At 41.6% G+C, this 71,745-nt stretch overlaps 4 protein-coding genes across 30 annotated transcripts in view; all 4 read right to left on the bottom strand.

Annotated features, from left to right (window-relative positions):
* LOC109549598 (uncharacterized) overlaps window positions 1–4,837 on the bottom strand; it is a 15,605-nt gene extending 10,768 nt beyond the window's left edge. Inside the window, exons 1-3 of one of the 4 annotated variants that reach the window (XM_073795937.1) lie at window positions 4,221–4,837; window positions 3,547–3,710; window positions 789–862 (exon numbers count right to left, since the gene is read on the bottom strand). Coding sequence is in view for 1 of the 4 variants with exons in the window: in XM_019932937.3 (XP_019788496.2) it covers window positions 761–782 (22 nt within the window). In the remaining 3 variants the exon portion in view is untranslated. The other 3 variants (XM_073795936.1, XM_019932939.3, XM_019932937.3) reach the window with 3 other exon arrangements.
* Window positions 4,838–19,175: 14,338 nt separating this feature from the next.
* LOC101334389 (uncharacterized) lies at window positions 19,176–30,937 on the bottom strand. Of its 6 annotated transcripts, XM_073795939.1 has the most exons (6): window positions 30,556–30,936; window positions 30,112–30,204; window positions 29,975–30,026; window positions 27,626–27,671; window positions 25,844–25,970; window positions 19,182–22,533 (listed from the first exon to the last, which is right to left on the bottom strand). In XM_073795939.1, the coding sequence occupies exons 4-6, from the start codon at window positions 27,638–27,640 to the stop codon at window positions 20,345–20,347; spliced, it is 2,331 nt and encodes a 776-aa protein (XP_073652040.1). In that variant the 5' UTR covers window positions 27,641–27,671; window positions 29,975–30,026; window positions 30,112–30,204; window positions 30,556–30,936; the 3' UTR covers window positions 19,182–20,344. The 6 variants fall into 6 exon arrangements, with proteins under 6 accessions (XP_019788504.2, XP_033702272.1, XP_073652041.1 ...); XM_019932944.3 differs by lacking the exon at window positions 30,112–30,204 and having other exon boundaries at window positions 29,975–30,025; window positions 30,500–30,935; XM_033846377.2 differs by lacking the exon at window positions 30,112–30,204 and having other exon boundaries at window positions 29,975–30,025; window positions 30,556–30,935.
* Window positions 30,938–34,925: 3,988 nt separating this feature from the next.
* ZNF234 (zinc finger protein 234) lies at window positions 34,926–57,151 on the bottom strand. Of its 11 annotated transcripts, none has more exons than XM_073795956.1 (8): window positions 57,101–57,151; window positions 53,392–56,187; window positions 52,745–52,815; window positions 51,704–51,788; window positions 50,327–50,522; window positions 49,462–49,556; window positions 45,715–45,841; window positions 34,926–40,968 (listed from the first exon to the last, which is right to left on the bottom strand). In XM_073795956.1, exons 6-8 carry the CDS (start codon window positions 49,474–49,476, stop codon window positions 39,101–39,103), a joined length of 2,010 nt encoding a protein of 669 aa, XP_073652057.1. In that variant the 5' UTR covers window positions 49,477–49,556; window positions 50,327–50,522; window positions 51,704–51,788; window positions 52,745–52,815; window positions 53,392–56,187; window positions 57,101–57,151; the 3' UTR covers window positions 34,926–39,100. The 11 variants fall into 11 exon arrangements, with proteins under 11 accessions (XP_073652057.1, XP_073652058.1, XP_073652056.1 ...); XM_073795957.1 differs by having other exon boundaries at window positions 50,327–50,458; XM_073795955.1 differs by having other exon boundaries at window positions 50,327–51,788.
* A 3,365-nt stretch (window positions 57,152–60,516) lies between these two features.
* The window catches only part of ZNF45 (zinc finger protein 45), a 17,804-nt gene continuing 6,575 nt past the window's right edge, over window positions 60,517–71,745 (bottom strand). For 5 of the 9 annotated variants that reach the window (XM_073795952.1, XM_073795953.1, XM_073795949.1 and 2 more), the window contains 5 exons: window positions 70,244–70,406; window positions 68,616–70,157; window positions 65,876–66,047; window positions 65,236–65,331; window positions 60,517–63,100 (listed from right to left, as the gene is read on the bottom strand). In XM_073795952.1, the coding sequence (XP_073652053.1) occupies window positions 61,272–63,100; window positions 65,236–65,331; window positions 65,876–66,047; window positions 68,616–68,630 (2,112 nt within the window). In that variant the 5' untranslated portion in view covers window positions 68,631–70,157; window positions 70,244–70,406 and the 3' untranslated portion in view covers window positions 60,517–61,271. Of the gene's footprint in view, window positions 63,101–65,235; window positions 65,332–65,875; window positions 66,048–66,933; window positions 68,035–68,615; window positions 70,158–70,243; window positions 70,407–71,745 lie in introns of those variants that run through there. The other 4 variants (XM_019932949.3, XM_019932955.3, XM_073795954.1 and 1 more) reach the window with 4 other exon arrangements.

Here is a 71,745-nt window from a genome sequence, read left to right as displayed (position 1 = left end):
TAGACTCACAGACACAGAAAACAAACATGGTTATCAAAGGGGATAGTGGGTGGGGAAAAGGGAGGGAGGAGGAAGGGGGAATAAATTTGGAGTTTGGGATTAACATATAGACACTACTATATATAAAACAGATAAACAACAAGAATCTACTGTATAGCACAGGGAACTATATCCAGTACTTTATAATAACCTATGATGGAAAAGGATCTGAAAAAGAATATATATAAAAAACTGAATCACTTTACTGTACACTTAAAACTAACACAACATTGTAAATTACCTATACTTCAATAAAAAAAAGAATAATAATGAAAATAAAACCTAAAGAAAAAAAAGATCTCTGATCCTGGGGGTGGCAGGAAATGAAACGCAACGTAACAACAATGTGGGTTTAAAAAAAAAAGAAAAGGGCTTCCCTGGTGGCGCAGTGGTTGGGAGTCCGCCTGCCGATGCAGGGGACACGGGTTCGTGCCCTGGTCCGGGAAGATCCCACATGCCGCGGAGCGGCTGGGCCCGTGAGCCACGGCCACTGAGCCTGAGCGTCCAGAGCCTGTGCTCCACAATGGGAGAGGCCACAACAGTGAGAGGCCCACGCACCGGAAAAAAAAAAAAGAAAAGAATAAAACAAAGAGTTCTGGAGTCAAAGTCCTAGGTTTAAATCCTGGAAAAGATACTACGCATCCATGTAATGTAGGGGTATTACAAAAAACCTCTCTGTGCCTCTCTTCAGTCATCTACACAATGAGGATAGGATATGCACCTGGCCACTCCTCGTAAACCATACCCACCACATAGAGTTGTTCCAAGGATTCAAGGAGTAGATGGAAAGTTCTAAAAATATAGGAGTCCCTTTTTCTTGCAGCTGCAAAAAAGCAGATGATCCTTTGCATCAGGAACTGTATCTGCCAATGTCTTTTCTAACAATAACAACAAAAGAGACCTGAAAGGCATCTAGATTTTGTATATGGCTGCTCTCCTATGAAAGTCACCTGTATTTTCTGAAAGCCCTGATTCTGACATAAAATTTCTCCTTACTTAATAATTTGTTGCCCAGTTAATAATATTTTACTCACATTTGTATTAGTTTTCTAAAAAAGTATCATTTCCGGTCAATTTATTTCACTGAGGCCAGAAAAGGCTTATTGGTAAAAGCCTTTCATCCTATGTGCATAGAGATGAAGAAAAACACATAGAAAAGAAAAAGAGACAAAATAAAAATCAAGAAACATGGAAGATAGCTTGAGAGGCTCCAACATTTGTCTAATAGGAGTGTAAGAAGGGAATGGAAGCAACTACAGAGAGGTTTTATTTCAAGAGATAACTGCTGAGTTCACATACAGAAATTCTGAACAGTATAAATAAAAATACATATACTCCTAAACAAATGACAGTGAAACTCAGGAAGGCAAAGGATAAATAACTAAAAACAACAACAAAAATCCTTAAAGCTCCCAGAAAGAAAATATAATTTACCTAATAAAAATGACAATTAGGTTGACAGAAACAGGGAAGCAGAATGGAGATCTAAAATATATGAATATTTCCAAAATGAAGGAAAAAAACGTGAATCTTGATTTCTATGCTCAACTAAATGGTTATTTATAGGAGAGAGGAAGAAAGACATTTTAGCTGCTTAAAAAAAGAAGAAAATTTATAATGAAATGAATCCTAAAAGAACTGATGGTAAGGAAACATGTAAATATGTTGGTAATATCTTTGTTAAAAGAAAAAATAACCTAGAACGATATGACAAATTTTGAGGGTGGTTTTAATAAAAAGTAAACCTATAACCTAGCCTGCAGTGAAAAAAAAAAAAAAAAAGGTGGTTATTTAGTCTCTATATTTTTCAGAATAAGAATACATGCTGATTAAATCTAGTGATTGTTTAGACAGATATCATTTTTAAAAGTTAAAATATAAGACCACACAATTTTCAAATGAGTTGAGGGTAAATAAAAGGAATAAACTGAAGATAATAAAAGAGAATAAAAGGAAAAAATATAGAGCATAGTGATTTAAAAATAAATATTTTAAAAATATTTTACATAAATCAATGAAGTTAGAACACACAAAAATAAACTCAAAATGGATTAAAAACTTAAATATAAGACAAGACACCATAAAACTCTTTTAAAAGAGAACATAGGCAAAACATTCCCTGACATAAATCATATCAATGTTTTCCTAGGTCACTTTCCCAAGGCAATAGAAATAAAAGAAAAAAATAAACAAATGGGGCCTAATCAAGTTTATAAGCTTTTGCATAGCAAGGGAAACCATAAACAAAATGAAAAGAACCTATGGAATGGGAGAAAATATTTGCAAATGATAGGACTTGATAAGGGCTTAATTTCCAAAATATACAAACAGCTCGTACAACTCAAACAACCCAATCGAAAAAGAGGTGGAAGACCCAAATAGACATTTCTTCAAAGGAGACATACAGATGGCCAATAGGCATGTGAAAAGATGCTCATCATTGCTAATTAGAGAAATGCAAATCAAAACTACAATGAGGTACCACCTCACATTGGTCAGAATGGCCATCATTAAAAAGTCTACAAATAATAAATGCTGGAGAGGGTGTGGAGAAGAGGGAACCCTCTTACATTGTTGGGGGGAATGTAATTTAGTGCAGCCACTATGGAAAACAGTATGGAGGTTCCTCAAAAAACTAGAAGTAGAGTTGCCATATGATCCAGCAATTCCACTTCTGGGCATATACCCAGACAAAACTATAATTCGAATAGATACATGCACCCCAGTGTTAGTAACAGCACTATTTACAATAGCCAAGCTTATGGAAACAACCTAAATGTCCACTAACAAATGAATGGATAAAGAAGATGTAGTATATATATATACAATGGAATATTACTCAGCCATTAAAAAGAATGAAATAATGCCATTTGCAGCAACATGGATGGACCTAGAGATTATCATACTAAGCGAAGTCAGAAAGACAAATACCATACGATATCACTTATATGTGAAATCTAAAACACGACACACATGAACTTATCTACGAAACAGAAACAGACTCACAGACATAGAGAACAACTTGTGGTTGCCAAGGGGAAGGGGGCTGAGGGAGGGAAGTATTGGGAGTTTGGGATTAACAGAGGCAAACTATTATATATAGGATGGATAAACAACAAGGTCCTCCTGTATAGCACAGGAAACTATATTCAATATCCTGTGATACACATAATGGAAACGAATATGAAAAAGAATATAACTGAGTCACTCTGCTATACAGCAGAAATTAACACAACATTGTACATCAACTATACTTCAATAAAATTTTTTTAAATATTTTAAAACATATTTTAAAGTAAATAAAACATTTTATATTTTAAAGAATATTTTAAAAACACATGTACGTGTGGTAGAAAAACACATGTACATATTAACAAGCAATTAAACATTCTCAGATGTAGTCAACAGACAACTGATCTTTTTCCTAGCGGTAATTTACTAAGTGAAGGAAACCTGATTAACTGAAAACAGATGACGGACCAACAAAGACCTTTCAGTAGTGTGTACCTGGGGCTATGCTGTGAGGGGCCAAGAGGTGCGTCCTTCCTCCCGTTTCCGAATTCAGGACTGGCGAAGAAAAGGATGTGGTGGAAGAGCACGACTGTATCCGTCTCCCGGATGCACTGCCGCGGGACGTCCCCAGGCACTAGCGCGGGGTGACTCGGTGCTTCCTAAAAAACGAGATCAGTAAAAGCTCGGGAAAAGCTCGGGAAGGGCTGTCTCCCGATGTCTGACAGAAGGACCGTGCCATCGCTCCTCGCTCTCTCCCTTCACTCGGGCGTCCAGTCAAAAGGGCGCTCGTGAGAAAATGAACTGCGTCAACAGCAAGAGCCAACCCGTTATGTGACACCAGCGTTCGAAGCTGTTGACACGTATGGTCTCACTCGATTCTAATCACAACCCTACCCAGTAGTGACCGTCTCTCCCGCTGTCTTCCAGAGGAGGAAAGTAGGACGCACGAATAATCAACAACTCGCCATATATTGTACCGATAGAAGTAGCAGCTCTGCTTGGTAAGCGGGGGAGGAGAACAGAAGGATGCCGCACTTGCGCCCTCCACCTCTCAGCCTCCGCCGGCGGGCGCGACTTCTCCATCCTAAGACAGCCGGCTAGGTAGCGACTAGTCCCACGCTCAGGCCGAAAAGGCTCGCAGGGGTCTTGGGGGTGCAGGGCCGACTCACCTCCCGGATCGAAAAAATGGTGGCTGCCTCGCTTTCCCGGAGCGGAAGTGCCTCTGACTACACAGCGCTCGGAACTACACTTCCCAGAAGCCCCGGAGACACGCCACAGCCCCTCGTTTCCGGATAGAGTCCAGGGGAATACACTTCCCAGAGCCCAAAGAGGAGGAAGGGCCGTGTCCTCCCCGTTGGAGCTTTAAAACAAAACAAAACAACCCCAAACTCTTGGGAGTTCTCGGCCAACGACTTCCAGGATCCCCTTCGTGTGAAGCAGTTCTCTGACGCCGGTAGAGCTTAGCTTTATCTCACTGACAAACAAAACATGATAAATATTTGAAGAGTCAGAATCTTAAAAGACTGAAAGAAACAGATGAGTGTAATAGAACTGTACCCCCTCTACCAGAGGAAAAAAAGGGGGGGAGAAGGGAAATGATAGGCTTAAAATGCAGTTTTAGGCGATTTTTAGATGAGTGAAAGACCCAAAAAATGCACCAGGGGCAGATTGTATTGTCGATTTCCACTATTGTTAACAGAACAGTCAAATAATTCAGAACTTGGCTGCTGAGGACACCACCACATGGAGTGAAAAGACAAGCTTCAGCATGCACTGTGTGATCAATTTCTCAAATCAGGGCCATTGTAATCAATCCTCAGGGAGTTTCTTTTTTTTTTTTTTTTTTTTTTGCGGTACGCGGGCCTCTCACTGTTGTGGCCTCTCCCGTTGCGGAGCACAGGCTCCGGACGCGCAGGCTCAGCGGCCATGGCTCACGGGCCCAGCCGCTCCGCGGCATGTGGGATCTTCCCGGACTGGGGCACGAACCCGCGTCCCCTGCATCGGCAGGCGGACTCTCAACCACTGCGCCACCAGGGAAGCCCTCAGGGAGTTTCTTAACTTGAAAGACAAGCACGTTGTTGTTAATTAGGTGTTTATCCAATAGTCACTACAAAGACTGTTGTTTGTTCAAATATATTGATGGAAGAAATTTGCACATACTGAGGTATGGGGAAGTCATTCTGGCTTTTACGTAATTTAACTTTACACTTTACGCTAACTAAAACAGCCTGTTTTGTGGCCTACTAAACATACATCTGCTTTAACCATTAAGGAAAAGGGTGCAGGACTTCCCTGGTGGTCCAGTGGTTAAGAATCCACCTGCCAATGCAGGGGACATAGGTTCGAGCCCTGGTCTGGGAAGATCCCACATGCCGCGGAGCAACTAAGCCCGTGTGCCACAACTACTGAGCCTGTGCTCTAGAGCCTGCGAGCCACAACTACTGAGCCCGCACGCCACAACTACTGAAGCCTGAGTGCCTAGAGCCCGTGCTCCGCAACAAGAGAAGCCACCGCAATAAGAAGCCCGCACACCGCAACGTAGAGTAACCCCCGCTCGCCGCAACTAGAGAAAGCCCACGCACAGCAACAAAGACCCAATGCAGCCATAAATAAATAAATAAAAAATAAAAATATATTATTTTAAAAAAATAAAAATAAAAAGTGTGCAGTGTCCAGAAGTCAAGAATGCCTGTTTTGAAGAGAGAAAAATGCCTCCCTCTCTGGGATGTCAATGCTGGCTTTCCTTCAATGATAAGGCTCCCTGGAGCTGAGGCCATGCTGACTCGTAATGTGAGTGCTAATGTCTTTTTTGAAACCTTGAAAGAATATACTCCTGTCATGTTTGATGTTCTTTGTTTTGACAAGATATAAAACTGCTGAAAACTATGCTTCTTTGGAACAGTTCCTCAGAGCTATCTGAGAGGCTGCCTCCCAAGCTACAGTCTTCAGTTTGGCTCAAATAAAACTCTCATCTATTCTTATTATAGGTTGATTATTTCCATTAACAGTATGACAGAATTGATGTTTCAAAGAAATGAGACTGGAGAGAAGAGAGGAATACCTAAAACTATCCATATATCCATGACAATATATTTTTGCATTTCTCATTTCTGAACATATATTCCTTTTTCTGTTATTCTTAGCAGCTATCTCTTATGGAGCACTTAGTGTGTGCCAGGGACTACTCCCAACTCTTTAGACTCCGGGATCTCACTTCATCTTCACAACTTTTTTTAGGTAAATACTATTATTTCCTCTATTTTACAGTTTACAACAGAGCCAGAGGCAGAGAGAGTTAAGTAATTTGCCCATGTTACTAAATTAGTAAGTACTAGAGCCAGGTTTCAAAATTTGGCATTTGACAACCACAGCCTGAGAGGTAACCATTACACTAACCACATCTTTTATAATCAACATGAACAGAATGTTTAACTTCAATCAATTTTTTCTCCTTCCTGATGCCAGAAAGCTGTAGCCTTACATGGAAATTCAATCCTTTTCACATGCGTGTCTATCCAGTGCCCTTAAGGGAAGGTCCAAATACTTTGGCCAGCCTCACAAACAGGAATCTTCCATATGCTTGTTTCCCTCTTCAAATCTGCTTTCCACACTACATGTCCAGCTGTGGTGAATCGCTTGTACTCCTACAAAAAGCTTTTTTGTATCTGCTGTTCCTTCTTGTCATATACTGCTGCTCTCTTCACTTCTAGGTCATAGCTTAAATATTCCCTGCTCCAGTAAGACTTCTTGTGAGTTCTTGTCTTGCAGACTAATACAAACCATGTATGATAACCACGATCACAGACTTGGACTCAGGCTGCCTAGGTTAAAATACTCGTTCTGCCACTTACTCTGTGAACTCTGTCTTCTTCTTCATTTGTAAAATGGAAATAATAATAGGATTGATGTGAGGAAGATACATGTAATAAATACATGTAAAAGCACTGGAAACTCTGCCTGGCTCACGACCACCTACAACAAGTTAGCAAATATTCTCAGATGATAAACACAGGACACATAAATTAGAGACAGTTGGTTTCTAAATAAGTTTTCTTTAGATCATTAAAATATTATCAATAATTAATGTATATCAACTTTTGAATGCTGTGGAAAAAATTAGTAGATACTGCAACCCATTGAAAGTGAGATAAAGGATCACTAAAGTTTATATTTTTCTCCTTTACTGTTTCCTAAGTCCATTTCAGGAATTTTGAATAAAATCTAACTGAGCTGCAGGCCTCTGTTTCAGGATATTGGGCAGCTACACCAGCCACAAATACTGAAGAATTTCTCCCTGCCAGTCTTTGGTGCTAAGTACACTTTAAAGAATATGACATTCTCCCTGAAACAAAGTAGCACACAGCCAAAGGGAGAAACAGATCAGAAACCAAGATTTAGAAGACTGGACTGTTTCAAGTCAAACTTCAAAATAGAGAAACCAAATTCATAATTATTCCTCTCCAACTTTCAATGTTTCTCTGTCCCTAAACTTTCTTACCTACATAACTACCATCCTCCTGGCTGCCAGGAATGAAAACCGTGAAGTTAACAGTTGCTTTCCTTTGCTCTTCATATATAATCAATTTATGTTCATGCATTTTCAATTCTAGTGACTCCATGACTGGGGTTTGTTTTTAGTTTAAATTATTCCACCTTCTCTTCCTCCCAATCTCCCCAAAAGTATTTTGTGTGTGAAGGGGAATGGACACAATTAGATAGGGAAAACTTTGACAAGGGTTGCAGACGACTGATGGGGTGGTGGGCAGGTTTCATTACACTATTTTCTCTGTTTTGTGTATGTTTGGGCCTTTCCTTAATAAAAATTTAGGAAGAAATACCATGAGTAGTACAGCTCCAATGCAAAATGCATTAAAAATGTTAACAGAGTTATATCTAAACCTTGAGATTATGGGTAATTTCGTTTCTCTCCTTTTTACAGTTCTGTATTTCCTAATCTCTCTATAGTGGGCATACATTCCTTTTATAATGAGGATATAAATTACAAAGCCCCAAACCACTTCCAAACCTGATAGAAAAAAAGACTTCTTTAAACCATTCACATGACTATTTCTGATGATTTTTTTTTTTAAAAAAGTACAAAAGTACAGCATAGATATTAAACACCCAGATTTGAGACTTCAACTCCTCGGGTTCAAATGGTAGTTCTGCCTCTTACTAGCTATTAAGCCTTGGGCAAATAAGATAAATTCACAAGAGTAAATTTTTTTAAAAAAAGAATTTTTCCTTGTCCAAAGGGTCTGTTTTTCCTGTCCTTTTTCTTAGAGCAACTCCATAAAAAACCCAGGGCTTTTGGATCCTTTCTTTAACTTTTCCATATGCATGAAAATCTTGTTAGAGGCTAAGGAAGCCTCTTACCAAGTTTACAACCCAGAATCGTTTTTCAAAGTCCTGGGGTTTTTCCCTTTAGAATGTAAACATCTTAGAAAATAACCCAGCGTCCCAGTCACTGTGGGAGTGTAACAAAGGTGCCTTTCAGTGAGTTGTAAATCTGCTAGCAGGAGAGATCAGATATATTTTATTATTCCTTCAGAGAAAGTCAATTAACAAAACATTCCCAAGTAAATTTAAGATGAATTTATCAAAGAATTTGCAGTAAATGGGGGCAGTCACTTCCTCTTATAGGAAAATAAGATACCGTTAACCTTGAGAATGTATGTACCAAGTCGTCAAAAATAGACTAGCACGTAATTGCTTGACTGTATAAATAGCGTTAAAATTCTTCCTCTGTAATCTATTTCCACAGATTATCTACAACACTGTACTCTGGAAATGCTTATTCAGTAATAAGATTGCTTTCTTTTCGACACTGTGTAGAGAGGACTTTGTGTGTTAGGCGGGTGCTTTATTTCCCCCCAAAAATACCTCCGTTTCCTTATCTGTTAAAAAAAAAAGCAAAAAAGCCTAATAGCTTTACCTACCTCATAGGGCTGTTGCGGTCATTTAATGAAGTTAATTTGTATAAAATGATAAGGGACTTACCAATGATTAATGACACTAGTGATGAGGATGAGACCAAGACAGATTAAGTAACTCACATAATGTTATACCGCTAGGAAGTGGCAGAGCTGACTGGTAGGAGAGGGAAGTCAGTTGGAGTGACGGGAGACCTTCAAACCAGGCGACGAGCGACTTGGGCTGCCCCCAACACACGGGAGGCTCAACGGTGGGGAACACAAACTTCCCCCAATCCCATACTCTGTAGCCGGCAGCAGCTTCTCCTACTCTCCCCGAGGACGAGGGCCAGGGCCTCGCTGGCTCCCCGCCCAGGCTTGGAGAGCCCAGGCTTGGAGGGGCCCCGGGGATTGTAGACCCATTTACCTGAGGGGAAGGTGGGCAGCAGCCCACCCCTCCTACAGCGAAAGCGCCGCCTTCCCACTAGAGGGAGCCCGTTGACCACTTCCCAGAATTCCCTAGCCCTGCCGTCCAGAAGCGGAAGTGCTCTGGGCTGCACGGACCTCAGACTACACCTCCCAGAATGCCCGAGAGAAACTGCGGCCACGGTCCCGCCCTCTAAAGAAGAAGTACTTCCTAGTACCCTGAGCTTCTAGGCACTGAGTTGAGTTGTTGTAGAGGGTTCCTGAAACACTCAGGCTAGAGGAATTTTAAGAGCTATTTTTTTGTTGTTGTTGTTATAAAATTGCTTTAATTCAGTTCTCTCCGTATTACAAGCCGGCAGCGGCCTGCCATGCTCCTTACAATACTGAGCCTGTAATTGCTGTTATCAAAATATACATCTGTGTCACCATTAAAAAAACCGCAATTGCTGCCCCTTACGCCTTACAACAAGAAATGCCAGCGCGGAGTGTGGCAAAGTTGTCCAATTTGGCGCTGCTACTGTCTTTCTTGGTGGCTCCTACCCATTCTGTTATTGAAAGCTAAGCATCACTTTAGCCATGGTCAAGGGGCTTGAGAGGAGGTCAGGGTAGGGAGAAGAGGAGTCTGTAGTAAAACCTTAAAGAGCTGCCTATAGGAATAAGGATAAAAGGGTAATGGATCGCCTTTGGGGGAGACTGAAACCAAACTCCAAATTACCTCAATTACTTGAAATTGGATTAGAGTGAAGCTTTTTTGTTAGTATCTTCAAGCATCTAAAGGAAACAAATGAAAACTCTCTAGGGGAGAGAGCATCATCATAGGCTTCAAATTATTTCTATAATTTAAAAACATATTAATATTGGACAAAGTAGTCCTTGAAGAAAAAAGCATTATAAGATATACAAAGAAACAATAAGTTTCAAATTATCATGAATAACAGCTTCACATAATGTAAAAGCAAACTTGAAAAAGCAAAATTGACAGAACCACAAGGAGAAAAGCAAAATTCTCAGTTAGAATGGGAGTTTTCAATACATATTTAGGAAGAAATGTGGAACTTTAAAAGCATATACTAAAACAGAAGAGAAGCTGAATCTGAAAATTAAAACATCCCCCTCGGGAATTTAATAAACAAATGACAAAAAAATACAGTAAGTATATGGAAGGAAATGAGACTCATGAAATAGAAAACAAAATAAGTGGATTTTTTAAAAAAATGGCCAAAAGAACATTCTGTGACTAAAACAATAAAATTGACAAAGTCCAGTAACAGTGATCAAGAAAAAGAAGACAGAAATGGCATTATTACCAATTTCAGAAGTTAAAAAGGGAACATCACTAAAGATTTTAACAGAACATTTTGAGGAATATTATAATGATAAATTTGAAAATGTATGTGAAATGGTTATAAATTCCTAGAACGATCACATTTAAAACTAAAATAAAATTACACAAAAATTACACATAATACCTAGTGATAAAATGTTGAAATTTTTACCTCCAAGAATGAAAATCAGGAGCATTCCCTGGCAGTCCAGTGGTTAGGACTCTGTGCTTCCTCTGCAGCGGGCCCGGGTTTGATCCCTGGTTGGGGAACTAAGATCCTGTAAGCCACAGCCTACTGATAGTAATGCTCTTAGCTACAAATGCCTGAGGCACTCATCTGGGCTCCGAATTACTCACACAGAGCCCCACAGACATTTCCCCCACTGGGGCCAGTGTTGTGGCTGGGCCAGCCTTTATGGTTCTTATTATTATCACAAGACACACTTCAGCAAAAAACCATTAGGGAAATCATTGGGCTTCCCTGGTGGTGCAGTGGTGAAGAATCCACCTGCCAATGCAGGAAACACGGGTTTGAACCCTGGTCCAGGAATATCCCACGTGCCACGGAGCAACTAAACCCGTGCACCACAACTACTGAGCCTGCGAGCCACAACTACTGAAGCCCATGTGCCTAGAGCCTGTGCTCCACAACAAGAGAAGCCACCGCGATGAGAAGCCTGCGCATTGCAACAAAGAGTAGCCCCGCTCGCCGCAGCTAGAGAAAGCCCATGCACAGCAACAAAGACCCAATGCAGCCAAAAATAAAATAAATCAAATAAATAAATTTAAAAAAACATTAGAGAACTTTGAAAAACAAGATCTATTACTCACAGATACTCTCTACTTTCTACCTTGCTGTGTGGCCTTTGGGCATGCAGAAGTCACTGATCTTATACCATGTTCCCGTTAAAAGTTCCACTTCGGTAGCTGGATATGCCTGGATTCTCAGAATTCCTACTTGGTAGAGAGAGCTCGGCCCTGGGGCCCTGCCTTTATTAGGCTTCAGGGGTGGGGTGTGTGGGGTTTCACGCAGGTTCAGTCATTATTGTGAAACATAAGAGTGAGAATTAAGGTGTGGGAGAGTGGAGGCAGGTTCTCTCAAGTGGTCAGGTATCTAGATTGCCAGGGGCTTCTGAAATGGGAACTTCATAGGTGTGGGTGGCCTAGTGGTTATCCACTTGTGGTTATCCTTATCTGGTTGCTTTGCTAGCAGCTGTGTCATACAGCGGCAATATGTTTATACAAAATGGATGTCTTTTCATAAATCGTAGTAATATTCTCTTAGGTCAGTCCCCCAAGGCAATAGAAATAAAAGAAAAAAATAAACAAATGGGACCTTAATCAACCTTATAAGCTTTTGCACAGAAGAGGAAACCATAAACAAAATGAAAAGACAACCTACAGACTGGGAGAAAATATCTGCAAATAATGCAACCGAAAAGGGCTTAATTTCAAAAATATACAAACAGCTCATACAACTCAATAACAAAAAAAAAAAAGAAAAAGAAAAAAAAAAAAACCAAAACAACCCAATCAAAGCATAGGCAGAAGACCTAAATAGACACTTCTCCAAAGAAGACATACAGATGGCCAATAGGCCCATGAAAAGATGCTCAACATCACTAATTATTAGAGAAATGCAAATCAAAACTACAATGAGGTATCACCTCACACCGGTCAGAATGGCCATCATCAAAAAGTCTACAAATAATAAATGTTGGAGAGGGTGTGGAGGAAAGGGCAACTCTCCTACACTGTTGGTGGGAATGTACATTGGTGCAGCCACTGTGTAAAACAGTATGGAGGTCCCTTAAAAAACCTAAAAATAGAGTTACCATACAATCCGGCAATCCCACTCCTGGGCATATATCAGAGAAAACTCTAATTCAAAAAGATACATGCACCCCATCGTTCACAGCACTATTTACAGTAGCCAAGACATGGAAGCAATCTAAATGTCCATCAACAGATGAATGGATAAAGAAGATGTGATAGGGCTTCCCTGGTGGCACAGTGGTTGAGAGTCTGCCTGCCGATGCAGGCGACACGGGTTTGTGTCCCGGTCCGGGAAGATCCCATGTGCCGCGGAGCGGCTGGGCCCATGAGCCATGGCTGCTGAGCCTGTGCGTCTGGAGCCTGTGCTCTGCAACAGGAGAGGCCACAACAGTAAGAGGCCCGCGTACCACAAAAAAAAAAAAAAGAAGATGTGATATATATATATATATATATACACACACACACACACATATACACAATGGAATACTACTCAGCCATAAAAAAGAACGAAATAATGCCATTTGCAGCAACATGGATGGACATACAGATTATCATATTAAGTGGAGTAAGTCAAAAAGAGAAAGACAAATATCACAAGATATCACTTATATGTGGTCTCTAAAAAAATGATACAAATGAACCTATTTAAAAAACAGAAACAGACACAGAGAACAAACTTACAGTTACCAAAGGGGAAAGGGGGGGAGGGATAAATTAAGAGTTTGGGATTAACAAACTACCATATATAAAAGAAATAAACAAGGTCCTACTTTATAGCACAGGGAACTATATTTACCTTGTAATAAACTATAATGGAAAAGAATATGAAAAATGATATATATATATATATATAACTGAATAACCTTGCTGTACACCAGAAACTAACACAACATTGTATATCAACTATACTTCAATTAAAAAACAGAAAAAAATAGATGTCTTTTTAAATGGATGTCTTGGCAATCAAAAGCTTAATGTCAGGCATTTACTCTACAGGGTTCAATACCAGTCAGGGTTCACTTAGGAAAGCCACGTCACTATGATTTTAGAGATAAGGGAATTTTAAAATAGGAATTAGACCATACACAAATGTGGAAGGAGAAATCAGAGCTTGTCGGAATTCTGAGAATGCAGGCATATCTAAGCGGAAGTATGGTACGAGATCGGTGAATTCTGTGAACACAAGCCCAATTGCCACAATTCGTTTTTTGTAAAATGACTTCCCGGGTCACAAGCAATGATGGATGGAATACAATGACAGAGAATAAAGCATTCTGTAAGGTCCACAGATGGTACTTTTATCAGAAGCGCTGGAAGAGGAAAGGCAGTTCCATATCTACAGCAACTGGTTTTTCCACTGAAAAGAAAGTGCTGTCCCTTCCATGATGGGAGCGGTCTCATGTAATCAAATTCCCAGCAGGGTTGGGGAGTCTCCTTTGGAGAACAGCACCCAAATCTTCCTCCTCATTCAACTGATCACACAGAACTCCTCATGAGGTCACAGGCATGGGCTGTGAGATGGGAGTCGCTGTAGAAGGAACTGGAGCTCTGGGAATTTGAGCCACTTGCTTGTGCAACTCACTTGTGACTCTGAGCCCAGTCTCATACGTATCACTTCCACTAGATGATGAAGTGCTGCTGGTATGCCCAAATTTATGACTTCACTGCATAACTTTCTGACTCATGGCCATGTATTTAGTTTTCACTAGGGACCAATAAAGCCAGAAGCTGCTTTCACAGAAGGAGTAATGTCACATGCAGAGGATGACATAGCTCTGCTCCCCAAATCCTAAATATTTGTGTTGTGATCTCCATGCAGCATCCCTACCTGTCACAGACACTGCCTACATTACCAGGTACAAGCAACACAGACATTATCAGGGATCATAAAATTATTTTGGTAAAGACCCATGCAGCAAATGGTTTAGGCTTTGCAGACCAATCTTGGTCACAACTACTCAACTCTGCCATTTTAGCACGAAAGCACCCGTAGGCAATATATAAGAGTGGTCATGGTTGTTCCAATAAAATCTTATTTACAGAAACAAGTGGCAGCCAGATTTGACCCATGGATTGTAGTTTGCCAATCCTTGAACTACACTGTGAAACAAGATTGGACAGTGATGTAGCCCGGAGCTGGGTCAATAAAAATGTATTGATAGCCCTACCAGATGAAACTGAACTTCAATGGATGACATTTGCTAATAGGTATAGAGAAAAAAAAGCACATGTCAGTTCAGTAGCTGCATATGAGGTGCCAGCAGATGCGTTCTCTAGCAATAAAGCCACATCTGGAGCTGCAAATGGCATTAACTCCTAGTTAAGTTTACAATAATCCCATGTCATTCTTCAAGATTCACCTGTCTTCTGCACAGGTCAAATGAGTGAACTGAATGGGAATATGATGGAAATCATGACCCCTGCAGCTTTCAGGATACTGCTAGTGGCACTAACCTCTTCAGTCCTTCCAGTAATATAATACTGCTTTTGGTTGTATGTTTTAGTACGTACAAGACAGTTATCATGTTCACTTGCCCTTTCTTATCAAAATTGCCCTTGTACCATGGGCTAGAGAACCAAGGTGAGGATTCTGCCAGCTGGTTATTCCAATTGCAACTCTGCATTCTGGAACTTGGTAAATAACCAGAGGATGAGTGCAGGGATCCATTTAGACCAGCTCATGTGGATGGACCCAAGCAAAAACATCCCTTAATTATTTGTCACTTATAAGTCCCTGTACTAACCAGTAAACCACAATGCCATTTGGGGGTCCAGGAGTTAATGTCAGCTCTAGTGTCTAGTGCTTCCTTCATCTTCTGGTGATTTCCACTTACCTAATGCACAACCTCCATAAAATGTGGCTGGAAGTCATGTTGAAGAAGTCTAGGGATGATTTATGGTATCGGTAGTATACCAGGGTATATCCTCCCTCAAGGGGACCTGGCCTGCCCTTCATTCAAGATGCTATGGAAATGGGAACTGACTCATGTTATGGAATTGGCTGAGGGACCACACCTCTCATGTTGATTCAGGTCACACATGTTCATCAGACCTAGAGCTTTTCTCCTGATTCAAATCAAGCAGGGTATTAGTAGACTTCCCATTTATTTCAGCCCTAGAGATAGCACATGAGCAAATGTAAAAAATCTCTGTGTACCAAACGATTCTAATGATCCCTTTCATTTTGCTGTTCATTGTGAAAAACACGCTCACTTTATCTCTGCCAATGAAGTGTTTCCACTTGACCAGTGATGCCCCACGATCCCATTAGCCTCACTGAATTTAGGGAGCCCATTATGACGACATAATTTCCCTCTCTCATTCCTGGCCTGCAGAGAAGAGTAGCTACAGAGCATTCCAAGACTGCTAACGCTCCCCTCACCAATACGTTTCTTAAACCTCTGGCAAAGGAAGTGTCCTCTGAGCCCTCCCAGGGCACATAGGGGGTTTGGGTGAGCAGATCTTATGTGATAAATCCACTCCAGCGGTCTGGCATTCCTATGCCTTTGTAAACCTTCTACAGCGGTGGTTCTCAGCTGGGGACACTTTTGGTCCCCCCTCCCAGGAAACATGTGGCAGTGTCTTGAGACTTTTTTAAGGAGCTGTGTTATGAATGAGCCCCACGTGGCTGGTGCACACGGAGGTATCAAGGCACGTTTTTTTTTTTTTTTTTTTTTGCGGTACGCAGGTCTCTTACTGTTGTGGCCTCTCCCGCTGCGGAGCACATGCTCCGGACGTGCAGGCTCAGAGGCCATGTCTCATGGGCTCAGCCGCTCCGCGGCACGTGGGATCTTCCTGGACCGGGGCACGAACCCGTGTCCCCTGCATCGGCAGGCAGACTCTCAACCACTGCGCCACCAGGGAAGCCCTCAAGGCACCTTTTATTGTTACAACTAGGGTGGCAGGGAAGAATATGTGCCACTGGCCCATCTTACATTGCACAGGACAGCTCCCAACAACAAAGAGCTATCCAGTTCAAAATGTCAGTCATGCCAACGTCAAGAAATTTTGCTACAACATACTTAGAAAGTTCTGGCATTTTGACTTTAGCATACGCTAACTTTGGGTACAGGTTTCAGTCATTTGAGCAAACTGTTGAAGGCATTCCCAGGTACCCAAGCTAACATGCTGAGTCTGGAATGGGTGTTGAATGCACTCGTATCAACAAATCCAGCCTAATCCAATATTACATTACTTCCACCTGCTTCAATACCTACAAAGTTCACAATCACACATTTCACACATTTCTGAGGTTTCTATTGATATAAATTATAAAATTCCTTATTTTAGCAGATACAGTGTCTCCTCATGGTCATACTTTATACCCGGTGGGTACCCACCCCTTCCCTGCTCCCTTCCCCATTTCAAGGACTCTAGTCTGATTACTAGGTCTAGAAATATGAAAGGTAGTGGAGGCAAGTCTTGAGGATCTACAGTCCCCTGCAAGGAAACTATGTCAGAGTAGAGGCAGACTTTCTTCTAATAGCACAGGAAGCTCAACTAAGAGGTCACAGGTCAGAGGTCATAGGCCTCAGCTTTGTTGGAACCTGCCCATATATTTCCACCTCAAATTTCCAGGATTCTACTCCTTCCCACTGATGCCCTATGACATTAAGAGAATCTATAACGTTGTGAATCAATGTGTTGTCATTCAGCCACTGACTGAATTTGACTTTGGATCCCCTTTAAAAAAAAAAAAGGAAGGAAAGAAAGAAATGCTGATTATAACAAGTCCCCCAGAGTGTTGCTATGTAGCCAAGCTCAAAGCTAAGACAGAAAATCCCCAGCGGTAAAAATAGATTTCGAGCTCAAGCTATCAAGTGGGAGTTGAAACTGAAGGCCCTACAAAGGCCAATGGAACTGGATACAAAGCTAAAGATTTAGTCTTTAGCATAGATGGGAGTCAAGGTTAGTTAGAGGAAGCTATGCACTGGGAGTGAGTAGTGTACTCAACACTAAGAATGGAAGAGCAGCTCTTTCATTGAATGTGAAGAAAGAAACAGGTAGTCCCTAGTTGCTACCACTGTCTTTGAACCAAACTAAAGAACAAGGTCAACCAGAAGGGCAGATATGAGAATCAAAAAGGAAACCTCTCTGGAATCCTCACTGAACCAAGTCTAAGTTCTGCTCTACTTGTGGTCTTTCACTTACAGAGACAAACCTTTTGGGCTTACCACAGGGATTGACAGACTTTTTCTCTGAAGGGCCAGAAAGTAAATACTTTAGGCTTTGTGGGCCACAGTGCTCGTCACAACCACTAAACACTGTCAGCACAATGGGAAACATTCAAAGATGGTAAATAAATGGATGGGCCAATAAAGAGCTTTTATGTTCCAATAAAGAGCTTTTATGTTCCAATAAAGCTTTAAAGGCAATGAGCCAGATTGGGCTCACAGGAGGTAGTTTTCCAGCCCTTGACTTAACTCACTAAACTACAAATTACCTTGAGAGTTGGTGGGCTACCCTGATATCTACCAAACAAAACAAAACAAAACATGAAAGGCCTAGGATTTCCGACATCTAATACAATGCAATTTGCAGTAGCATGGACTTTACATACACATGTGAAGGTGTGGCCTAGGAAACCAATCTTGGAAACCTGCCTCTCACATTAGATATACCTTTTGCTGAGTAAAGCCCTTTAACCAAGTAAGTGTTAAACATCAGTGAAATGACTAAGAAGCAGGAAATGGTATGCAAACCTCCTCCTTAACAACTTGTTCCCATCATTCTCGGTTTCTTCCCTATGCACATTTTTCCTTAGGGAATCGTTGATAAATTTTACCTCTAAAACTTACCTATTTCCACTCTCTATCTTCAGGATTTGCCCAATCACTGTTACTTTGTAAACAATTAAAAAAAATTTGGGGGGGGGGTAAATTCCTTTTTCCCCACAGCTAATGGTTTTCTGTGTCATAGTGTCTGGAATGACCCAACTACTTCCCCAGTCAGACCAAGCACTTGAAAGGACAAGCTGGTACCCCAGGCTCTCCATCCATTCACCCAGTAAGGAAGTCTGACGGGGAGAACTAGGATGTGTAAATTTCTACTGTTGGAATTAAAACAGAATATTCTGGGCTGCATGGATTTATGCTAAACTTCAAATGCATTAATTATAAATATACAGTTACACTGACTAATATTCTGTATCTCTGAATAACCATATAAATTTTTTCTTTTTATAACTGATTTCTAGAGGTCTATTCCTTAATTTTGTCCATATATATATATACCTCATGATGATAGGATTTCTTACTGAGGGATTAATATGTTCTTAGTAATTTTTAATATATTTTACATTATTTTACTACCTATGTTACTATAAAAATAACAGTATTTTATTGGAAAACTGATGCTCAATGAAAAATTTAAAATATGGAAATTAAATGTGGAAAAAATCCCTGAAAATCTTGCCACTGTTTACATAAGGGTGAATATGCCTTTACAGATGATAGGATGCATTAACACACACACATACGTGTTTGATTAAGGTATGTGATGTACCTAAAATACATTAAACTGTTACATGCTTCTGTCATTAAGTTTATGCCATCATTTTAACAGATCTGTTATTACATAAGTATCTTAAAATATAAAGAAATTCCTATTGAATATTTCACTTTTACAAAATTTAGTAACACTGACGTGCTACTCACCTTTTCTATTTGAATTTCCTAATTATAAGGTCCTATTTTATGATTTCTATATTAAAGGGACGCACATTCTATATTTTGATATGTACTCACCAACTTCACTTTGAAAATCAATTTTTCAATCCACCGCTAGGAAAAAGTGTGCACGTCAGTCACTGAATAAATATGTTTGATGAAATTACCAAATTTCAACAAATAATTTTTTTCTTTTTATCTCAGGCCAGAGAGAAGGAGTAAAGAGATACAGAACTTGACAAAAGTAATCTACTTCAAACAGCCTCTTTTCTCTACTTAAGAAGTCTTGATGAAAGTAATGCTAAAACCCTTGGGAGACAATCACATCAAAACCTAGATGGAAATGTGGTGAATAAGAAACCAACGATCATTTCATTTACTAAGAAATGTTTGTCCTCTGTCACTGTCATTAGTAACTCTTTCTGACACTTAAACCTCTGCCTTGACATTCTTGATAAAAGGGTCAACAGTATGTTTTCTGTATTGCAAGATGAACAATCCATTTTCAGTAAGTCTATACTGTCACAAAAGATAACTGAATTTGTACTGTAAAAAATTAACAGAATATTAGACAAAGTCCAAGATAAGATCCAACTTGAAGTGAGGCTGGGGGGAGACAAATGGAGCTAATCATAACAGGATGATGCCACATTCATATTACAAATTGCAATACTGAGTGGTTTTCTAACACTTCAACTTTTTGTCTCCCTGGATTACTTTTAAGGCCACATTTAGGTTAACTGCTCTGAATACAAATTTTTATGAAATTTTGGAGGGGATTGCAACATAATTTTCAAAAAGTTTTTCCTCATTAATTGGACAAATATCGAGCACCTACGAAGTAGCTGACAATGTTCAGACTGTAGATTCAGAACAAACGTCTCTGCATTCGTGGAGTTTATGTTGTAATGGGCATAAATTTTGGCAAGTCCATCATACTTTTTTTGTACAAGCCCTGCTAAAACTCATACTAAGGCTTCTCCCCTGAGTAATATTTGATAGAGGTCAAAGTTCAAACTTACTACACCATTTACCAGGGTTCTCTGCTGTGTGGCCTCCTGACTACTGGGACATGTTGAGCTATGGTTGAAACACTGACTTTAATGAAACAAATGATTTGTTTTTCTTTTGAACTTGATGACTGGAAGAATTCACATGACACCTGAGTTGTTGTTTTTTTTTTTTAATCATTTTATGGAAATTTTTTCGTGTGTGGGCTCTCTGATGGTCTTACCACTCCTATCACTTTTATAGGATTTATCAGCAGCATGGATTCTGTGATGAATTGTTAGATTGGAGCGCCAACTGAAGCTCTTACCACAGGTCTCACATTTGTAAGGCTTCTCCCCTGTGTGCACTCTCTGATGAGACTGTAGCTGTGAAGACCGACTGAAGACCTTACTGCATCTGTCACATCTGTATGGCTTCTCTCCAGTATGAACACTCTGATGAAGCTGAAGACTTGAGGCCTGACTGAAGTGCTTCCCACACTCCCCACACTTATATGGTTTCTCTCCTGTGTGGACTCTCTGATGCATGTCGAGGTTCAGGCTCCACTTGAAACCCTTCCCACACTCCTCACATTTGTATGGCTTTTCTCCAGTGTGGACTTTTTGATGGGCTTGAAGGTGTGAACTCCGACCGAAGCTCTTCCCACACTCTTCACATTTGAATGGTTTTTCTCCACTGTGGACTCTCTGATGGGCCAGAAGATTTGAGGCCTGCCTGAAGACTTTCCCACACTCCTCACAATTATACGGTTTCTCTCCGGTGTGGATTCTGCAGTGAATTTTAAGATCTGCTCTACGACTGAATCCCTTCCCACACTCTTCACATTTGTATGGTTTCTCACCGGTATGGATCAGCTGGTGGATCTGAAGTCGTGAACTCTGATTGAAGCCCTGCCCACACTCCTCACACTTGTAAGGTTTCTCTACACTGTGGGCCTTCTGATGGATTTGAAGATATGAACTCTGACTGAAGCCCTTCCCACATACCTCACATTTATAGGGCTTCTCCCCTGTGTGGACAACCAGATGAACTTGGTAATGGGAGTTCCTCCTGAAGCTCTTCCCACACTCATTACATTTGTATGGTTTCTCTCCTGTATGGACTCTTTGATGTGCCTGAAGGTTTGAACTCAGAGTAAAGCCTTTACCACACACATTACATATGTATGATTTCTCTCCAGTGTGGACTCCCTGATGGGCCTGAAGACTTGAAGGCCGACTAAAGCCTCTCCCACATTCCTCACATTTGTAGGGTTTTTCTCCTGTGTGGACTCTCTGATGAATGTATAGATTTGAGCTACAAATGAAGCCCTTCCCACACTCCTCACATTTGTATGGTTTCTCTCCCGTATGGACTCTCTGATGGGACTGAAGGTGTGAATTCCGACTGAAGCTCTTATCACACGTGTCACATTTGAATGGTTTCTCCCCAGTGTGGACTCTCTGATGGTCCTGAAGGTGAGAGGCCTGACTGAAGGCCCTCCCACACTCCTCACAATTGTAAGGTTTCTCTCCTGTGTGGACTTTACAATGAATAGTAAGTGCTGACCTACGACTGAAGACTTTCCCACATTCCCCACATTTGAACGGTTTCTCTACAGTGTGGACTTTCTGAGGAGTCTGCAGCTGTGAGCTCTGACTGAACTCCTTGCCACACTCATCACACTCACTGTGTTTTCCTCCCATGTGAACTCTCTGATGAATATGAAGAACCGAGCTGTAACGGAAGCCTTTTCCACACTCACTGCACATATGAGACTTCTCTTTTGAGTGTAACTGCTGGTGAAGATCAAAGGTGGAGAGATCAGTGAACGTTTCTTTACATTCATTACACTGGTAAGGTTTTTGTCCTGTGTGAATCATAGTATTCTGATCCAGTGTTGAAACCCTCATGCTATCTTTTCTATAATCACTGTAGCCGTAAGATTTTGGACCCTTGTGTACTCCGTGAGCATCAAGGTGATGTGAAATCCAACTGATGGTGTCAACATCCTCTTTACACTGACACAGTTTATTTTTCATGGAAATTTGCTGGTGTCTATTCTGATAATTCTGTGACTTGGTCAATGAAGTTTTCCTCCAAGAATCCTGGGCTCTCAAAGTTGCAAACCTTGGATTTCCAGTATTACTGGGATCACCTGCTTTATCATTTAATATATGGTTCTCATCTTCAGAAATTTGAATAGAGAGTCCTGCCCCAATCTGGCAGGGGGAATCAACTTGTTTGTGGAACTGACAACTATTTATCATGGAGTCTTGGCATCTGGTTAAGTCATTTGCAATTTGTTGCCAGATTTGCCGGCAGGAAAGCTCTTCACGTGATCCTCTGTCTTGAACGGCCCTCAACTCACTTTGATTGTTTTCTTCTATAAGGACAGAGAATTCAGAGATGTGGACACGTGAAAGCTTTGTTCAAAGATTCAAGATTTTACACTTAAGACACAGTATGAGACTTTAATGAACCTGAGGATGGTTCAGCTTATCTTTCACATGACAAATGAAGTTCTCTGGTTTATATACTAACAGAAACCAAGAGACGGTCCATTAAACTCCTAAATACTTAGCATTAATGAAACCCATTTAAAACCAAATGACTACCATCTGACATACTATTTAAATCATCTTTCAAAAATTACATGTCATTCCTACCACAATACAGTATCAATAAAGACAAGCATTTTCCTGTGCTCACAGCTTTAACAGTGCCTGGCAGTTAGTCAGGGCTTAAGAAATGCATGCACAGGTGAACTCAGTTTGATTTCTAGGATTCTCTACAATTCTGAATCCCAGGTTAAGTTTGAACCAAGTCAGAGAAGCGAAAGAGCTTTTACAAGTCAGGTATCAGATACAGGAAAAGGACTGGAAAGTACAGTTTTGCTTAAGTTGAAAGGCTGCACCAGAGGTGGCAGTACGCCAAGGGGGTTAGTGCTGAGGAGAATATGAAAGGTGCTAAAAATCGGGACTTCCCCAGTGGCACAGTGGTTAATAATCTTCCTGCCAGTGCAGAGACACAGGTTCGAGCCCTGGTCCAGAAAGATCCCACATGCCGCGGAGCAACTAAGCCCGTGAGCCACAACTACTGAGCCTGCACTCTAGAGCCCATGAGCCACAACTACTGAGACCGTGTGCCACACTACTGAAGCCCACATGCCTAGAGCCCGCGCTCTGCAATAAGGAAGCCACTGCAATGAGAAGCCTGCGCACCACAACAAAGAGCTGCTCCCACTCGCCACAACTAGAGAAAAACCCGTGTGCAGCAACGAAGACCCAATGCAACCAAAAATAAATTAATTTTAAAAAAAGGTTATAAGAATCAGTGGGGGTAAAAAAAAGCATGAAGACCTATGCACTGAATCCTTCTGGGGCATTTGTGCTGCCTAATACGTTCCCACACTCCCCCTGCCAAGTAGGAGTCAAAATTTAGAGGCTAGGGAAGAATGCTGTCTCTTTAAAAACAGCATGGAAAATTTTTGGACACAGATACATTGGTCTTTAACAAGAATGAGTTCCAAAGCGAAGAATGGGGTTTATGAGTGAGCTGGGAATAAATTCCATAGCTTGTGAGAAGTATTGAGAAGAAACAGACTAGAAACTATTAAAGAATGATCAAAGCACTCAAGGTGACATTATCTAAAATGCCTTCTACAAGATACATACAAATGCACACACACACACACACACACACAATGTTTGTAGAGCTAACAAAGATCGATTTCTTATTAGTAAGGTGGGCTTTGGAGGAAGCAAATGGGACGCATCCGGGCAAATCTTTTAAGGGAAAGGCTAACTCACCAGCTGGCTGTTTTCTGAGACCTGTTCTCCCCTGGTATAAAGGATAAGGAAATAGAATTTTCTTTCCTTCTATGGGAGAGCTACCTAAGAAGTAGACATAAGAATCCTCATTCAAAACAGTATTTCCTCCCCAAATGAATATGCTCTGCTACTACGAGCTCAAGAAAAGTCACAGGGAAAGCATTTTACTCAGTTTGGTTATAATTACAGGTTCTATACATGTTTTTTGTGCAAGTTGATGAGGGCCAACTTGTACAGAAAGGCAAACACACACATACACACATCATGGGCACCTGAGAAGTTAGAATTAGGCTAGGAATTCATTTGAAGACAAAACAACATTTGGCAATATCCCTTATTCACTCGGATTTGTTCACCGCCTACTAGCTATTTTCATGGAAGGCTAATTTCTCTATCCATTAACTCATTCGTTTATTCAAGAAATATTTAAGAGTCCCTGTCATGTACCAAGACTATGCTAAGCACTGAGGCTAGTGAGCAATAAACAAAACAGACCAAATTCCTCCTCCACTCCTGGATTACCCTCCAGTGGAAGAAAGAGAGGTGAGAAACAGGTGAACAAAAATGTACATGAGTGAAACGCTTAGAGACAAAACAAAGCAGGGCAGAGAGAGTAAGAAAGAGAGGACTGTATTTTCCATAGGGTGGTCAGAGGACAGCCCTCTCAGCATCTTTAAGGTGACTGACTGAAAGAAGTAAAGAGGCCTAAAAGATTACAGGTGAAAGAGTATTCCAGGCAGAGAGAAGGACAAGGAAAACGCTCTGTGGCAGAAGCATCCTTTGCAGGTCTGGAAAAGACAGGGTAAGAGGGAGGAGAGGTGATGTATTCAGGGAGGTGGTTGGGAATGAACAGCAGCCCACAGAAGACTCTAGAAGCCACTTTAAGTTGTTTTTATTCTAAGTAAAAGAAGCCACAAGAGAATTTTGAAACAAGAACATAACCTGACTTAAAGTTACAAAAGATCACTTTGCCACTTAAAGAACAAACTGTGGGAGGAGAAGGGTGGGAACAGGTGACCAGTACAAAGATTATGCAATAATCCTGGAAAGAGATTTCCAACTGGGACCAGGTGATGGACAGCACAGGGCTGGTGAGAAGCAAAACAGATAGCGAGCTAACCACAAGAACTCACGACTGCTTGGTTCTTACCTAGATTTCTATCTGGGTTGCTGAATTCATCAACCAAAGCCTCTCTTCTCTTTCTATATTTTTTGTATCTCATCTGAAGAATGAGAACATGCAAAGTCACAAGTTAACATGAACGGGCTAGAGCTAAAGTTTACTAGAAATTTGAGTTCCAACTGCATATTCAAGATATTGAAAGCCGTGTTTTTCAAACTTTGTATCATGACCCACTGAAGAAACAGCATTTATTTCACAACCTAGATACACATGTAGAAGTATACATTACTAAAACGAAGCTTGAATGACCTATTTCTAACCAATGTCTATTTTCATGAAATCTGTTCCCACTGGCTCTCACACCACTCATGCCATCGCCCAGTTTTTGCTGCAATGTGTTGTACTCTTCCTAAGAAACTCTGATATTTTCTATACTATTTTATTTCATTAAAAAGTCACACGTAGGGCTCAATAAATTGGCTTTATAATCCACTAATGGCAGGGAGGGAAATCTGAAAAAGAATACACAAGGTACAACAAGATACTGTCGATTTACAGTTCTTTTACAAAATAAATGAAAAGGACCTGAAACACACTGTTTAGAAAGACCAGAGACATCCTCTCGTGTCCCACAGGAATTGTAAAAGTCTGGTCCCCAAACTCAGGGAACCATCTCAAGAGGCCCAAAGCCTTGAAACACCACGGTCACAAAGACACTCGCAGAGAAAGGCTGTCCTCACCCACTGAGACCAGGTTCCGGAAGTTTTCCACCATCACATCCTGGTACAGCTTCCTCTGGGCTGAGTCCAGCAGCCCCAGCTCCTCCTCTGTGAAGGCCACGGCCACGTCCTTGAAAGTCACCGCCTCCTACGACAAACAACACCACCTCAATCTTATACCCAGTGGCCAGTGGAAGAGGGGCAGCCCCGAGGAGAGGAGGAAGGTGGGAAGTTGCTCTGGCTCCTGTGCGGTGTGCAGACTCCCCAGCACCCCCTCCCTTCCATCCTGCCAATGCCACACACTGACTTTCCTCAGCCTCACCGGACGTGCGGCTATGAAACAGAAAGCGTTGTGTATTTACCTGGGGCTCTCAGACAACTCATGAGTAAACTCCCTAGAATTCTAACCACTGGATCCTGAACTAAAAAGCTTTCACTTTTTAATTATTATTGCCAAGCGCCCCAGAAACAGTTACCAATTTAGTCCCGGCAGTATTTCATAGCATCTGCTTTCTCATTGAGGTAGGAACCAGATGAGAAGGAGTGTTATACGTGGAAATTAACCAAAAGGCCATGCCAGGTCTCTGAATGAAAACTCTCTCTTTCCCCGTTTCTGTCTTTTGCTTGAATGCAATCCTCTGACTCCAGACCCTTGGTTTTCTGGGTGAGTCTGAGTTGGTTCCTCCTTTTTTCACAACCCCTATTCTTTATATTTAAAACAAAGATGAAACCAAGCACCTCTTTATACAATTGTTCTGAGGTGTCTATGCAGTGACAAGTGCTTTAAGTACCACTGGATTTTTTAAACTAAGGTCATGTATTACTCTGATTAGAAAAAAAAAAATAAGATGGAAAAAGAAACAAACCAGTAAATAAAATACACAAAGGGTCTGACTCAAACATGGGGAAGACTGAATCTAACTCTGGTCATGAGAAAACTTCTAACAATACGTTATCTTTTCTGCGTGAAGCAGCAGTTTGATCCTGCTGTGCTGTGCCGTATTTGGATATTCTACCAAAAAACATCCAAGGCACCACATATAAAACATACCTCTTCAATTCTGAATACCTAAACCTAGTATGTTAAGGGCAAAAAGAGGCAATATTCTTCAGAACAGATATTTTGGTAAAAAGGTTAAATCAGGAACACTGTCACTGCAGTGTTCCTAAAACAGTAAAAGTCTTTAAACTAAATGTCTGTGAATAAAGAATAGTTTAAAAAATAGGTGCTTAAGTTTGTGGGAACAGGATAAAGCAATTGAAAGTGAATGTTAGCTAGTATTAAATGAAAAAAACAATTTAAAACTGTATCTATGTTATAAATACAAATACACAGCTATGAATACATACGATGAGGAGATTTACAGAAATATAAAAGCAGCTAATTTGTAAGCAGGTAAGCAGTGAAGTGGAAGATGTCCTTCATTTCCCTTAATTTTTCTTTTACTTGTGAAATAAAAAAATGATGAAATAAAACAAAAATTAAAACTGAAACCAATTAAATGTAACAGGAATTTTTTAAAAAGCACACATGGCATACTCAGGTCCTCATATGCTTAGACTCTCCTTGAAAGAGAAAAACCCATGTGGAACTATACCCAATATTTTGTAATAACCTATAAGAGAAAAGAATCTGAAAATATATGTATATGTATGTATAACTGAATCACTTTGCTGTACACCTCAAATTAACACAACATTGTAAATCAACTATACGCCAATCAAAAAAAAAGAGGAAAACCTGTGTCCAATCTGAGTACAAAAATGGCGTTTTTAACAGCAAGAAAGGCAAGCTCTACTCACCTGGAATGTGCTCATTTTCTCTCTCCTTCTGGGGAAGTGCAGAGTCCTAGCAAGATAGACAGGGAAAGAAGAAAGAAGTCAATGGAAACTGGTTAAAAAAAAAAAAAAGTCACTAACCCACATGGTGCTCATTGTGAATTACCAAGGCTCCCAGTCCTCGGAGTGGCTACAGCTGATTATGCTTGATGAGCAGAGCCCCACACGGATACCAGATGCCCCCGTGACCCCTCTCAGTGGCTGTGTGAGGAATGACCTGCCCATCCACACACAGTGGCTCCCTCACAGTGTGCCTGCAGCTTCCATAGTGGTTATTCTTATTCTGGGTATGGTGTAAACAGAGACCATGTAAGTAAGAGTAGGTTTTGGAGTCAATATGCATGGGCTGTGATCAGGCTACGCCATTCACTAGCAGTGTCATCCTGGGCAAGTTATTAACATCTCTTCGCCTCAGTTCTGTCATCTGCAGGTGGAGGAGAACAATGGCATCCACCTCGTGAGATCGTTGTAAGGTAGAAAGCTCTGAGAACACCATCGTCAGGGTTTCTTATTTCTTAGCAACTGTGGTGAAGCAGATGATATTTTAGTTAGAAATTATCCTTAGAGATGTGATTTCTACCAGCAGAACACTGTCAGACATGTGGAGGTCATAGTTGTTGCCCTGTTATGTGAGAGTCTTTAGACTTCTGAAAAGCTCTGCTTGTCTTCCTAAAGATTTTGTTACTGCAACAATAATATTTAAATTGACATGGACAACTTTTTACAAAAGATATAAAAATACGTTGTTTCTTTTTAAACAGGAAGTACCGTTTTGACAATTATGCACAGAGGTAAAGAGAACTAATAAAAGCCAGGATTCTGCAACAACAATAAAAAATAGTTTGATAGTCCATACCTATTTCAAATTAAAAGAGACAGGAATCTGAATTGTAATTATATCATAATAAATATAGGAAAATTTAAGAAATAAATGGGAGTTTAAGAAATAAGTGGATAAGACTCCACATTCCCAATGCAGGGGGCCCGGGTTCGATCTAGTACAAAAGATGGTAATGATTCCACTCCCCAAAGCCTGGGAGATATATCTTCACAACTTCTAGCGACCTGCATTTTGACTCTACGCTTGCTAGCTGTCTTCTGCTCAATTCAGGATTTTGAAAGGGGCCCTGACAGTTGACAATAACTAGTGGGGGAATAAAATCATTGGACTAAGTAGGGCTTTGGTGAATCCAGCTCAGTTTTATCTGTGACATCCAGCAGGGTCAATTTGCTCGGCCTCAGTTTCCAGAAAAGACCCTCTCTTGAGCTTCTCGAATTTTCACGTGCATGTGAATTACTGCGGGATCTTGATGGAACGCAGCCTCCTGGGCCCCCTATGCAGAAATTATAAATCAGAAGGTCTTGAATGGGGCTCAAGGCTGGGCATTTCTATCCAAGTGATGCCAGTGCCGCTGGTTTGTGGACCACAATTTGAGTAGCACTGCAGTGTAACATCAGTCCCACACAAAACAGCCTCCACTACACAAAAACATACACAAAGAGTAACCAGACAAAAAGGCACTAAAACATTAACAACTGTTATCTTTACATCCTAAAGTAATAGATAATTAAAATTTTTCTTTATGTATATATCCGCATTTTTCCATAATGATTATGCTATTTCTATGATATACATATTATTTGAAATAAAATAAATGACCCAGTTGAGAAAACTATCTTAAAAACTCATAAAATAGGGCTTCCCTGGTGGCGCAGTGGTTGAGAGTCCGCCTGCCGATGCAGGGGACACGGGTTCGTGCCCCGGCCCAGGAAGATCCCACATGCTGCGGAGCGGCTAGGCCCAGTGAGCCATGGCCGCTGAGCCTGCGCATCTGGAGCCTGGGCGTCCGGAGCCTGTGCTCCGCAACAGGAGAGGCCACAACAGCGAGAGGCCCGCGTACCGCAAAAAAAACCCTCATAAAATAGCCTAAATCTTGCTCTCAAGGTCCCAACCTACTTTCATGATATGATTCTAGCCAGTACCCTATGCTCAAAGAGAATATACCAAAGGGATTAGCAAACTCAGGTGCTGGACTCAAACTCCTGGGTCCCAACCCCAGCTCTGCCTCCTACAATCTGGGTGAGGATGGGCCAACAGGGTTGTGTTCCCTGCCCCCATCTCCTCATCGTTAAAGTATAGAAAACAGCAGTACCAATTCACAGAGCCACTGCCTGATGGAAATGTGTTCATTTGCATAAAGCTTTTAGAATGGAAATTAGTGACCAAGGCTCAGTTATAATCGTTACCCATGTCCCATACGTTCTACAATTCATATGAATATCTTAAGTTGAAGAATGCCAAGTCCTACTCACGTAGGGCTCTGTTGCCTTTTCCTCCGTGCAGTGCTTTTTGAGAAGTCAGGGCTGGAGAAGGAAAGGAGACTGTGAAATACCAGGGCTGTGTTTCCATCCCCAATAATTCAAACCGCAGCCCCTTCTGCCCCCGTATCAGCTAGAAGTCCTCTCCTTCCAAAACAGGCCAGGAGTCCAGGACAATTCAGCTTCCTGGGCTCACAGAATCCCGCTGCGAAATGGGTGCCTCTCTTATTAGAGTAGTATTAATAAAAACAATGTATCAGGTAGTTGTAGACCTTTTACTTGTTCTATCTCGTTTTTTCTCACAACACTATATTAAGAAGGCATTCCTTTTTTCTCCCTTTTACCGAACAGCAACGGAGGCACAGAGGAGTTAAGCAACTCACCCAATGTGATGTCGTATGAAGTGGTAGGGCTAGCTCATACGTGGGGGACGGGGTCAGGTTAGGGGTGAAGAAAACCGGGGAGACCCTAAAACCCCAGGAGGCACGACCTGAGCCCACCCCATCCCGAGTACGTTACCAAACGCAAAGAAGCTCCGCCCGGGGGACGTATATCAACACTCTAGGCCCTCAAACCTCCGCTTTTAGCCGCTCCTCCTCTTTCTCCACAAATGAAAGGTCTGGAAAGGTTGGCCCCAGGCGCATGTCGAGGAAGCTTGAATGGGTCGTGAAGAGCCGACCTGAAACACCATAAACAGGCAAAAGATGGCTGCTACGTTGTCCTCCTGGGGCGGAAGTGTCTGCGACTAACCCGGAGCTCCTGGACCACATTTCCCAGAATTCCGCGGGGAAACGTTTACAGCGAGGCGTTACTGTAGCTGCAGTACATGGGACTACACGAGTTTACGAGCTCTGGACTACATGTCCCAGAATGCAAGGGTGGGTGCGGGTGTGTCTACCGGCACGAGCTCTGGACTACATGTCCCACAAGGCTGTGTGTGTGTGTGTGTGTGTGTGTGTGTGTGTGTACGGTGTGTGTGTGTGTGTGTGTGTGTGTGTGTGTGTACGTACATACGTACGTACGTGTACCGGCTACAGTACCGCCTTTCTGCACTACACTTCCCCCGAAGTTTCGAGCGGAAAACGGACAGAGCCTTGCCCCCCTGATGCGGAAGTGCCCAACTTCCCTGGTTTTCACTTTCCGGAATCCCTGAGGAGGTCTCAGGCAGTCTTGCCGTTCTACTGTGTCGGCCTCAGAAGAGTGTAGATTCTGTTCATTGAAAGGCATACAAGTTTAGTAGAATTTTGGACGTCTTCAAGAGGCTAAGCGACATAAAGGCATTACCAGCCACAGAGGCTTCCTGGTAAACCCCAAAGAGTTTCACCATTGGAATAAGGGGAGAAGGAAACTGGGCTTTCTTTGGCAGGGACTGAAGCCAAACGCCAGAACACCTCATTCCCTGAAATTGTGTAAAGGTGAACGTGTTTTGTTAGCATCTTACAACCCGTGCAGAAGCAAGTGAAAATCCTTTCTAGAGACAGACATCAACATCCTAGGTCTCAAGTTGTTTCTGTAATTATAAAGTCTGTGACACTGATATTTGACCAAGTGAACTTTAAGGGGGAAAAAAAAGCATTACTTGACATACGGAGGGACACTTCACAGTCATAAAAGTTTCAAGTTATCAGAAACTAATAACTTCAGCTCATATTTTATAAAGCAAAAACTGACAGAACCATGAAGAGAAATATTCAAATTCATGATTGGAACTGGAGACTTTAACACATATATAGAGGGAAATGTTGAGCCTTAAAAGCATATATTAAAGTAGAAAGGAAGTTGAAAATTGATTCAGAAAACATCCATCTCAGGAAGTTAATAAATGAATAATAAAACTGAAGAAGGCAGACGGAAAAGAATAAGATCAGATTAATGAAATACAAAACAAAATAAAGTAGATCTCACACACACCCACAAAACAAAAATTAAACAAAAACCAAAACAAACAAACAAAAAAAACAAAAAAGATCATCCATGGTATAAACAAAGATTTTTCCAAAAATTTCTTCCAAATTCTTTCAGGAAAATATCCTCCAAGAACTATTCCTGACTTAAGCCAACATAGCACACAGGATTTCTTTCCACTACAAGTAAATTGAAATCTTGGATATAGAATGATGAAATATGGTAACATGATTAAAAGTTTTATTTATTCACCTCCTGTTCCCTATGGCACCCTCCACTCCCTTCTCTACCCCGTAAGCTACCATTCTAATTTGTTTGATGTGTTTTCTTTTGGGTGTGTTCTTGTGCAAAATGTGCACTTGTGTATATTTTCAATTTATATAAATAATATTGTGTCATAAAATTCATTCTGGTGTTTATTTCCTTCATTCAGGAGTATATTTTTAAGAGTCACCCATCCATCTAATTTGTTTTGTAGAATTCCATTTTCTGCTCCCACATTTTACCTGTACTCTTCCAAATGCCATGCCAATAACAATAAAATAAACATCTTCTTACATTTCTGTTTATAGACGTATCTGAGAATTTCTTTGGAATACATACCCGAGTGAAATTATTTCATAGCAAATGTGTATACTTTAATAATATAGCCAGATTGACCTCCTGAATGGCTACACCAAGTCCAGATTACCAAGAGTTGCACGTCAGGTTTTTGTGCAACCACTTACCTTCATTTGGACGACTCATCACCCTGTTTTGCTAGTGTATTAAATGTATAGTAGTATCTTTAGTTAAATTTCTCTGATTTCTAATAAGTTTGATCTTTTTTTCAAATGCTTGGTAGCTTCATCTATAAATGTCTACTTAAACCTTTTGCCCCATTTTCTAATGTGGATGCTGTCATTTTCTTCCTCATTTCTATTACATATTCTGATTATTAATACCTTTTCAGTTTTACCAATTACAAGTATCCTTTCCTAATTGGGCACGTGTTTCTAAAATTTTTCTATTGTGTTCTTCATGGAATAGAAATCTTTATAAGATATAAGATAATAAAAAATAATTTCTTAATATCTGTGCTTCTGAAACTCCTCAAATGAAAAAATGTATTTCTACCTTTTAAAAATTAACTTTCTAGACTTACCTTTCACATGTAGGTCCTTTAAATATTTTGGAGTCTATTTATGTACATTTTATTACATGGGATCCACTTTAATTTTTCTCCAAGAGAAATTCTTAAAAATAATGATATTCATGGCTTGAAGATTCAATATTACAAAGATATCAGTAATCCCCAAAATGATCTATAGGCTCAATCAAACCCCAATAAAAATATCAGCATTTTTTCCCTTGGAGATTGATGAGATGTTTATAAATATTATGTCGAAAAGCAAAGAGCTAAAAGAAGAGCTGGGACAATCTGAAAGAAGAACGAAAAGAAAGATATTAGTCACATTAAATCTTACTATAAATCTACAGTATAAGGTAGTCTGGTGTTTGCTCAAGGGCAGACAAGATAATAGACATCAAAATCCATGTTGAAACAGACATTATAACAACGTGTAAAAAGAAAACACTGCAAGGAGTTCCCTGGTGGTCTACTGGTTAGGATTCAGCGCTTTCACTGTGGTGACCCTGGTTCAATCCCTGGTCGGGGAACTGAGATCCTGCAAGCCACGCAGCACGGCCAAAAGAAAAAAGAAAGAAAAGAAAACACTGCAGCAGAGAGGGAAAAGTCTTGTTAATACAGTTGATCCTTGAACTAGGGTTCAAGGGGGTTAGGGGTGCCAACCCTCTGCTAAGTTGAAAATCCAAGTATAACTTATAGTCAGTCCTCTGTACGTACATGGTTTCTCCATAATCGGCAATTCTGCATCTGAGGATTCAACCAACCTTGGATCATGTAGTAGTGCAGTATTGACTATTGAAAAAAATCCTCGTATAAGTGCACTTGTGTAGTTTAAACCCATGTTGTCCAAGGGTCAACTATTGGTTCTCAGTCAGCTGGATATCCATATGGGAAAATATTAATCATTACAGCATAGGATACAAAAATATAAATTCCAGAAGATCTGCAGACTTAAATTTGAAATGTAAACAATGATGCTTTAGGAAAGAAACGTAAGATAACAGCCTTTTTGCCTTGGAGTAGGAAGAATTTCTTAAGACCAAAAAAATCACAAACTGTGAAAGAAAAAATTGAAAAATTGGACTATTTTAAGGTTAAGAAACACTGCAAATCCAAATGCACCACTAATGGGCCAAAAGTGAGAGATATTTTAAAAACATCTATGGAGGGCTTCCCTGGTGGCGCAGTGGTTGAGAGTCCGCCTGCCAATGCAGGGGACACGGGTTCGTGTCCCAGTCCGGGAGGATCCCACATGCCGCGGAGCGGCTGGGCCCGTGAGCCATGGCCGCTGAGCCTGCGCGTCTGGAGCCTGTGCTCCGCAAGGGGAGAGGCCACAACAGTGAGAGGCCCGCATACCGAAAAAAAAAAAAAAAAAAAAAAAAAAAAAATCTATGAAATAAAAGACTCAGATGCATCCCTCATGCCCATGCATTCTTCAAGGGTCAACTGTATGTACCAAAGTTGAACATATACCCTATAACCCTTTGGTTCCACCCACAGAAATATCCCTCAAACAAGTGCACAAGGCACGTTCTAGATTGCTCACATCACCACTAACTGTGATAGCGAAGAATGGGAAAGTACCCAATACCCACCAATAATGGGATTAATAAATAGATTTTGATATGTTTACACACTGCAATAATATCCACCAATGAAAATGAATCAAAGTTATCCACTCCCAACAATATGGATAAATGTCATGGATATACTGTTGAGCAAATGAAGCCAACACAAAATAGTACCTATTACATGACTCCATTTACATAAAGTACAAAATAGGCTAAGTGAATCTACACCATTACAAATTAGTGGCTACCATATGGAAAGGAAGGTTACTAGAAAGAGCCAAAAAGGGATGTTTCTAGGGTTTGGGGTTCGTCCTAGTCCTCCAAGAACTAGATGGCAAAGTGCTGAGAAAGACTTTAATGAACAAATATTTTATTAGGGAAAACATCGGAGAGAAAATGGCAGGGAGCTCTGGAAGGCTGGCAGAACCGAGCTCATAGTGCAAGTCTGACCCTGAGTGAAGATTTGGAAGAAAGATTTGGTAAATCATCCTAGACTGCCTTGTAATCTAAGTAAAATCCTTCAAGGCTGTCAGGGAGTCCTTGAAAAAAGGTCACTGGACAGAGGAATCCTGGTCTCCAAGAAATGGCCTGCCTTAGGATCCCTGCTGTGTTGACTAGGAGCAATCGGGGCAAGACTGGCCTCCATGCGAACGTGGTGACGGATTTAAGAGCAGCAGCTGGGACCTTTGGTCAGTTATGCTCCCTGTGGTCACAATTGTGAAATAGGAGACTCTCAACTTGGATGCTTCCTTGTGATAAGATTTGGTTGTTTATTTCTGTCAGTAATAATACTGAAGCAACGTTGCGTCCTTCTCAGTACATCGTATCCCAGATACCTAAAATGTTGGTTTGTTCTGTTATTGATAATGTTCATCTCTTGGCTAAGGTAGTGTTCACCAAATTTATACCTACTGTATTTCCTGTTGTGATTAATACTACTTTGTGGAGAGATATTTTGGGTTTTGTAGCATCCTGTTCCTCATAAACTTTCAACCAGTAGTTTTATAATTCATTGATTATTCTTGCCAGAACCTATAATTACTAAAATGGTTGTAAATAATGATTTTTACATTACATCATTCCTTCTATATATTTATGGCTTGGCATTCTATTATGAGAGCCCTTCCTTCCCTCCCTTCCTCTTTTTTATTCATATTCTGTATGATAATTATTTATTTTATGTTCAAATTGCTCAGATTTACCCAGTGTGAGTCTCTTCAAGCTGGATCTTTTTACATGTCCCACCACTCTTTCCTACTTTCTGGCACAGCAAATTTTCTCCAAGATCATTCTATACTTTCCTTGCTCCAGTCCTGAAATAGAAACGTGGATATATATGCTTATATACACCACACACACGTGTGTGTTTGTATATCCTCACACTTCCATATCTACTTCTGTAAATACCTAGCACGTGCACTCACTCCCTCTCTCTCTATAGATGGATGGACGGATGGATGGATGGATAGACAGATCTATATAAATAACTTATGGTCAGACTTCCATATGCGTGGTTCCTCTGTATCTGCAATTCTGCAACCATGGGTTCAACCAACCACAGATCATGTAGTACTGTAGTAATTACTATTTTAAAAAAAACCCTGCTGGGCTTCCCTGGTGGCGCAGTGGTTGAGAGTCCGCCTGCCGATGCAGGGGACACGGGTTCGTGCCCAGGTCCGGGAAGATCCCACATGCCGCGGAGCGGCTGGGCCCGTGAGCCATGGCCGCTGAGCCTGCGCGTACGGAGCCTGTGCTCCGCAACGGGAGAGGCCACAACAGTGAGAGGCCCGCGTACCGCAAACAAACAAACAAAACAAAAAACCCCTGCATATAAGTGGACCTGCCCAGTTCAAACCCATATTGTTCAAGGGTCAAGTGTAACTTGCTAAATAAAGCCCTTTATCCAACTATAGTAAAAATACCACCATTGGTCTGAGTATGGAATGGCATCCAAACCTGCTTTGTCCTTACTGGTTCCACATGCAAAGGGTCCTCTGCTATTATGCTCAGTTCTCTCCTCATGCACATCTTTTCAACAAGAGACACTTTTTTTTTTTTTAACCTCCACAATGTAGGTATATCTACTTGTTTCTAGCTCCAGGATTTTCCCTCTCCCTATTACGGAGCTGTAGTTAAAGCACAGCATAAATAATAAAGCTTCAATTGTTGAAACTCATCAATTTTTCTGTGTACGCAAAATAATCTGAGAGTTGTTTTGTTTTTGAAATTGGCTTCCAGAGTTCATACCGTAATTTTGATCTTATATGCCTTATGACAGTATAGAACAATCATATTATGAGGTCTTAACTGCAAGGAATAATTAGTTAGTACTTTTTCAAACTCTATTGTAATAATTTCCTGCTTTGGCAATATTCACTATTCAATGAAAAAAATATAACATGAAGTTATAAAACGGAAAAATACCACAAAATGCTCCTTGCCTAGGAAAACCACTCTGGAAGAGTATCCCTTTACACATGATCTTATGCATGTACACATACATGTGCGCACATGCACACATATACAAACACTAACAAAGATTTATGGTTGATTATACTATGAAGGCTACAATCTGTGATCTCTCAAAGCCCATATTGTGTATCTCCTGCCATTATGGTATCTGTCATAATTTTCTTTTTTTTAATAAAATTATTTATTTTTGGCTGCGTGGGGTCTTCGTTGCTGCGTGCGGGCTTTGCCTAGTTGCAGTGAGTGTGGGCTACTCCTCGTTGCGGTGCGCGGGCCTCTCATTGCAGTGGCTTCTCTTGTTGTGGAGCACAGGCTCTAAGCACATAGGCTTCAGTAGTTGTGGCACAAAGCCCCAGTAGTTGTGGCACACGGGCTTAGTTGCTCCACAGCATGTGGGATCTTCCTGGACCAGGGCTCGAACCCATGTCCCCTGCATTGCCAGGCGAATTCTTAGCCACTGCACCACCAGGGAAGTCCCTGTCATCATTTTAATGGTTTCAGATTAATATAGGAATATATCAAAACTCAAATTCTTACAGCTGTACACTAATTTCCATTAAAAAATTCAGTGACATCATTGAGGTGGTGCTCATTTTTTGATATTTTAATCTCATAATCAATAACTTCCAATTATATGATTTCTAGATCAAAGGGATGTACAATCTAATATATTCTGATATATACTCCTTTCCTGAAACCGTGCTTCACTGCTACCAGTAGGGAAAAGCACATAAATGTTAGTCTTGTCTCAATAATACATTTGATGATTTTATCAAATTCCTACAAGTTTTCTGGGTATTTGCCTCATGGATGTGGGGGAAGAATATGGCATGGCCCCTACCTGAGAAGTTTTGATAGAAGAAATGCTACAATAATTAGAAGGCAAACATTTCAAAGTCTGGATGAAAATTCAGAGACTCAGAAATCAGTAAGTTCAAGGTCAACTAAAAAATTTTTTTTCTAGGGACAAACAATCTTTGTGACACTTTCAAAGTGTTACAGTAAACCCTGCCTTAACATTGACAGACAAAAAAATCAATTGTATACTATGCAGTTACTGTTGTTGTAAAGTTAATCATGTTTTTTCAGTCTGTACCATCAGAAAAAAAAATCACAAGATAGTTCAATTTCTACTGAACACAGTCCTTGGAAACTAGACGGGGCCTCAAAAAACCACCCAACTTGAGAACAGAGGCTGCAGGAGGCAAGGAGCCAGTTGCGATAGGCTAATAGCATATTAATATTGAAGATTGGGGGGCTTCCCTGGTGGTGCAGTGGTTAAGAATCTGCCTGCCAATGCAGGGGACACGGGTTTGAGCCCTGGTCCAGGAAGATCCCACATGCCGCAGAGCAACTCAGCCACATGCCACAACTACTGAAGCCTGCATGCCTAGAGCCCGTGCTCCACAACAAGAGAAGCCACCGCAATGAGAAGCCAAGCACCACAATGAAGAGTAGCTCCTGCTCACTGCAAATAGAGAAAGCCTGTGTGCAGCAATGAAGACCCAACGCAACCAAAAATAAATTAAAAATATATATATTGAAGATTGGTTTTCTGCAGTGGTTTTCAGTATTTCAACAAATGGTCATCTCCTGAATTAATTTTATTTTGCAGGTTTCCTCCTCTGGATACAACTTTCATATATTATACATTTCCCCCTTTTGGTTTATTTAAAACACAAGTACTGAGCACACCTAAAAGCGCTAGTCAACGTTAAGGTTGTGTAGATTCAGCAGCCAAGTCCCTGCCCTCATGGAACGCACATTCTCATGGACATCAATTTTGACTAGCTAATCCTTACACTTTTATTAAAGGCCAGACCAAACTCTTTTCCTTTCTAAGTGTTATCTCCTAAGTGACATCTGATAAATGTCAAAGTTCTGAATGCAGCCCTTACTGCACCACTCAGAAGGGATCTCTGCTGTGTGGTCTGGTGAACACTAGGATCTGTTTAGCTACTGCTTCAACACCAACTAACCTAAAATACTTTCTCTCCTATGAGACCTGACGCTTGCAAGAATTCACGTTGCACTTTTTTGAAAACATCATTTTGTAGAACTTCTTTCCTCTGACAGTTCCTTGATGTTCTTACCACTCTCGCTGCTTTCATAAAATGTATCCCCAGTATGCATTTTGTGATGACTTACAAGATTGGAGCGCCAACTGAAGCTTTTACCACACGTCTCACACTGGTAAGGTTTCTCCCCTGTATGAACTCGCCTGTGATACTGAAGCTGTGAAGACCGACTAAAGACTTTACCACACACATCACATCTGTACGGCTTCTCTCCAGTGTGGACACTCTGATGAAGCTGAAGACTTGAGGCCTGACTGAAGTGCTTCCCACACTCCCCACACTTATATGGTTTCTCTCCTGTGTGGACCCTCTGATGCATGTCGAGGTTCAGGCTCCACTTGAAGCCCTTCCCACACTCCTCACATTTGTATGGCTTTTCTCCAGTGTGGACTTTTTGATGGGCTTGAAGGTGTGAACTCCGACTGAAGCTCTTCCCACACTCTTCACATTTGAATGGTTTTTCTCCACTGTGGACTCTCTGATGGGTCAGAAGATGAGATGCCTGACTAAAAACCTTCCCACATTCCTCACAATTATATGGTTTCTCTCCGGTGTGGATTCTGCAGTGAATTTTAAGATCTGCTCTACGACTAAATCCCTTCCCACACTCTTCACATTTGTATGGTTTCTCACCGGTATGGATCAGCTGGTGGATCTGAAGTCGTGAACTCTGATTGAAGCCCTGCCCACACTCCTCACACTTGTAAGGTTTCTCTATGCTGTGGGCCTTCTGATGGATTTTAAGATATGAACTCTGACGGAAGCCTTTCCCACATACCTCACATTTATAGGGTTTCTCTCCTGTGTGGATGACCAGATGAACTTGATAATGGATTTTCATCCTGAAGTGCTTCCCACACTCACTGCATCTGTATGGTTTCTCTCCTGTGTGGACTCCCTGATGGGCTTGAAAACTTGAACTGTAAATGAAGCCCTTACCACACACTTTACAGACATACGGTTTCTCTCCCGTGTGGATTCTCCGATGGGCCTGAAATTGTGAAGGCTGAATGAAGCACTTACCGCACTCCTCACATTTATAAGGTTTCTCTCCTGTGTGGACCCTCTGATGGATATGAAGATTTGAGCTACAAGTGAAACACTTCCCACACTCATCACATTTGTATGGCTTCTCTCCAGTGTGGACCATACAATGACTGTTAAGGGCTGATCTACGGCGGAAGTTCTTACCACATATATCACATTTGAACGGTTTCTCCCCAGTGTGGATTCTCTGATGTTCCTGAAGATGTGAAGCATGAATGAAGGCCCTTCCACATTGGTCACAATTATAAGGTTTCTCTCCCATATGTAATTTACAATGAACAGTAAGTGTTGACCTACGACTGAAGCCTTTCCCACACTGCTCACATCTGAATGGCTTCTCTACAGTGTGGACTTTCTGATGAGCTTGCAGCTGTGAGCTCTGACTGAACTCCTTGCCACACTCATCACACTTATAGCGCTTCTCTCCCGAGTGAACTCTCTGATGAATGCGAAGTGCTGAGCTGTAACAGAAGCTTTTTCCACACTCAACACATGTATGAGACTTCTCTCCTGGGTGTATTTGTTGATGAAGATCAAAGTTGGAGACATCACTGAAAGATCTTGTACATTCATTACACTGATAAGGTTTCTGGCCTGTGTGAGTTTCAGAGAATCCTGCCCCAACCTGGCCAGATGAGTCACCATGTTGGTGGAATTCAGAACTTTTTATCATGGAGTCTTGACACCTGGTGAAGTCACTTGCAATGTGTTGCCAGATCTGCCAGGAGGAAAGCTCTTCATGTGGTCCTGCTTCTGAAACAGTCTCCATCTCACTTTGGATCTTTCCTTCTGCAAAGACATAAAGTTCAGAGATGTGGACAACTGAAGGCTCTGCTCAGTGCTGTCAAGATTTCACATTTAGGAGACAGTGTGAGACTTGAATGAATCCAGAGAATGTTCAGTTCGCCTCTTCCATTGTATGTCATGGGCTCTGGTTTGCGTGCCAAAGGAAACCAAGAGGTGGTCCAGCTGGCTCCTATCCACTAAGCATAACAAAACCCACTGGTGCAAATTTCCTATGTGAGGCGCAAGTTAGACATCAAAACCTTAACTTAAAAAATTGATAACTAGATTCAAATTGTTCACCTATGGCCATTTCTACTGAATTTCAAAGGCGGCCTAGAATCTTGGTTAGTAAACTATATAGTTAATAAATGATGTAGATAAAAAAGTTATATAGATAACAAAATATGAATCAACTAGAACTTTAAGGAAAAGCAATAACTTTTCCATAAACAAAATTTGGAAGCAACCAAGATGTCCTTTGGTAGGTGAATGGATAAATAAATTGTGGTACCTCCACACTGTGGAATATTATTCAGTGCTAAGATGAAATGTGCTATCAAGCCAGGAAAAGAAGTGGAGGAAACGTAAATGCATATTATTAAATAAGAAGAAAGAAAGAAGCCAATCTGAAAAGCCTACATACTGTATGGTTCCAACTATTTGATGTTCTGGAAAAGGCAAAAGTATGGAGACAGTAAAAAGGTCAGTGGCTGCCAAGGGTTAGGGGGAAGGAGGGATGAATAAGCAAAGCAGAGAAGATTTTTAGGCAGTGGAAATACTCTGTATGATATTAATAATGGTGGCTACATGGCGTTATACATTTGTCCAAATCCATAAAATGTACAACACCAAGAATTAACCCTAATGTAAAGTATAGTCTCTGGATGATAACGATGTGTCAGTGTAGGCTCATCAGTTGTATCTGGTAGGACATGTCAATGATGCTAAAGCCTGTGAGTGTCGGGAGGGCAAGGGATATATGAGATATCTCTGCACCTACCTCTCAATTTTGCTGTGAGCCTAAAACTGCTCTGAAAACAAAACAAAACAGGCTTTTTTTTTTTTTTTGCTGTGGGATCTCAGTTCTCCAACCAGGGATCGAACCCAGGCCCTCAGCAGTGAAAGCACAGAGTCCTAACCCCTGGAGCGCCAGGGAATCCTCATATACAAAAAAAAAGAAGAAGAAGGAGAAGAAGAAGGAAAAAATACTTGTGAAGAAATTTTGACAAGTTTCAAAGGAGAAATTCACTCCCCTCCCTTTAAGGTGCCTCCTCTTTGATCCAGTAGGCATATGATAAACAGCCTCTCTACAACTCTGCCTTGGGTCACTTTATTGGAAAGTTACTTTAGCGTTGAGGTGATTGGAATGCTTAGAATGACTTGCAGGTTTGGCAGCAAATATATAATCACACACCGACTAAAACACAGTGAAAGCAGAGGACAGAACTTCAGCTCCTACTGGCAGGTTTTCTCCATTAGGACAAAAAGGAAACCAAGTTGAACAGATAACATACACTGTCCTAAATCTGATATTAATTCAGACCTCTAAGAAAAAAAGTAAAAAAGTGGAAGGTAATCTTTTACTCAGAGACAGATATTGAGAAAGGGAAAAGGTGAGGTCACAGTATAAACTCTGAAAGCTAATCCTAAAACGGGAGTTAAATTCTGCCAGGAAGTCTTCTCAGACAGACACCTGGGTGACTTCTCATGTCTTTTAGGCCTCTGTTCAATGTCAACCCACCACCGAGGCCTCTTTACCACCTAATGTAAAATAACCAATCCTGCCCTCACTCAGTCTACCTGTGGCAAGGTCCATCCTCCTTGAATCTGTTTATGTTCTACACAGCACTTTTCCCCACATGACTCACTAAATCATTTGTTGTTTAATATGTCTCTTTCCCACTGCAATGCATCAAAGTGGGAAGCATTTCACACTTTGTACATGGAACACATTTTTACACATTCCTACTTTATAATCACTGTCCAGAATCATGCCTGGAGTACAGTGAGTACCCTACAAATGCATGTTGAATGAATAAATGAATCTCGGTTTGACTTTTTTATGAGCGCTTAAGCCAAGTCCTACAAGGAAAACATCTTTTCCAAGTAAGTTATTTGAAATATCAAAGGGACAGAGAACTCAGTTTTGCTGGAAAGCTGAAAAGCTGTCCCAGAGACCAGGGTACACCAAGCATGCTGTTAATAAAGAAAATCAAAGGTGGCAAAAATCCCTTGGGGTGAAAAGAAAGCAAGAGGGCCCATCACTAGTTCCTTCTGAATCTTTTGGACTATCTCTTTGAAAACAGAATGTGGGGGACTTCCCTGGTGGTGTAGTGGTTAAGAATCCGCCTGCCATTGCAGGGGACATGGGTTTGAGCCCTGGTCCGGGAAGATCCCACATGCCGTGGAGCAACTAAGCCCGTGTGCCACAACTACTGAGCCTGCGCTCTAGAGCCCGTGAGCTACAGATGCTGAGCCCACATGCCACAACTACTGAAGCTCACGAGCCTAGAGCCTGTGCTCCTCAACAAGAGAAGCCACGGCAATGAGAAACCTGCGCACTGCAACAAAGAGTAGCCCCCGTTCGCCGCAACTAGAGAAAGCCCATGTGCAGCAACGAAGACCCAACTCAGCCAAAAATAAATAAATAAAAGACATAAATTTGTAAAAAAAGAAATTAGCACAACACTGTAAATCAACTATACTTCAATTAAAAAAGAAAGTAATTGAAACAGAAAATAATTGGAAAAATAAAATAAATAAAAATGAAATTAAAAAACGAATAAGAAAAAAAATAAAAGTAATCGGATAGACATTCATCAAAAGACAAAAATGTTCTGCAACCTCCTTCATTCACTCTGGTTTGCACATGACTAACAGTTATCTCCATGACCCTCGGAGACACGGGGGTCTCCTGTTCCATCCATCAACACGCTCACTAAGTCAACAAATATTTACAGACACCTGCCACATACCAGGATGCTCTGGGTACTGAGGACAGAGCACTAAACAGGACAGACAAAACTCCTCACTCCTGTGGATCACACTTCAGTGCAGAGAGAGAAGTGATAAGCAAGCAAACCAAAGTCTGTGAGACACAATAAAAGGCAGAACAAGCAGAGTACAGGGAGGATGGGATTTTAGACAGGGTGGTCAGAGGAGGCCTTTCGCGTGCTGTTAGAACGGAGCGGAGACCTGAAGGCAGTAAGGGAGGAACAGGAGGATCTGAGGTAAAAGGAAGAGAGAGAGCAAGGTGAGGGCTAAGAGGCAGAAGTCCCGGCAGTGGGCAGAGTAACTGTCCCCCAAGGAACTCATGTCCTGATTTTTGGAACCTAAGATATGTTAGGTTATGTGGCAGAGGGGAATTAAGGTTGCAGATGGGGTTGAAGTTGCTGATCAGCTGACTTTAAAAGGGAAGATGATCCTCTACTATGGGGTGGGCGTGGGGTCTCAATGCAGTCAAAAGGGCCCTTCAAAGAGGAAGTGGGATGCAGAAGAAGAGCGGGAGAGGGGCGTGCAAATACACAGCAAGGGGCAGAGAGAAGCGATGTCACTGGCTGTGAAGATGGAGGCAGGCGGCCACAGGCTAAGAGATTTGGGTGACCACTAGCAGCTGGAAAGGCAGGTTCTCCCCTAGAGCCCCCAAGGAGAAACGCAATGGTGCCAACACCTTGATTTCAGCCCTGTGAGAACCACGGTACAGCTCTGACCTCTGGAAGTGTAAGATGATCAACATGCGTTGTGTTAAGCCATGAAGTTTGTGGTGATTTATTAGGGCAGCCACGGGCAATACAGCGTCCCGGGCAGGTCTGAGAACACTGCGGAGGCCGGCAGGGGTGGGAGGGATGGAGCGAGAGAGGAGGGCAGAGGAGAGGAATTGGAGAGGCAGCAGGGGCCCATGAGTGGACCCTGGAGGACTCCAGAAGCCACTTGAAGAGGTTTTAACTTTGAGAAAAATAAGCCATAAAAGGTTTGGAATAGAGGAATGGCAATCTTTCCTAAGCATCACTTTTGGCTGTGACGGGGAGAACAGACTATAGGAGGGGAAGGGTAGGAGCAGGGCAACCAGTACAAAGGCGTGTGAAAGAAGGGGTCTGGCAGTTTGGACCAGATGACAGCAAAGGATTGGAGAAAAGTAAAAACACATAGAAGAGCCTCCCCAAGGACTCTTATCTGCCTGGTTCTTAGCTGATGTCCCTTCTCTTTGGGTTGCTGCCTTCACCACCCAAAGCCTTTTTTCCTTTTCTAAGTGGAATATATCATGTTTGAAGGGGTGACACCCTGTGAACATGCAGAGTCACATACTTAAAATGAACACACTAAAGGTACAATTTACTGGAAATTTAGACTCCTGAATTAAATGTTGATCAATGAATCAAAACCAGTGTATTCAAAAAAAAACAAAAAACATGACCTATTTGAAGAAATACCAGTATTTCAAGACCCAGACACATATGCGTAATAAATATTACAGAAACCGATTTATTGCCAATGTCTGTCTTCATTAAATCTCCTCCCATCTGTTCTTACATCACTCACGCAATTGGCAAGAGTTTTTGCTGCAACATATTCCATTCTTCCCAACAAGTATTTTTCTACCTTATTTGATTTCGTTAAAAAATTGTTGGTACAAAAGTGAGGTCTCCAAATGCAGGTGACCGTTTCAAGACCCCCAAAGCCTTCAACACCTAAGGACACAAAGCCAAACCGGGGAGCTGACATTAAGTTAGAGAGGGTGCCTGTCCTCACCTACTGAGACCAGGTTCCGGAAGTTCTCCAGCATCACTTCCTGGTACAGCTTCCTCTGGGTGGAGTCCAGCAGCCCCAGCTCTTCCTCCGTGAAGGTCACAGCCACATCCTTGAAGGTCACCACCTCCTACGACACCAAACACATGTAGCCTCAATCTTACAACCAATGGCCACTTGAAAAGGGACAGTTGGGGCTTCCCTGGTAGCACAGTGGTTAAGACTCCATGCTCCCAATGCAGGGGGCCCGGGTTCAATCCCTGGCCCGGGAACTAGATCCCACATGCATGCCATAACTAAGAGTTTGCATGCCACAACTAAGGAGCCGGTGAGCCACAGCTAAGGAGCCTGCCTGCCACAACTAAGACCCAATGCAACCAAATAAATAAATAAATATTTTAAAAACAAAAAAGAAAGACAGAAAAAGGACAGTGCTGAAAAGGTGGAGAGGATGGGAGGGAAGTGAGCCCAGATTCTGAGGGACTTCAGTCAAATCTGTAGACTTCCCAGACCTTCTGCTTTCATCCTGCCAATGTCACACACTGATTTTCCTCAGCCTCACTGAAAGTGTGGCAGTGACAACCGTCCTTGTATTTATTTTGCGCCCTCATTGGGTCTACTTACCAGTAAGCCTCCCAAAACCCTAAATATATGTCCTGGACTACATGCATTTTACTTTTTGTTGAATATTGCCAACTGTCCCGAGAAGAATTTTGCAATTTAGTCCAAACATATTTGACAGCAATGGCCTTCTTCCTCTCACACACACGAACCCTGTTGTGATAGAAAAGCTACCACTTTTCTTTATTGTCTGCCAAGCTAACAAGCTTTTGGTAACCTGTGTGGGACATCGATGTAGTTCACCCTATGTAACCTCAAGGTACAATTTTTTTTTTTTTTTTGAGAAAAAGCTTTATGGCGAGGTCAACCAACAAGGAGACAGGAAGCAAGGCTCTCAAGTCTGTTTCCTCGCTCCAGGGTCTGGGGCAAAATTTAAGGGGTCAGGGGAATTTCAAACTTGGAAGCTGACTGGCTAGACTTGAATTAGAGTGCATATAAGTTACTCATGCTGCTAGAAGCCAGATTTTCCCATTGAAGGACTTCTTGCTTGGTAAAGGGCTCTGGCAGCAATATTTCTATTCTCTGAGTTCCACAGACTGAAGAGTCTTGGTTCCAGGATCTTCCTAGAGACATGGGTTCCCATCTTGCACACACTACATCTCTTAATTGCAGCATTCAGTGTCACGCTCTGGATCCAACATGCCTTGGCATGATTCCCAAAGGTCTGCGTGGCCCTTACCCTTACTAGCTGCGTGACTTTGGACAAGCTTGCCTATGTGCCTGAGTTTCCTCTCTGTATAATGGTCCTTACATGACAGAGTTCTTTCAAGGATTAAACAAGGGAATATCTATGGCATTTGGAAGAGTATGTGGCACAGAATAAGTGCCTGATAAACATTTGCTATTACTTTTATTATTCCTTCATATTATAACACCTATTTCATCCCATTTCGTGGCTGTGTATTATTCCAGAGAACTGATTATCTACATTTACCTGTTCTAAATAAAGCATATTTAATTTTACATATTTTTTTCTTTATAATCCACCCTGCAAAGAACATCATTTTTATAGACCTTATTTCCCTCATTATTTAAAAATACTTGCAGGAATTCTCTGGTGGTGCAGTGGTTAAGAGTCTACCTGCCAATGCAGGGGACACAAGTTCGATCCCTGGTCCGGGAAGATCCCACATGCCACGAAGCAACTAAGCCCGTGCGCCACAACTACTGAGCCTGCGCTCTAGAGCCCGTGAGCCACAACTACTGAAGCCCGTGTGCCTAGAGCCTGTGCTCCGCAGCAAGAGAAGCCACTGCAATGAGAAGCCCGCACACCGCAATAAAGAGTAGCCCCCACTCACCACAACTAGAGAAAGCTTGCACGCAGCAACGAAGACCCAACGTGGCCAAAAATAAATAAATAAATAATTGCAAAGGAAAATTAAAATGTCAAAATAGGCATATTTAAAATTATATTTTTAATTATATATTAAAATTATAAAATTATATAATGGCAGATTTTCTTCCCAATTTCTTTTCCTACTTCCCTAATCTTTGAAGAGAGTACAAGTACCCTGAATCTCCATATATTGGCCAAGAGCAGGTTATAAATTTTCCCACGGTTTTTGTAATCTGATTTGGAAGAACAATTTGCTTTAGTATTCCCACTTATCTGATTATAAATTAATACTAATACCTTTCCAGGTGTTTATTAACCATCTGTATCTGTCCTCTTTAACATACCTGTTCATGTCCTCATTCATATTCCGCTATATTTTTTCCTTTGTCCTATGTATAAGGTTCTTTATTCTGGATTTTGTCTTTTTTTGGAATCCGTTTGGTAAATACTTTTGCCCCAGGTTGCTATTTTTTCTGGTAATACCATGTAAGGTATCTTTTGCCACAGAGGAATTTAAAGATTTTATACAACGACTGTGCTAACTTGGTGTGCCTGGAGCGCTGAGCATCTCAGAGTACCTGCGGCGGCACTCAGGTAGAGGAGAGATGCAGAAAGAGAAGAGATGCAACCCAAGAAAGGGGTCGGGGAGGAGCAGCGCCACCTACTGACTGTGGAAATCATCACTCAAAAGGCCCTCCAGACAACAACACTACAAGACACAGGTCTCAAATGAACTCTTTCTTTCTTCTTGTTTATCTTTCACTTAAGCAGACTGCTTAGCATTCCAGACCCTTGGTTTCCTGTGTCAACGTGAGCAGGTGTCTCATATTTCAAGTGTTTAAGAAGAAAATGAGACAAAATCTCCTCACGCAGCTGCTCTAGAGAGTAAATGCAGAAACAGAAGTCAAGTTACTGGCAAATCTAGTATCACTGGACATTTTAAGCTAAGGTTACATACTACTTTAGTCAAACTGGTTAATACATAAAAGAACAAAAAAGGACCAGTAAATAAAATATACACAAGCCATGACTCAGGCCTGGGGAAGTCAGAATCCAGCTCTTCCTGTGTGAAAACCTCCAAATATGTTTGTGCAAAGCAAGTTAGGGCTGCGCCATGCTTGTATTTGGATATTCTACCTAGAAAACAGCCAACATGACACATATCAAATGTACTCTTTCTATACTGAGCTCACGGTACAGTAAGGAGAAAAAACTGAGACTGTTTTCAGAACTGATTTTGGGGAGGGAAGTTTTAATGTAGGAAAGCTGTCACTGCAGGGTTGCTTAGAACAGTCAAATTCCTAAACCATCTAAACGGCTACAGGTGGGAAGCAGTTATAAATAAAAGGGTACCAAAAAAAATAAAATAAAAACGCACATCAATTCAATGACAAATATGTTGTATCCATTAAAAAAATGAACGTTATCTAGTATTAAAGGAAATAAGTTACAATTTAAAATTAAATGTACATCATAAATACAAAAGAGTTATGAATGCACATGAGAAAAAGAGTAAGAGAAAATAAAAACAGTTTGTTTGTCAGGAGGGAAGTAGTGAAGTGACAGAGCTGTTCATTTCTAGTCATTTTTCTACTCTATAAAATAAATAATAATAACACAAAATAAACAATAAAAACAAATGCAATGAACACTCAAAAGGGACAACTTAAGAGCTGGGAGGAGAACAGGCCCTCCCATGTCTCTTGTTCTGCTTGAGTCATCCCAAGACAAACGTGCAACAGTCTGAGTAATGAGATGGAACTTTAAAAGTGAGAAAGGCGGGCCCTACTCACCTTGAACATGGTCATGTTTCCTCCTGTGTCTGGGGATGGGCACAGTCCTGAGTTACACAGATCCTGGGAGGTCAGAATTGCACCTGGCAGAGTGTCTGGGAAGGCAGAAAAAAGACATGAAAGAGTCACCTGGGTCGCCGCTCACCCATGCAGATGCTTCTTGTGAATGAGCATATGAATGTTCACAGCAGCATTATTCATAATAACCTAAATTTGGAAACACCCAAAATATTGGCCTATGCATGAAAGAACAGACAAATTGTGGCATATCCATACAATGGAATATTATGCACCAATGAAAAGGAATGAAGTCTTGATTATGCTACAACATGGATGAACCCTTGCAAATGTGTGGGAAAGCAAAAGAAGACTGACACAAAAGTCTACATATTGTATTGTATGATTCCATTTATATGAAATGTCCAGAATAGGCAAATCTATGGAGACAGAAAGTAGGTTAGTGGTAGCCTGGGTATCTGGGGAGAGAATGGGGGTTAACTAAGGAATCCAACTGGGGAAATGAAAATGTTCCAAATTATTATGGCAATGGTTGCACCACTCAGCAAAGTTACTAAAAAATCATTGATTTGTACATCTCAAGTGGGTGAATTCTATGATATGTACAATATACCTCAAGCTGGTAAAAATAAATGTTTATTAATCTACATGTCATTTAGAATACTAATTTATGGATCCTGAGTCCATACTAATATTTATATTTAAATGAATAAATAAATAAGTGGGAGAGAAGAAGCTTCTCTTTATAGTAGAATGCCCACTAATAAATGTATCTCCCCATAATAAAACTTTCTTAATTCCAAAAAACAAGAGTAACTTTACAATGGAGAAATCTGACAGACATTACCTTAGCCTAGTAAACAAAGTTGAGTTTACCAATACAGGGACAAACTGATATCCTTTGGCTCCTGTTATGTTGCGGTGACGAGGACACTTCACCACTTCTGTGGAATCCCTGCCAACAATGCGTAATCTGAAGCTAAACATGGAATATATCAGATGAAACTCAAATGGTCCTCCAAAATAACTTGCCTCTATACTCCCTAAAAGCATCAAGAACAAAAAAGACAAAGGCTGTGGAATCATTCCATGTCAAAGAAGAACATTATGAAAAGTATGAAAAAAATTTTGTAAAATGTTTATAAACAAATATACACCTTAAGGCAAGGCATAAAATTGGAATTTTTTTTTAATGATCAAGTGCATGAGCTTTATTATTGCTTTTTAAATTGAGGTATAATTGGGTTATAATATTAATTTCAGGTGTACGACATAATCATTCTAGTTTTGTATATGTTGTGAAATAATTACCACAATAAATCTAGTCAACATACATCACCATACATAATTACAAATTTATGTATTGTGTGTGATGAGAAATTTTAGGATCTACTCTTCTAGAAACTTTCAAATGAGCAATACAGTATTATTAACTAGAGTCATAATGATGTACATTATATTTCCATGATTTATTTACTCTATACTTGCAAGTTTGAACCTTTTAACCACTTTCATCCATTTCACCCACCCCCGCCACACCCTGTCTCTGGCAACCACCAATCTGTTCTCTGTATCTGTGAGCTGGGTATAAAATTGGACTTTAAACTGAGGGGAAAACCAGTTATGAAGACTTCCAATGAAAAACAGAACAAAATACAGGACGTGGATTATATAACAGTATGTTACCTAATATGCTATCTGGCATTATCTACTGTTACCTATTAACTATGATTAGAAATAACTTAATAGATATCTAATATATAAACACTATTCTCTAGTATAATATCTAGTATAGGGGCTTCCCTGGTGGCGCAGTGGTTTAAGAATCCGCCTGCCAACACAGGGGACACGGGTTTGAGCCCTGGTCCGGGAAGATCCCATATGCCATGGAGCAACTTAGCCCGTGTGCTACAACTACTGAGCTTGCACTCTAGAGCCTGCGAGCTACAACTACTGAACCCGCGTGATGCAACTACTGAAGCCGCGTGCCTAGAGCCCATGCTCTGCAACAAGAGAAGCCACCGCAGTGAGAAGCCCGCGCACTGCAACAAAGAGTAGCCCCCGCTTGATGCAACTAAAGAAAGCCCACGTGCAGCAACAAAGACCCAACGCAGCCAAAAATAAATAAATTAATTAATTAAAAATATATTTAGTATAATAGTCTAATATTACCAAGTATGTGATGCTAAAATCCTATAGTCAGCCTTTCCTAAATCCCTCTTACCAAGACACCTCCTGATTACTCATGGTATGTGGGCTTCCTTCATGCAGAAAGCTAAGATGAGCTGTCACTGAATATAGGTACATTCCTGATGGAGGAACAGAGTAGATAGGCAAAATGTAAACAATTGGTGGATTTAGGTAACAAGTATAGGAGAGTTCCTTATACTACTTTTGCAACTTTGCTATAGGTTTAAAATTATATAAAAATAAAACTTTCTTAAAAATCAGGAAACAGTCACAGGAATAACAATAATAATGAAAATAGTAAGACTGATCATTAAATTACATGGAAGTTCATTAGTTTATTCTTTCTTGTCAGTGTTTGGAAATCTCCATACTTAAAACACATAAGGGAAAAATCACTGAGAAAGGTAGGATAAAATAAAATCTGTAAAATGTTTATAAACAAATACACAAAAAGAATCACTAAACAGAAATGCATTAGAAGCTTAACTGTTGCTATCTTTACACCCTGGATTAATAAGTAATTAAACAATTTTTTTCTCTCAAATTTCTTTAATTTCTGTATGTTCCACAATGATACAGTTCTATGAGAATAAGAAATATTATTTGTAACAAGTGAAACAAAATAGTTGATGATATTTTGAAAAACTCATAGAAAAGTCCAAGCCCATTTTATTTGATGTTAAGGTCCCTCACAATCAAGTTCTGATTAAACTGCTTGATTCCACGTAGTTCCTAAAGCTTAAGGAGAATTACATCCAAAAGATTATGAACGCAAGCTCTGGACTCAGACTGCCTGAATTCCAACCCCACCTCAGCCTCTTACTTGGTGGGTGACTATGGGCAAATAACTTTCAGCTCCCTGGGTCTCAATCTCATTTTTCAAAATAGGAAAAGAGCAATATTTCTTCACGGAGCCATGGTGTGACATAATGTATTTATTTGTGTAAAGCCCTCATCACTTAAGTTAACAGTTAAGGATTAATTACTCTCAATACTCATGTCCAATTACACATCCTACACATTCTCTGACTGATGTGAAGATCATTGTAAAACAAAACTGTCAAGTCCCACTCACGTGGAGCTTTGCTATCATGTAGCTCAGGGTCACTCCCTCTACCTCCGTGTGGTCCTTTTTGAGAAATCACGCTGGAGAAAGAAAGAATGCTATGAAGTGTCACGATTGAGTCCCCGTCCCCATAAAAGTTAAAGCTTCCCCTCCCTCCGAGCAATCTAGAAGCAATCCCGAGCAATCCGGAACCTTCCCCTCCAAAAGAGTCAGAAGGGGTCCGGGATTATCCAGCGTCACGCAGAGATAGAGAGAAAGGCAAGTGTCATTGAAGCTGGATTTCTGACCCTAACCCGGGGACCTGACTGCTCCTCGAGAAATTAACACCAAGGAGAGATCATCATCACTACGTGCCAGGAACTTAAGATTTCTATTTGTACCACCTTTTTCAATTCCCAAAACAATTCTTCTAGGAAGGTCCTAACATTTTAAAGAAAAGCAACGGGAGGCACAGGGAGATTAACTCCCCACGCGAGGAAATGGAAGCGCGCGTGGAAGGTGTAGGGAGGCGGACTGGGCGAGGTGACAGCCGCGGAAATTCCCAATCCAGGGGATACGCGAGCGTAGCCAGTCCCCTCTTGGGGTTTCGAGAACGCCCCAAATGCACAGAGGCTCCGCCGAGGGGCACGTACACGGCCGCCCTCGCCCCTCCGCACCTGCATTCTCCGCCGAGGATTCTTTTCCCCTAAATCGATTGCCAGGTGGTTGCGCGTCCCAAGCGGAGACACAGGAAGCTCGCAAGGGCCAGCAAGACGCGGAACACACGCACGGGCCCACAGAAAACACACCGGCAATCCGCCCACTCCGGGAACGGAAGTGCCTACGAGTCCACCGGCCTTCCGGACTACACTTCCCAGAATTCGTCAGATCCGCCTTCCTGAGCGGAAGTGCGAGCGACTACACAGTGCCTGGACTACATCTCCCAGAATGCCGAGGAAAACAGTCCAGAGGCTCACTTTCCAGGAAGACTACGGTTCCCAAAATGCCAGAGAGAAAAGATTCCCGCCAAGTCCCAACTTCCGGGGTGGTAAGGCGGATTCCTACACTGAGAGTCTGCATTACGTTTCCGAGTCCTCCAGCGAAAATGTTCCATAAACACGACTTTCTGAAGTCGAAATGCCTGCAATTATGGCAGGAGTATTGTTGGAAAGGGAACAAGTGAGGAGATGCAATCTTCAAGAAATTAACAGGGTGGGGGACTTCCTTGGCCGTCCAGTGGCTAGGACTGGACGTTCCCACTCCAGGGCCTTGAGAAGGGTTTGATCCCTGGTTGGGAACTAAGATCCCGCATGCCGCAGGGCGCAGCCAAAATTTTTTTTTAAATAAAAAAGAAAGAAGTTAAGGGGGGATGACTGTTTAGGGAACACTAGGTGATTGAAAGTAGTTTGATTTGAATATAATCTGACAATATGAGGCTAAAACTGAGAGGTCAAAGAATAGGCGAGGTAGAATGATTTGGGAGGAACCAGGAGGATCGAAGAAGGTACCAGACCCTGTGGTACCACTGGTTTTTCAGGAAAAATAACTTGAGAGGGCCAAAGTGGAAGCTTGTCCTCATGGAAAAGTGCTCTTCCCTCATTTAAACTTTTCATTGAAGTTATGATCCCTACTTTGGAGGTGAAAACACCAAATTTCAGAGACGTTAAGAAACTGTCTGCTATCTCAAAGCAAGCATAATGAAGGCTGAAGAGCTTGGCATTGGAGTCATTCTGACTCCCAAAGCCAAAATGCTAGAGCACTGGGGAGGATTCTATTGATGGAGGATGTTTTGTACTGAGTTTTTTCCTTTATATTTTCTGGTTAACCAGAATTTAAAAACACATATGTTGGGACTTCCGTGGTGGCGCACTGGTTAAGAATCCGCCTGCCAGTGCAGGGGACACAGGTCCGAGCCCTGGTCCCGGAAGATCCCACATGCTACGGAGCAACTAAGCCCGTGCGCCACAACTACTGAAGCCGGTGCGCCTAGAGCCTGTGCTCCACGACAAGAGAAGCCACCGCAATGAGGAGCTTGTGCACCAAAATGAAGAGTAGCCCCCGCTCATTGCAACTAGAGAAAGCCCGCGCACAGCAACAAAGACCCAACACAGCCAAAGATAAATAAAATAAATTTTAAAAAAATAAAAATAAAAACACATATGTTATTGGAAGCCAATTAAAAATTGTATAAAGCAAAATGGGGGAGGGGGGATGCACCTAGATTCCTTCCCCTTGAAGATAACCAGATTTTTTTTCTCTCTGTAAACATGTCAACACATATGCCTATCAACATACATCTTTGTTTTTTTAAATGAAATCTTGTGTTCTGTATCTATTTTTCTAAACTCAATATAAGCTAGTCATTTTCTAATGTCAGCCATTGAAAATCTAACTCCTTCCAAAAGATGGCTGTATAATGGTGTGTTGAATGTAATGAGAATTAAAAACAAAATACTCCTGACATCTGAAAGCTGACATGGCACTCACAGGCCAATAGTATTCTCCTTTGGGACATAAATCACAGACTACCATCCTCAAATGAGGTTTCTCTGAGACCACGGTAAAGTGAGACAAAAGAAGACCCCTTCGTAATTTTTAGACAGACAAAAACAAGGTCACTGTGCCACCCACACAATGACAAACATCCTCCTCTTGGCTAAAAGAGTGATGCTATTTCTTTACCACTTAGAGCTTTATCTTTGTTCTAGTCTGCTCTCCCCAAATATAACATTTATTGAGATACTAAATCTTAAAATTGCTTCTGCTTTCTGGCAGCATCCAATCCGGAGTGAACCCTGCGTCTTAGGCCCTCTCCCAAAACACTTAAATGAAGCCCAAATCCTGTAATAGATTTTTTTCCTGACACCCTCTTACCGTCGTGGCACCTCATGGTTCCCCAAGGTGGGTGTAATCTCTCACCGCAATGAATAAACCCGATTTATCAAACCACTGCTGTGTTCCTGGATGAATTAAATAAGCATTTTGGCACAATCCCTGATGAGTACTAGATTTGCCATTATATAGGAAGCTGCAATGAACACGGTTTTATGTTGTTCTGGGAAAGATACTCAGGTAGAGGAGAGATGCAGGAAGATGCCACAGGAAGGGAGTTATTTATCCTTATCTTTGAGATGGATAGTCTTTACCTCAATGGTTAAAGCAGATGTGCTGTGTGTGTGTGACAGGCCATGAGTCAGGCTGCTTTTGCTCACACAAAGTTCAGGCCGAACCATGTATAAGCTAAAATGACTGCCCCATACCTCGATATGTGAACATTTTCTCCATCAAGACTTTTATTCATACCATCCCATTTAATTCTCAAACCACCGTATTAGGAAGGTACTGTTAAAAAAGAAAGAACAGGCCCGGTACTTCCCTGGTGGTCCAGTGGTTAAGACTCCGTGCTTCCAGTGCAGGGGGCAAGGGTTTGATGTCTGGTGGGGGGAACTAAGATCCCGCATGCCCGGAGGCGGCTAAAAAAAAAAAAAAGGCCCAAAATGGAGTCATTTGCTACACCCCGCTCCATGACAGCAAACCAAGACTTAACTGCAGTTTCCACCTTACATAGAAATATAATGTTAATCAACCAGGCTGGTATTTTCTGGCCAGCACTAACGAGGTAATCTATTACAAAGCCCATTTCCATCCCCCAGAGAAGAGGCAATCTTCACGATAAAGCCCTTGTCATTCCATTCCCCACAAAAAGAGATCTTGACCTAAAAATAATCCTTTCTTTTCTTTTACTAATAATTCCTTTGCCCTACTTTTCTGCCTAAAACAAAACAAACTTTCCATTTTGTACAACCCTTATATTTACTAGATGGGATGCTGCTCAATTCACCAACTGTTGCATAAAGCCAATTAAATCTTCAAATTTACACAGCTGAATTTTGTTTGATTTTGCCTTTTTTGTTTTGTTTTTGGCCCCGTCATGTGGCTTCTGGGAGCTTACCTCGCCCACCAGGGGTTGAACCCGGCCCTCGGCAGTGAAAGCTCGGAGTCCTAACCACTGGACCTTCGGAATATTCCCTGAATTTTGTTTTTTAAGAGTAGTAATGTCATCCCAATTTTACAAGAAACCATCAGAGACAGAAATTTAAGTAATTCATCCAATGTTCTACTGCAGGAAATGACAGAGCAGGGTATTAGGTGCACGGCCTAGGGGATGGGTCCTCAAGGCGAGAGCCCTAGTGCTCCTCCAACCAGGCCAGGAACGATCCCATCGGCCGCACCAAACGCAGAGGACTCCGCCCAAAGGAACAACCGCCCACGCCCCAGCCCTCAAACCATTGCTCTCTGAAGCTGCTCTTTCCCGCAAATTGATGGCTGGGTTGGACAGGTTCCCAGGGAAATTCCCACGGGTCGCAAAACGAGGAAGCAACTCACCAGCGCGAGGGAAGAGAGGGAGACTACCTGACCGCCCAGAGCGGCAGGGCCTGAAACCCCGCCCCCAGGCTGCGCTGGGGATACACTTCCCACAATTCCCCTAGCGGCGCCTGTGCGGAAGCGTCTGAGTCTCTACGGAACTTGTAAACTACACTTCCCAGAAAGCCAGAGGAGAACACAGCCCGAGTTCCCACCCTCTTCCGCCGGAAGTACTTGAGCCACTTCGGAGCTTTTGGACTACAGTTCACACAAATCCCTTGGGGACAAAGTTCGTATTGCCGAGTTCCTGGGCAGTAAGGTGGTTTCTACTGGGGCTAGTGTTACCTTAACCTGAATCCGTGAGCGAAAACTATTGTATGTTGTTTAAACTGCTGTTCGTTTTGTCTCTGTTAGAACAGCAAACCTAGATAATATCATTGGAAAGTTTAGTTCAAACTCCATTGGTGAACTTCAGATCCTCTGAAGAATGCACAAGATGAAGGCTCAAAAAGCTGCGCATTTGGAGATCTACATAGCAGAACTGTTGATAAAATATTTTAATTTAAAACTGTATTACAAGGAGTTCCTTGGTGGGCTAGTGGTTAGAATTCTGTCCTTTCACTGCTGTGGCTGGGGTTCAATCCCTGGTCGAGGAACAGAGATCCCGCAAGCCATGCGGCGTGGCAAAAACAAAACAAAACAGAAAAACTGTATTACAACCTTCACGGGCCCAAGAGAGGTAGAGTAATTTGATTGATTCTTTATTGTGTCTCCTACATGAGTCTGAGTCACCCAAAATCAGTGAGCTCCATTCTGGCAGTGCACTGTCAGGGCATGGCCTGCAACATTTGGTTGCAACAATTCATTTACAATAGTCTTTTTCAAATCTATTGACAAAAGTCACGGAAAAAATCATTTCAATTTGAATGGGGGCCACCCCAACAGCAGGCCCATGTAAAAAGACCATCCAACAAGCGATGCCACATCTGCCTGGTGACCCCTTGGTGGGATGGTGGAAGTCCTAGCAACTGTCTTGTGCCCCTTGGAGTCTTTGGACCACACATGATAGCCAACAACTCCCCATGTGTTTCGGATACAAACTACCCTCAGCGGCTGAGGTAGATTTCTCTTAAAAGACAAATCTTAGTGCTGATTGGGCCCTACTTGAGAAAAAAGCCATCATAGGCCCTGAGCCCATGACCCTTAAGTGCAACTGCCTATTTTACCATAGGTTATGGAAACAACACCCCACAGGCTTGGAACAGGCAGTGAAGCCTCCTTATTAAAAGGAAATGGTATCTACAGGATACGGCTTGAACCCTCAGGCATATCCAAACTACAGGCGAATGAGGCTTTTCCCACCCTCTGTCCTTTGCCCAAGTCCACAAATCCAGGAGGGATTGGCCCCTCCTGGCCCCATTGGCCATCCGTGGGGCCTCTTGGGATAAACCAAGTCCCAGTGGAAAGGGAGTCCATTTATTTCAGTCAGCAGCACCACATCGTTCGTGATGGAGCCCAATGGAGAGATACCACTTTCCATCCCACGACTGGGACATCCCGAATAAAGGATGAGAAAATTCACAGAGCTAATTGTAGTCACTTTGACACTGGAGGACACCATCAAAAAATTATGTCATTTTTTTCATATTTTTACAGACTCCTAGACTGATTCAGTTGATGGGCTCAAAATAGATTTCACATTCAGGCTTATCCCCTATGACAGGGCCTTCCACATTGGCAATATATTACCTCTCAGACCTCATGTATTACAATGAAAATTTCCCATCTCAGCTCCTACCCTGACTCCCAGAGGTGGCTCATTTAAATGTCGTATCTGTCCCATTTACTCCCATATCTCAAATAAGCTCAAGTATTACCCTCATCTTGGGCCCCAGATGCTTATATTTGGGGCCAAAATTCATGGCATCTCCATGTCACTGGCCCTAACCCAAACCCTACCCTCCCAACATGATTATTGGTGGCACAGCCCATGAAGGTCTATACCAAAGGGTGAATGACCCTTCTCTCACCATCAAATTGATTTTATTGGGCCATTGTGCCAATGTGCTGACACAAACCATTTTGTCCTCACAATGACTGATACATAAACAGGTCTACTCTTGGCTTATCCTTTCCAGGGTGCTAACCTCACCACTATAGCCCTCATTAGAACTTGGTTTCCTCTGGGCCCCCAGATATCATGGACTCTGATCAGGATACACACTTTAGTGCTCATTCAGTTCAGGCACAGACCTTACAAGAAAGCAACACTTGCAACTTTCATTTGTCTTATCATCTACAGATAAACAATGATCTACTGAAGGATGCCCTATTAAAATTACAAAATGGATAGTGGCTTCCAAATGGCTCTTTTACACACTGCCTTATTTACCCTGAACTTTCAACCTGTAGGTCCCAAGACAGTCTGTCAAAATGCAATTAAGGGACCCATCCCCTCCTCTTTCTAGTCTCTCTAAAATACCCAGACAGAACTCCCTTTCCCAATTAATGACACCTCTCCACTCACCTAATCTAAGAGGAGAACTGAAAAGATTCTGGCACAGTGTGTGCCAGATTGACACTCAGTTCTAAGGCAGGTAATAGAATAAGACCCATTGAGAAGTGAGGACCCATGACCCCCACAAAAGGCTATTCTATAGGCTACAATAAAGCTCTCTGCCAAACCTTCTATCCTTCCCCAACAGAGTTTTTTAAAATTATTTATTTATTTATTTGGTTGTGTCGGGTCTTAGTTGCAGCTCGCAGGCTCCTTAGTGGCAGCTCGCTGGCTTCATAGTTGTGGCATGTGGGCTCCTTAGTTGCTGCTTGAGTGCTCCTTAGTTGTAGCTCGCCAGCTCCTTAGTTGTGGCATGCGAACTCTTAGAGCCTACGAGCCACAACTAGTGAGCCCGCAAGCCACAGCTACTGAAGCCCACGCCACTAGAACCTATGCTCCGCAACAAGAGACACCACTGCAATGAGAAGCCTGTGCAACGCAATGAAGACCCAATACAATGAAAAATAAATAAATAAAATAAAGTTATGAAAAAAAAAAGAGTAGAAAGCTGGGGCTGGTGGAACTGTTAAATGTCTTGATTGTGATGATATAATATGATAGTAAGCATTTGCCAAAACACAGAATGATCCACCAGTCGATTTTACTGTATATAAATTATTCCTTAATAATAAAAGAACATGAGCATATAGGATCTTCATAGATGCCTTTTACCTCACTGAAGAATTTTTATCATGGATACTGAGTTCTGTCAATTGCCTTCTGTGAACCTAGGATGATCATATACTTGATGAAAAGAATCCAGACATAAAGAGTACATACCAAACACACAGGAAGCTCAAGAACAGACAGGCCTAATTAATACATGGTATAAAAATCATAATACTTGTTGCCCCTGGAGGTGGGAATGACAAGAATAGTACACAAGGCAACACTCTGGTTTAATAGAAATATGGTATATATTGATCTTGGTGATGATTACACAAGTAGATACATTTGTCAAAATTCATGAAGATGTAAACTTATTTATGCATGTGGCTGCATGCGAATCACATCTCCAAAAAGAACTGTTAGCATAGAAAAGTGCTGGCCACAACCTGGTGAACTGACTTCTGGACCCACTAATGGGTTACAACCTTGAGCTTGATAAGCACTAGTTCACAGGACCTGCAGGGTTGGGGAAATGAGCCCAAGTGTCTTATTTAATCCTCCAAGCCTTGGAGAATTCCTCCTTCTACAATTTTATAGAAATTTTTAGAGAGGAACTGAAAGAAAATTTCAAAAGTGATTATTCTCCCTTTTACTCATTTAACATTACTGGACACCTGCAGTGTGTTCGGCGCTGAAGAGGCAGAGTGGACTTGGCCGTCAACAAAGTCCCAGCCCTCCGAGAGCTTCTATTCTGGTGGAAGAGATTTGGGCATTTCCATCTTAGTACTTTTGGTTACCTTCAGCTCAGACTCATCCCTCTTAAGCCTCTCTTCTCTGTCAGATCTGCTAAATGTCAAGGCTCTGAAGTTCTTATATCTCCACGCTTATGAGGCTTCTCTGCCGTGTGGTCGCCCAACCACACAGACATGTCGAGCTCTGGCAGAAATACTCTTTTATCAAACAGATGTTTTGTCTTCTACGGCAGGACTATTTCAGCACCCATTTGAGGTATTAAACTATGTAATTTTATAGAGCTTCTTTGCTGTACGTATTCTCTGATGAGGGACAGTCCTTGTCACCCTCATCCCCAGCATGGACTCGCTGATGAATTATAAGACTTGAGCTCCAACTGAAGCCTTTCCCACACTCCTCACATTTGTATGGTTTTTCCCCTGTGTGGACTCTCTGATGGGCTTGAAGGTACGAGCTCCAACTGAAGACCTTACCACATTCCTCACACTTATATGGTTTCTCTCCAGTGTGGACCCTCTGGTGGGCTTGAAGGTATGATCTCTGTCTGAAGCGCTTACTGCACACATCGCATCGGTATGGTTTCTCTCCTGTGTGGACTCCACGGTGAGCCAGAAAATTTGAGGCCCGACAGAAGCCCTTCCCACACTCCTCACAATGGTAGGGTTTCTCTCCAGTGTGACACCTCTGATGGGCCTGAAGCTGTGAGCCCACACTGAAGCCTTTCCCACACTCTGCACACTGGTATGGTTTCTCTCCGGTATGGACTCTTTGATGCACTTGAAGGCTTGAGAACTGACTGAAGGCCTTCCCGCACTTCTCACATTTATAGGGTTTCTCTCCCGTGTGGATTCGACAATGAACGTTAAGATCTGAACTCCGGCTGAAGCCCTTCCCACATGTACCACATTTGTATGGTTTTTCTCCAGTGTGGCCTCTTTGATGGGCCAGAAGATTTGAGGCCTGACTGAAACCTTTCCCACACTCCTCGCACTTATAGGGTTTTTCTCCTGTATGGACTCTAAAATGAATGTTAAAATCTGAGCTACGACTAAAGCCCTTTCCACATGCATCGCACTGATATGGTTTCTCACCACTATGGCCTCTCTGATGGTCCAGAAGGTTTGAGGCCCGACAGAAGCCCTTGCCACACTCCTCACATTTGTATGGTTTCTCTCCCGTGTGGCTTATCTGATGGGCTTGGAGGTGGGAACCCACACTGAAGCCTTTCCCACACTCCTCACACTTAAAGGGTTTCTCGCCTGTGTGGATTCTACAGTGGATGTTCAGGTGTGAGCTGTAACTAAAGCCCTTGCCACATGCCTCACATTTGTAGGGTTTCTCCCCAGTGTGGATTCGCTGATGAGCCTGTAGGCGTGAACGCCAACTGAAGCCCTTCCCACACTCTTCACATTTATAAGGTTTCTTTCCTGTGTGGGCTCTCTGATGGATGTGAAGATAGGAGCGCTGACTGAAGCCCAGTCCACACTCCTCACATTTATAGGGTTTCTCCAATGTGTGGGCTATGGGAGGATCTTGACAATGTGAGCTTTTCCCGACGTTCCTCCCACACTCCTCAAATCTGTGTGGATCCTCTCCAGTGGGGACCCTCTGATGATGACGAAGATATGACCTCTGACTGAAACTCTTACACGACATATCATATTTGTTCAATCTTGTTCTACTGTGGACTCTCTGATGGGCTTGAAGACTTGAAAGCCGACGGAAGGCGTTTTCACATTTTTCACACTTGTAGGGCTTCTCTCCTACGTGGGCTGTCTGGTTCATTTGAAGGTGAGAGTCCCGTATGAAACCTTTCTCACACTCCACCCCTTTGTAGGGTTTTTCTCCAGTGTGGTCTCTGTGGTGAACTTGAAGATGTGAAGTCTGATTGAAGTCTTTACCAAACTCCTCATCTTTACTGAGTGTGCCACCTTGTTTTTCCATCTGAGAGCCAGTTCCTTGAATATTTCCCATGGAATCTTGACACCTGGTTAATTCCTTTGTAACCTGTTGCCATATTTGTGAGCAGAAAAGCTCTTCATGTGGCAGATACCTTAATCCAACTTCCCGAAGAGTCTCCATGCCATTTAGATTCTTGTCTCCTAAATGGATAAATAGAATTTAGAGATGGGGCATGTGAATGCTTTGCTCAGAGATGTCAAGGTTATAAACTTAGGCCCACACCATAAGGCTTTACTGAACCTCGAAAAGCTTCTGCTTTTCTTTAACATCATGTATCATGTTCTCTGATTTACATGCCTCCAGACACCAAGAGGTGGCCCACCAGGTTGTCATTCACTACACATTAGTGAAATCCATTTAGAATCATAGTAAGTTTCATAGGTGAGATATAAATTAGAAATGTGATGGCTACAGAGCAAGAAAAATACCTCCTAGGGAATGTTTACAAAGACAAAGCTGTACCTTACTCAAAGCCTTATCTTCTTTGCTGTAGCAGGTGGCTAATAACAGCTTCCACATAATTCTGCCTACTGCATGCACATCTGACCAAAATGCTCAAAATGTCTAGTAAGACCCTTAGACAGATTATCAGAGGATGTCCCCAGGCAATGTTGAAAAACCTCTGCTTTATTTTAATGGAAGTTTACTCCAATGGAAGGAGACTTTGAGGCAATAAATAAGTTGGAAAGATACATGTCTGGGAGAAATACCTTATCACCTAAGGCCCTAAAGTTCAGAGTATAAGCAGAGAGTGGTTCTTTGCCTCCTCCTGGGAAATATCCTTACAAATGGGCTGTAAACTTTACTTTCCCTGGCCACAGAGCCAGTTCTTCACAACACTGAAAGGGTTAGCTGGAAAAAAAATCAAAGCCAAGTTTTGGAATTAGTATGTTACTGTAATAACATACATTATTCTAAAACCTCATAACAGTAAAGTTCCTACAACCACCAGGGGTAAAAAAAAAAGTGAAAAATTAGAAGTTTATCTTTTACAATAGAGCAAGAACTTGCGAGGAGGAAATAAATAGGGCATAATACAGAGTCTCGAAATCAACATTGGACCAGAAGAGTTACGCTCTCCTTGGAACTCTATTCCACCGATAAGCCATATAGCTTGCTACTAATTTCTTTTCAGGTGTCTTTTCAAATAACACCTTATCTGTGAGGCCTCTTTTTTTTTTTTTTTTTTTTTTTTTGTGATACGCAGGCCTCTCACTGTTGTGGCCTCTCCCGTCGTGGAGCACAGGCTCCGGATGCGCAGGCTCAGCGGCCGTGGCTCACGGGCCCAGCTGCTCCGCGGCATGTGGGATCTTCCCGGACCAGGGCACGAACCTGTGTCCCCTGCATCGGCAGGCGGACTCTCAACCACTGTGCCACCAGGGAAGCCCCTGTGAGGCATCTTTTACCATACAATATCATATAGTAAATTCTCCCTATCCATTCTACGCACCTGGCAATCTCCATTTGCCTTACCCTGTTTTGTTTTTACACAGCACATATTCCTATCTGACATACTACATACATCCTTGATCTTTTTCATTTATGTCATCTCCCACTTCAATGCAATACCCATGAGGACAAGCATTTTGTATTATTCACTGGTTTATCACCACTCCCAGAACCCTGTCTGATAGAGTCAGTGTTCAATAAGTACATGTTGAATGGATAAATAAATCCCAGTTTGACACCTCTGTGAGAGTTAGAGCCATGTTACAAAAGTAAAAGAGGTTTTTCAAGTAAGTTACCCATAACAGGAAAGAAAGTGGAAACAGCCATGTTGTTGGGAAGCTGAAAGTCTTCACTAGATGCAGGGCTAACCTATGTGGATGTTGCTGATGAGAAATCGTGATGATCAAAAGATCAAGGAATTCCCTGGCGGTCCAGTGGTTATGACACCACACTCTCACTGCCAAGGGCCCAGGCTCGAGCCCTGATCAGGGAACTAAGATCTCACAAGCCACATGGTGTGGCCAAAAAAAAAAAAAAAATCATGGCAAAAACTGGTGGGCATATGGGATATCATAAGCCACTTTCAATGATGGGATTTTATTCTGAATCAGTAAGAAGCTACAAGAGGTTCTGAGCAGAGAAATGACAAGATATGAATTTAAAAGAGTCACTCTGAGTGGAGAATTAACTGTGAATGAGCAAAGCAGAAGAGAGAGCATTACAAAGACTGAGGCAGTAATCCACAGTCTAGGTGCTGACTTGGACCAGAGTCACAGCTGTGGAGGCAACAAGAAGCAGGACAGACTCAGGGTCACACGGCTCTCACCCAAGGAGTGACGGCTCTGGGTTGCTATCTTTATCATCCAAAGCTTTTCTTCTCTCTTTAACTGGGATATTACATCTGGTGTGAATGATTGATGCCCTGCAAAAAAGGCAAGGAAAAACATTTAAAATCAATATGTTAGATGCCCAAATTAAGAGAAATTGTGGCTCCCACTGCACTGTCTTCAGGACATCAAAATCAGTGTTTTCCAAACTTTTAATTATGACCCATGGGAGGAAATACATTTTATGCAAAAACCGAGGATAGGTAGACATAAGCATAAATTATGGGAAAACATTATTTTCATCGCACCCTTTTCACCATTTCTCACACTATTCTTGGCAATGGGCCACAGTTTTTACTGCAACATGCAGTTATTGCCAAGGGCTCTGGTATCTTCTATCCTATTTTATTTCGATTCCCTAAAGAGTGTCATGACCTACTAATTGGAGACGACCACAATTTGAAAAGCCAGAAAACATACAGGAGTCACGTGGTCAATTAACAGTTCATTTACAAACACACTTTGGCCTGGGGAGAAAGACTAGAAAACGCCATCTCTGAGTCTCATGCTGATTAGAAAACCGGAAACCAGTTCAAGAGCTCCAAAGCCCTGCCCATTCAAGGACACGTAAATAAATACCACAGGGGCTGATGCGATGTTCAGTCCCAGAGTGCCCTTCCTCACCCACTGAGACCAGGTTCTGGAAGTTCTCCAGCATCACTTCCTGGTACAGCTTCTTCTGGGCAGAGTCCAGCAGCCCCAGCTCCTCCTCCGTGAAGACCACGGCCACGTCCTTGAAGGTCACCGCCTCCTAAGACATCAAACACACTCCATCTGAACCTTGCAATGCAGGTCCCCTGGTGAAAGGGCAGCACTGAGGAAAGTGGGGACGATGTGTACGAAGTGGTTCCAGATTCTGAGAGACCAGAGTCAATTTTGCCATAACATAAACATTCCCCATAACTCATTTATGTTTTAGATTTTCTTCCTTTCACAATAAATGTGGAGAAGAATAAATTTTTACATAGATTTTTGCTTCCCATCCAATTATTTTCTTAGGATAAGTTCCAAAGAGTGAAAACTGCAATGTCAAAGAATAGGCAGCTTCAAAATAATTATGTACAACAGCAGATTTTCTTTTCAACTTTTCCCCTATTTTATCCTCCTCCAAGAGTATTTAAGTATCCCTGATTCTCTAAACCATATACATTGAATATAACCATATTTTTAAATCCTAGGCAATTTTATCAGTAAAAAACAACTTATTTGGATTATCTGTACTTATTTGATAATTAATAAGCTCATCATATTTTCACATATTTACTAGCTATCTTCATTTTTTTCTTCAGAACCTTGCCTGTTAATGTTCTTTGCTCATACTCCAATTGGGGTTTTATCTTAGGATTCTGTAAAATCCCTATTAGAGATTTTAAGCTTTTTTTTTTTAGGGTGTGTATTATAAATATTTTTACCCACATTCTTCTATTGTTCTTGTACAGCTTTGGGTACAGCATGCTTTCTCATCCTTGGCACTCCTGACATTTGAGGACAGATGACTCTTTGTTGGGGGTGGGGCAGGGGGCTGCTGAGTTCACTGTAGGATGTTTAGCAGCATCCCTGGCTTCTACACACTAGATATCAGTAGCACTCCAAAGCTGTGACACTAAAAATGTTTCCAGATGTTACCTGAGGGTAATTAAGAATCACTCGTATACAGCATTGTTTTAATTTTTCATACAAAGACTGTGTTCAGTGCCAGAGCCCTGCACATCCGGTGCCTTATATGAGCAACAGAGGTCATGGAGAAGAAGGGGCCACCAAGAATGATCTATGGTAGGGACAGTATCATCTATGGAGTCTTCCACCCACCAGGACAACTAGGCACCCCACAGAATAGGCTAAGTCCCAGGTGGAGAATTCTTTTCCCTTGTCTCACTCTCTTTATCCAAGTAAAAATCCTAGGAGTCTTTTTTGGATCAGTTGGATCTTTGGTTTCCTATGTGAACTTGAGGAGTTTTCTGAAATTCTACAATCCTGTTTGTCATTAAAATGCAGAGGAGACCAAGTTCGGCCTCATAAGGCTGGTCTGAGACTAAATGCAGTTAAGAAATGAAAAGTCTCTGTACAGGTCTTTCTGTACTTTTAAAATTAAGTACATTAGTACTTTGAAAAAATTCATTAATATGTGAATAAAAAGTATAAATCAATAAATAAAACATGCACATGATATGATTCAGACATGGGTAAGAAACAATCTAGCTTTCTTACATGAAAATATCTAATAATATTTTCTCTGTGTGAAGCGTTAGTTAGATCCTGGTGCACTCTGCCATTCTGGAATATTCTACATACAAAATACCCGAGGTACTGCATAGCAAACGTACTTTGTCAATTTAGAGTACCTAGAACATTAAGACCAAAGAATAGCAAATTCTTCCAAATTCCCTTTTGAGGAAATTGGTTGTATTAGGAAAACTGTTATTACAGTGTTTTGTTTTTAAAATTTATTTTTATTTATTTATTTTTGGCTGTGTTGGGTCTTCTTTGCTGCGTGCAGGCTTTCTCTAGTTGCGGCGAGCAGGGACTACTCTTTGTTGCGGTGCACGGACTTCTCACTGCGATGGCTTCTTACTGCGGAGCACAGACTCTAGGCACACGGGGTTCAGTAGTTGTGGTATGCAGGCTCAGCAGTTGAGGCTCGCGGGTTCTAGAGCACAGGCTCAGTAGTTGTGGTGCATGGGCTTAGTTGCTCCATGGCATGTGGGATCTTCCCAGACCAGGGATCGAACCTGTGTCCCCTGCACTGGCAGGTGGATTCTTTACCACCGTGCCAACAGGGAAGCCCCTTCAGTGTTCTTTAAAATGGTAAAAATTCTAAACTACCTAAATGGCCATGAATGGGGAAAAGTTATGAGACACACATACCCCACCACACACACACAATGCACACAAATTCAAGGGAATATGATGTTGCTATTAAAGATGTGGGATATATAATATCAATTAGAAAAGGTATAATTTGAGAGGTTTATGCTACAGGAATTACAAATATACAGTTATGAACGCATATGAGGAAAAGAACATGGGAAAATGAAGACAGTTGTTTTGTAAGGGAAACAGTAATAACGTGAGAGATTTTTTTAGTTGCAACTGACTTTTTCTGTTCTACTCTTATCTGTGAAATTATAAAAGGTGATAAAACAACAAAAATAAATCAAACAAAAATAAAAAGTAGGGATCATTCGGCCCTCTTCTTGGGAAGAGTTTTCCAAATGCCTACTGTTCTCTTTAATCTTTCCCAAGAAAGAGAAATAGGATGCGTCTTATCACTGAGAAATGAGGTGACAAGTTAACACCTAGAAGGGCAAGCCCAACTCACCTTGAGCTTGGTCATTTTGTCCTCCTCCTTCTGGGGAAGCGCTGAGTCTTGGGCAGGCACAATGGGGGAAGGAGAAAAAAGCCGTCAGAGTCTGGCCAAGGGTGTCACTGACCCATATGGCTGCTTACTGTGAAGCAGCAACAGTGCCGCTTCCTCAGGGTGGCCTGATGAGCAAAGCCTGGGCTGGACTCCAGATGCTACTCACCCCTTCAGCCAAGAGCCCCTGGGCAGTGAACGAGCCACCCAACCACACACAGGCCCTCATACAAGTTCCTGTAGCTCTCAGGGTATGATTCTGATTCTGGGGAGGGCGGAAATTGAGAGTAAAGCACCCAGGTTAAGAGAGTAATTTCTGGGGCCAAATGTCTAGGTTCATGAAACTGTGACATATTAGCTGTGAAATCTTAGACAAATTATTAGTATCTCTGTGCTTCAACTCTTCCATCTGTAAAAATAGAGGGATTATCAACGGCTATCTCATAGGATTGTTGTAAGAATTAAATAAGTAGGCAGAAAGTTCAAAGAACACTTTCAGGGCACCTTATTTCTCAGTAGCAGCAGAAAGCAGGTAATATTCAGTAACATAAAACCTGTCCTCACCAATAGCTTTAATGGAGCCTTAAAAGGCTGTTGCTTTGTTGTATGAAGATCACATTTAACCTCTGCAATATCTGTTATTCTCTCTTGGTTTTTCATATTTAATTTGATGCCTTTGCAGTAATATTTAAGATTACATTGATTTTTTTTTTCCTGTGTAAAATACACATCACATAAAATTTTCCATTTCAACCATTTTTTAGGTGTAGAGTTCGTTAGGTGCGTTCATATTGTTGTGAATCATCACCACTAACCATCTCCACATCTTTTTCACCATCCCAAACTGAAACTCTGTACCTATTAAACACTAACTCTCCATTCCCCTTCCTCTAGGTCCCGAGTAACCACTATTCTACTTTCTCTATGAATCTGATATTGTGGATGACAGCTTTTTCAAAGATGTAAGACCTTGACAATTTTTTTTTTTTTTTTTGCGGTACGTGGGCCTCTCACTGTTGTGGCCTCTCCCGTTGCGGAGCACAGGCTCCGTACGCGCAGGCTCAGCGGCCATGGCTCACGGGCCCAGCTGCGGATGGGATCTTCCTGGACCGGGGCACGAACCCGTGTCTCCTGCATCGGCAGGCGGACTCTCAACCACTGCGCCACCAGGGTAGCCCCAGACCTTGACAATTTGACTTTGTTAACAGTAGGGCCTTAAAAACACTATTATCATGGAGATGAAGAAAAATGAATAGAATCCTGTGATTTAACAGTAAGTTAGTGAACATGCCACTTAAATGAACAAGCTAATCATAGTAATGATGAAAACAACAAAAACGGCAATGTTTAACATTACATAAGCACTAAGTACGTGTTAGGGACCTTGAGAAGCACTTGGCACGCATTGTTCCACTAAGGTACCTCCCACATACCTGTGAAGAAGCTAGGGGTGTACTAGCCGTGTGACTCCAGTCTGATCACCTCCACCTCCGTGCCTCTCCTCAACTATAACAAGGAGAGAAAAAAAAAAAGAATGTCAGTCCTAGGGTTACTGTGGTGGATGAACGAGCTAAATGCCCTTGGCATTGTACCTGGCATTTTACCAAGTTCTCAATAAATGATGATGATGATGACTGTTGTTCCCACGTAACAGATGAGGAAGCCGAGGCTTGGTGAGGTCAAGGGGCAGGGGCGGAACCTGAATCCAGCTCTCACAAAGAAGCCAGTCTTCTAGATCTTGTCTCTCTGCTGCTTCTAAAGAAAAAAATAAACAGATGGGAGTCTGAGGTCTCATGCAAAGAGAAATGAGAGCTTGAGAGCTAGGGATAAAAGACTGACATAGAAACAGGGAGAGAACTCTGAAGCCAGATGATCTGCTTGAAGGAGATGAGAACAGGGTTGGGAAGGGTGTAGGCTCTGGAATCAGACCCCCAGTATTTGAATCCTGGCACCTCCAACTTGTTACTACTTAGACCCAAGGTCTGATCTATAAATTAGGGATGGTTATAATAATAACAATAATTATTATAATTATAATACAATATATTATAATTATATATTATATAGATATATAGATAATATATTCATATAATATAATTATGTATAATACAGTAATATAATTACAATAATACATAGGAAGGTTAGTCAGTCTAAGTGACTCTCCATAAAACATGTGGAACAGTATCTGGCAGCTTAAACATTCACTAGGGCTGCTTTACATGAAATAGTCAAGGAAGCTCTTCCTTGGGGTGGCTGCAACCGCACACGGCTTGATGAGCAGACGTGGGCAGGATTCCAGACGCCACTTACGCCTTCAATCGAGAGCCCTGGTGCAGTGAACGACCTGCCCAACCACACGCAGTGGCCCTAATACAAGTTCTCGTAGCTGTCAGAGTATGATTCTGATTCTGGGGAGTGTGCAAACTGAGAGTAAGATATCCAGCTTAAGAGATCAGTATTAGTTAATTATTGGTTCATTAATTACTTATTAGTTTATTATTATTAGCTAGTCCTACTCCAGATAGAAGAACCCTGTATGGAAAGGGGCAGTGTAAAACTTTCCAATCTTAGAAGAGATATCCTTTCAGGATTTGTAATTCACCTTGTTCTGACTCTATATTTGTCCAGTGACTTCTGCTCAGTAAGAAGTGCTTTACAGGGAGATCTTTCCACCACCTCTGTGGAAAGGGGATAATCAGTAAATCACTGTCTGTTTTGGGATTAATAGTAACTCAGCTTTACATCCCAAGCACCTAAAGCAGTGCCTGTAACAGTGATCACTTAGCAGTCAGTGTCAATGTCAGTGTCCTGACACATGAGCCCCCCCATACAGGTTCATTCCAGCAGAGGCACATAAAAAGACTAGACTAGTTGGTCAAAGGTCTCTTTGAGAGGCAAAATTCTGAGGCTGCTCCCACTTGGGAGGATTGGGAGAGCGGGGGTTTTATTTCCAAGTTTTTCTTCTAGGTCTTCCACAATATTTGCAAGATCAAGGTCATCTTTGGAAGGAAAAGGGCCTCTGGATTTTTAATACTATCTTAGGAAGGTGCTTCTCACCCTTCAAAGTCAATGTCTAAAGAGACTCCTGTTACAA

The sequence above is a fragment of the Tursiops truncatus genome, chromosome 19 (genome assembly GCF_011762595.2).
Source record: "Tursiops truncatus isolate mTurTru1 chromosome 19, mTurTru1.mat.Y, whole genome shotgun sequence".
Taxonomy (NCBI): domain Eukaryota; kingdom Metazoa; phylum Chordata; class Mammalia; order Artiodactyla; family Delphinidae; genus Tursiops; species Tursiops truncatus.
Note: the sequence above shows the minus strand (reverse complement) of the source record. Positions and strands in the feature narration are given on the sequence as shown.

Excerpts from the sequence above, each read along its gene's own strand:
- LOC101334389 (XM_033846381.2), bottom strand. Across the intron at positions 22,534-25,843 it reads CCGGAACCTGGTCTCAGTGG|AAGAAAACAATCAAAGTGAG; the intron begins GTGAGGACAGCC and ends CTGTCCTTATAG.
- ZNF234 (XM_073795955.1), bottom strand. Across the intron at positions 40,969-45,714 it reads CCGGAACCTGGTCTCAGTAG|AAGGAAAGATCCAAAGTGAG; the intron begins GTGAGGACAGGC and ends ATGTCTTTGCAG.